Here is a 71,751-nt window from a genome sequence, read left to right as displayed (position 1 = left end):
ACGAAAGGCTTTTTAGAGATGTAAACGTTTTTGAATAACCCACAAACGAAAGCCGACATTCCTAACATTGCTCGCTTAATCATGATGCCTGCAAGTGTTCCATTTCCCAGTCCGTCGAATATTTCAATCTCATTATAATCTGCAAAGGGTTTAGAAGTCTCGTCTTTGAGAGCTTTATTCCATATTTGTATTGAAGTTGGGTCATCGGAGTTCTGAAAGTTTCCGCAAACAAACTGTTTAAAAGTTTTCCACTAGACACTATTATCAAATTAAAGTGTTCAAAGATATGCTTCTATGCCAATCTTTTGAATGAGACCAGTGTCGTCCTCACATTTTAACAGCTACATGTACCCAGGTCATGCACTACGCAAGGCCCCTTTTTCAAAAATATGTATAGAACCCCTAGTTTCGACTGGACCACTGGATAAGGCGACCATATTTGTGTCACAATCTCATCATAACAAGTTAAAACCGTTGCATATACCCAGGCCATGGCGAACACAAGGCCCCGCATTCAAAAATATGTATAAAATCCCTAATTTCAACTGGCCCACTGGGTAAGACGACCATATGTGCGCTTTCTAGGATGAATTATGATGACTACAGCAATTTTTATTCCTTTAATTTCTTTACTTTAATCTGATCATATGGCGGTGTGTGTTGTACAATGACCAGTTTCTTTGGATGTATTATAAAATCCTCCAAAGTTTCGTATCGAAAAGGATCATCTTCCTTGGCGAGCTTAGAAAACATCGTTCCGGTGAAAGCCAGAACCAGACACGAAGAACCAAGTAGCCAAAAAGTGACGCAAAGTCGTTCGTAAAGTTTTTCAAACGTTTTAGGCCTAATATCTGTGAAAATTTGAGAATTTCATGCGTATGGAAAATAAGTAAATTGAAACAATTTTCACCTTGATTAACTAGAGATTTAAATGTTGTGAAAAGACAATTTTGGAATTCCGGTAGAAAATTCATTCTTGAGAATCGTCCATTTTTCTTTATGGTGACTAATAAGCCCCATATCATTGAATATGAAATCAGGACACAAATAGTAGCATTCCATAGCTGAAATTATTTTCATTTAAGGGTAAGCAAAACAGTCACAAAGTAGAATAACGCAGTCTTCGTTTTACAAAGCCAATGCACCAAAAATTGCAAATGTCGGCTAACACGCTGGGTAATCTTCTACCCACCAATTTTACCATGCACTAGGTTGTCGAGGCAGGAATCAGGGAGAAATGAGTTAAGATGGAGTGGTTATGATGATGGGAGACCTGCGGCACCGAAACTAACCCTGTGTACCTTGTATTTGTATGAGAACTACACTCTAAGAAATGGAAGTGTTAAAAAGGTGTTTAAACGGTGTAAACACCGTAAAAACACCCATAAGAGTGTTTTATTACCTTGAGTTTTTAGAGGCCAATTTAAAGTGTAAATTCGGTGTAAAATAACACTATTAAAACACCGTTCGATATTGAACATGAAAAATTATAATACTGCTGGTTTCTTGAATAAGGTCTTTCATTTATTTTTCATTAATGTTTTAATATTAAAGTCAATACAAACAGTAAAAAATTATTGAAAAACGTACTTGTTAAACCTTTTTTAAAGATGATATTCATGAAAGAAAACAGTTTTATCCTTTAAATAAAATTAACAAAGAAATTGGTAATCTGGCGGTGTTGTACCTTGATAAAACTATGCTAAACGTGTTAGGCGACACTCTTACAGGTGTTAAGCGATACTCTTAAAAAACGAGACTAGGTTAGGTACTGGCCTCACAGTACTGGCCAAAGTGGGGCACTTGCTTTTGTGACATGTTTTATCATTAATTTGAGAAAAATTAGAGTACTAAATGGATTTTTTTTTTGTAAAATCTGTAGTGCAAATTAGATTAAACGCGTTTCTGGTGCTCGAAAAACTCTTAGTGAAAAGAGATTATTAAATTTAACAAGAACGTCTATATCTACTGCTTGAATATTATAGCCTCCAAAACTAATTTAATACCCTATGCAATTGTACGAATTGAAAACTTTCTGCCTTTTTCAGAAGTTTATAAACCCGTTTAAATGACTTTATATGCAACAACCCTCGCTTAAAGAGGTATAGTTCTGCATGTGAGAACTTTCCTCCCTATAGGTGATGAAGTTCTCTCAAGATGGAACCCTGCTATGAATATAGCATTGATTGCTAATAATACTGCGGAATGGCGGATAATCAAAATTTGATTAAACAGGAATACCATACTCGATATTTGAGTTATGCCTCATGAGTGGTCAAAATGTAGCGACTATAGTGTTTTTTACGTCATCGGTTTTGCTCTTAAGTCTAGGAAAAGTACTAGAATTTCTACTATTATCCTACCAAATAATCTCCCACTCTTAAAGGTGTTACGCGACACTCTTAAAGGTGTTACGCGACACTCTTAAAGGTGTTACGCGACACTCTTAAAGGTGTTACGCGACACTCTTAAAGGTGTTACGCGACACTCTTAAAGGTGTTACGCGACACTCTGAAAGGTGCTATGCCGCACCCTTTAAGGAGTTGCACAACACTAATATGAGAGTAAAAATTCACTTTCAGTGCGATATAAGAGTTAAAAAGGTGTTAAACTGCACCTCTGTTGCACAATTTTATACTTATCTTTGCCACCAATTGCTCAAATAAGTGTTATTAAACCCTTTCAGGGGTGTAAATGTACACCTGTAACGGTGTCAAATTTGGACCCATATAAAGTACTTATAAAGGTGTTAAATCACACTCCAATTTCTTAGAGTGTAGCTTCTATTTTTAAGATTCCATACTATACGACCCTAACTAAACGCTGAGGATGCTGGAAGGACTACGGTGCCGTTAAAAGGCAACGTTATAGCTAGAGCTCGTCAATGTCAAAGGCTTAGCTAAAAAAATAGCTTTGTTTTGCTAAACTTAACCTTTCGACTAAGGGAGCATCTAGTGCACCAGCCGAGACTTGCTTTAAGTAACACAAGACTTGTATAACGAAGGTGTTGGTGAATAAGTTGTATGTCCTTAACTGCTTCATCAAACGTTTTTAGAGTCGACAAGGGGTCCGGGAAAAATATTTTGGGCGGTCCACTAAGAAAAGACCAATCGTCTTGTCCCAAAACAGTCGTGTAGTCCAAGTATTTTATACCTAATTCCTCAAGGTATTGAGGAATTATGCTAAACTGAGTTTCCTATAAAGAAATTCATTTCTGTTAATCTGAGATACTTATCATAAAGAAAATGTATAAATCCTCATGGAGCCGATTGAAACATTTCTTTATGCTAAATTGCATTGCGTTCTTAATGCCCATAACTGTACATTGCGTATTAAAGATCCCATAATTCCTGTTCCATTTGTGGCTGAGAGAACTTGGCCCATCTCAAGAGTGCCAAAGAATTCAATATCCAAACTGTTAAGTAATCAAGTAGTTAAAATCAGGGTTCGAATAATAAAACTCAGCCCAAAACCCCACGTGTTTTATTGGGTTTTATACACCAGTGACCATATTAAACCCACTAAAAAACCGCACTTAATGAAACACATCAGTAAAATCTTCAATTTTGATGAAATTAAAATGCTAATATATTTTCTTATAAAAGATAGTTTAAGATATTTATTGTTTCAATTTCAAAGTGATATTTAATAATAACAGGGATAGATTTAATCTTAGAAGTAGGAATGGAGAACGGTTAGTATTTACTTCAGTCCGACTCATAGCCCAGTATAGAGCCTCTCCCTCCAACACTTATCGAAAAGTTTTTAATTATCTTATTGGCTCACTTAAACTACATTTTGATGACGTTGCTGACGGGGACGGCGAAAAATACGTAATTCCTTTTACCTCCGTCGCTATGACCCGCCTCTTCTTTCATACTCCCCTTCCCGGGGTTGGGGACTTTGACACGCGCCCAGATTACTCTGTTCTCCATTCCTACTTCTAAAATTAAATCTATCCCTGATAATAATAATTATTTTTATGAAACGTTTTAAGGTTTTGTTTATTAAGCAGAGACTTTTGAATGGCAATTTCTACCAATGACGCAACTGCTAAATATTATAAAAACCCAAATAAAACACAATAAAACCCGGTGTGCTGGGTTAGTTTTTTTTAACCCTGGTTAAAATCTGCATTTTGCGTTAAAATGCAATAGAAACTTCAATTTAACCTGAATTCATAGTAATTCACTGAATCATTCGGGATAGTTGTTTACCTTATGTTTAACTTTATGCGTATAATTTTCCAAATGTCGGAGAAGGGACCACGAATTCCATCATCATCATCCGGTTCAACGAAAAATGGAACCTTCAAATGGACAATGTCAAATGTATAAATATGTTTAAAAATAGCTTATTGCAAGTTGCTAAGGGTTCATTTACTTACGTAGGTTGCTACAGCTTTCATGTACATTTTTTTCGTGACTGCTTACTTGGAAGTTGGAAACGCGTAGAGAAACTACCGTATATAGCGTGTTCACTATTGACTCTGAAATATAATTACACAACTGTTTACCCATCCAAATTAAATGTAAATATTTAGGTTGCTACAGCTTTCATGTACATTTTTTTTTCATTACTGCTTACTTGGAAGTTGAAACACGAAGAAAAACTACGGTATATAGCGTGTTCACTATTGACTCTGAAATATAATTGCACAACTGTTTACCCATTCAGATTAAATGTAAATATTTAAAGGGAGGGTGAAAAGGAAAATCTACTAATTATAAGACCAACCTGCATAGTGAAACATCCAGGAAATATCTCCGAATGATTTGAAAATTAAAATTAGGTTAAGATTTTATGGACAATTTGAAATAAACACCTCCGACCAATCGCGTAACTCCCTGCATTCTTGTTAACAAAATTCTCGTAAGGTAACTTGCCAGTGTTGCTACAGCTGTCATGCGCGTATTTGTGGAAATATTTGCATTTGAATACCCACCTGTATGTAGAGATAAATCGGTAATTTAACAAGTACCGCTTTTGAATTACCATATCAAGGCATATCGTAGTTTTGCCAAATTACGAATAAAGTTTATTAAAACGTTTTGTAATTTAAATGGACACTCGTAACAACTACAAAGTGTTTGAAGAAAACTTGGCAAATAAAACGCTACGTAATTCCTGTTTGGGCTATACGTTGAATCCACTTCTCATATATTCAGTTTCTTTTTATTTTGGAGATCATATTGTAACGAAAAAACTAACTCAATATACTAATGCGAAAAAACACAAGGAAAATCAAAACAAGACAAACTCAAAAAGTTCGTTCTTAATAATTGCGATACGTCTCCTAGTAACGGATGTCACTGAGAGGTATTACATGTGACGCTTCTGTCTGTGTGTCTGTCACCACGTTGACAGTTGGAAAGCTGGAGCAGTTCACAGAAAATGGGAAAAATTGGTTTTTTAACGTTTGGCCTATCTAACTAATTTGACACCAAATAGACACCAATCTGTGTTTATTGGCTTCTAACAACACCACCATTCCGTTAATCTTTATTTTAAGATAAATATGATCAACTTGCTAAGCTCCCCGGAGTTTCATGGTTGTTTAACTTGTTTTTAGGGATTTGGAAACTAAACACTAAATAATCATTACCCCAACTCTAATTAAATATATATGCATGCTGTAGTTGTAATGGGTCCTTACATAATATTTAACACGAAAGGAGTTTCTTGTTATGTTGAAAGGATGTTTTATTGTGTTTGTGTTAATGGCATAATACCATAAGGAGATGATCTCCTTATGATAATACTGCCACTCTACTTTCCTAATTAAGCTAAAAATACATAAAACGTTAAAGATAATATCTGGAAAAAACGCAAATGTCAAGAGGGATTCTAGCTTTGCTTTCGCTGACCAGTGTACACAGTAGCGCCGCCAGCAGTAGGCACGGGTAGGCACGTGCCTACGTTGGAAAATTTTGGCCTACTTGGAGGGCCTCCAAATTTTTAAAAACCTGCCTATAGAGGCCTTCATATAAATTTTTATAGTTTATATTTCTCTCTGTAAAAATCTAACACCACATCACACACCTGTTTGACATATTCGCTACACTATGCTTTTGTAATGTACAAGAGAGCATTTTCAAAACCCGTTTTCTTTATATCCTAAAGAACAAGATCCCCTGCTAAAGTGTTGACCTTTACCCCCAGGTTACACCTCTCTTGCATAGAAACTAGAAAGGACACTAGTCGGAAATTCCCCTCCCTACCTAAAAACGGTAGGCGGCATGCGTCGCGGAGAGGAATAAAATTTTCCAACTCTAAACTAGTATCAAGAACACCCAAGATCATACGAGAGTAACTTTTTTTGGGTGTACCTTGTATGAGCAGTTCCCGGTGGAGCAGTTCTCGAAATACCAACCGCAATTCCAAAAAACAGCGGCGTTGTTCAAAACTGCTGTTTTAGAAATAGCGGTGGTTGTGCTGAGTTTCGAGCATTTCTTAACAATACAGTTATATTCGTTGGTTTCAAAAACTACGTTTTTCTGCCATAATTTAATCAGTAATGTGACCTACTAACCGATCGTGTTTTTGAATTTTTTTGAAGTACATTTAAATATTGTACTATTCTTCAAGCTGTATCAGTTTACATTTCTCATACCAGGATAGAAAAATAATTCGAGAAAGCTTATTTTTTTTCGAAAGTAGATAATTGTAAACAGTATAACAGTAATTTTTTGGAAAAGGCATATTATTATTTGGGAAGTAAGTCAATGAAGATAAACAACAATGCTTTGGAAAAGGCGTAACATTGTTACACTATTTCCAAAATATAACTAACCTAAGTCTAACCAAACGAAACAAAACGTAAAAACCCAACCTAACCTGATTTAATACTGTTTAGTTGAAATAATCAACTTTAACCTAACCAAATTATCCATATCTAAACTTGTTCTATTTGAGTTCATTTAACCCAGCTGGGCCAGCTAAGCTTACACCATAATAAACAACTATCGTTTTTCGCATATCTGTTTTACTGCTCTTTAAAGAACTGCTGTAACGGTACGCTGCGTTTACGAGAACCGCTGTATCGGTAATTGTTGAAACGGATAAACTGCCATTTCGGGAAACCGCTATTTATTGAACTGCTGTTATGAGGACCGCTATAATGAAATCCACTCATACGGGAATCGCTCATGTGAGAGCTTCCAGTTACGAGTATTTATTGCCAATGAAAGATTGTTTTCGGGATCTTGTAAAATATTATATTGTTGTTTTGTGTATTCCCGAAGCCAATACAGTTTAAGAAAGAAGTTTCAGTTCCCTGAATAGAATTGGAACACGATTACGTACTACAATGGGGGAGGAAAGGTTATCAGACCTGGCCATACTTTTAATTAACCGAGATCAATCTAACTAAATAAGAGACTATCCTATCTTAGTAGTCCATGAATTCGGAAAAGCTTCGAGAAGAAGAACATCATTCTTTGACTAAATTTATAAGAAGGGTCGCTAGGACACGGTTGCCAAAAACTCCGTACTCTTAACAATCTCACAAAAAAGGAAATACTGAAATCTAATCCTTAAATCTGGAGATATTCGTAAAAATCCTGAAAAATATTCCAAAATTATGCATGAAAAATTTTCAAAACAAAAGGGAGGGGGCCTCTAGATCATGCTGTGCCTACGCGAGAAATAATCCTGGCGGCGCTACTGAGTGTACATACATTATACTGTATGTAGAACTTGGTTCGTTCACCTATATTTGATTGTAGGACGAAGAAAGGTTAATTAATATTTCATCTACAAAAATATTTTCTCGAAGTTTTAATAACTTGGTTGAAGACCTTTATTAACTTTAATAAAACTTTTACATATGAAAACATGAATTAAAAAATAAAATTGAAATCAGCTTCAAAATAGAAAGCATTTCTTTCTTAGTCATAAAAAATTAAAATCAATAAATAAGATATAAAAGGCAATTGAAACTTGAATGATACAATCCCTCTTACAGGAATTATTTTTTATTTTTGGTGCATTTTCAATTAAGATTTGGGAATCATCCGTGCTTACTAATTGTTGTAACAAATATAAATGGTCATAAAATGGTACACGTTAGCTGATGCCAAGAAATATCTAATACACTGAACTTGCTAAAGTTCGTTTTTTTCTACAATACAAAATTAGTTCACAGGGTTCTGTAGATAGTCATCCGTCAATAAATGCATGGTTAAATATTCTATGTTGTAAATTGCGATTGCTACGTGGATTATTCTGACGCCTCGCATTTTGACTGGCTCGAAAATATAGAGATATCTCCACAATCAAGCAACAAGATGCAACAACCATTGAAAAGCAATAAAATATTAGAATGAAGTAGAACTTTTGAACTGACAAAGGCATCGTCAACTCTTCCTCTTTAGTAATTACACACAACTCCCCATGGTACGCCAATTGATTTAACTTTCTCTCCAGAACTTTAGATTCAAAAAATTGATGCACCCTGGACCATGAGTTAATGAAGTAAATGGAAAAGAAAAAAATTAAATTAAACCAAGTTGGCTCACGTTTTCTTGATAATATTTTTAAATTCTTTTCTGATGTCCTTTCGAAAATATACGGTGAACATTGTGGCATACAAAGGCTTTTTGGAAAAATAGATACTTCGGAAATGGCCACAAAACTGTGATGAAAATATCAATACAGCTCGTTTAAACATAATGTAAGCGCTATTGCCCAAACTCATGTCATCAAATGCGGCAAAAGGATCCAATGTATCCGTGGTAATTGCCGTATCTCTGTTGAAAATACTGTTCCTGATTTTAACTGCCGTCGGGTGTTTAGAGTTCTGAAATTTCATAATTTCTTTTAACTGTGAAACCCAATTTTCTTCGTAATTTACAAAGATCATTTCTCTAACTATGCTTAATTATTCAGACTAAATGTGTGGGGAAAGGGATCGTGTAAGCTTACTTTTATGTCATTGTAAGGCGGTGTGCCCTCGATTAGAATCAGTTTTATTGGATGTGTCAAAAAGTCTTCTAGTGTCTCGTATCGAAATGGATCGTCAGCCTTGGCCAGCTTGGAGAACATTACTCCAGTGAATGCCACGGACAAATTGAAAGCGGAGAGCACCCAAGCAATGACGCAAAGACGCTCGTAAAAGTGACCAATGTAATTAATATCTGAATGAAAAAAGAATTTGCCGAATACAATTACAAACAAGAATTCTAACTTGACACGTCGTACCTTGATTGATCAGAGACTTAAAAGAACTAAACAGACAGTTTTGAAATTCAAATAGAAGTAACTGCAATCGAAATTTGAAGTATTTCTTAATTGTCAGCAATAAACTCCATGCCGAGGAAAACGCAAACAAAGCGCAAGTGACCGCAATCCAGAGCTTGGAAATACAAATTTATTTTAATTTTCAATCACATGCACACGATAATTGATTGGATTTCAATCCTTACTGAATTTTGAAAAGAACTTAATGAAGCTAAGTGATCGGAGTGAAATTTTTTGGGAGGTCCCGAAAGTATGACCCAATCTTCTTGCGCAATTGCCGCTGTGTAGTCCAAATATTCCACCGCTAGTTGATCCATATATAGAGGTATGACGCTAAATTGGGTTTCCTTGTTAATGTATAACGAAGCAAATAGAGTTAACAAACAAATGTACAAAATATGAGAACTTCTTCAATTCTCACATTGCGTATTAAGGACCCCATAATTCCGGTTCCATCAGTGCTAGAGGTTAATGCACCCAAATCAAGAAGGCCAATGAATTCAACACCCAAACTACAAGGTTAAAACACATCAATACATGTAATGAAAGCCTTAAACGAATGTACAATGTTTTATGTAGGGGTGGGGCCTATATCAAGGTTAACTTCCATCAAATTGCGCTCTTTTGTAGGATTGTCAGTGCATTGGAAATGGGCATTTTCATTTTCCTTGAATCAATACACAGAGTCGTTCCACGGTAACTGTCACGTGTCATTGCCCAATCCCTACTCCAGGAAATGGTAGTTAATTTGAAATATAATTATTTATGCTTCCTTTCATATGGTATTGTACATCCCTTAATTTATTCTAAATATTTACCTGCCATTCATTTTTGAAAGCAAAGTTAGCCAAAAAAGATCCGCAATACCGACAACACCATCCGGCCCTTGTTCCACGAAAAGAGGCCCTTGTTCCACGAAAAGAGGCACCTGTAAACATAAACAGAATGTTTTTATGAAACTTGTTCATAAAAGACAATTATTTCAACGATTTGATTTACAATTGTTGCTGCTGCTTTCAGTTGCATCTCGAAACAATCTGTAGTTAGTCACTAGGGAAACCGGTATGCTAGAAAAAATACATTTTACATTGTATTATTATATCACAACTGATTCGGTTTGGTTTAACGAAAAACGGAACCTTAAATTGAAATGGATAATATCAAATATATAACAATATTTAAAAATTTCCAAAGGGGAGCATTTTTCTTTCTTTCACAAGCGGACTTTAGCTGCTACAACTTTCACGTGAACTTTGTTCATGACTACTTACCTGAAAACACGAAGAAAAATTTAGCTTATGTTGCGTGTTCACTATTGTTACTGAAATGAAACTATAATTACAGAACTGTATCCTTTGCAAATTAAGTTGTAAATTTTTAATGGTGTTTATAAACTGTTTTAATCCTGTTATTATTACAAGCACATCAGACTATCCATAAGTTCGTGTAAAATAATATATTTCGAAGCGGTGTTATTCCCCAAAACAGCAGCCGCTATTCCTGAAACAGCAAATTTGAACAACGCTGCTGTTTTTACGCAATCGCGACTGCTCTTTTTCGAACTGCTCATACAAGGTACACCCGCAGTAAGTCAGGTGATCATTTAAGCAGAAAACCGAAAGTTTTTACCCCTAGCCCAATGAAAAATCTGCATGCTGTAGATTTTTGTAATGGGTTGCAGTAATACGAAATTAGTTTCTTGTTACGTTGGGAAGATGTTTTATTGTGTTTGTGTTAATGGGAAAACACGGATAATTTACTTGTCTTATAACCGAAAAAACATAGTTAGCTAAAGATGATGTCTGGAAAAAACGCAAATAACAAGACTGTTTCTAGCTTTGCTTTCGCTGACAAATGTACATATATTTTACTGTATGTAGTTTTTGTTTCGTGTCCATTCACAGTTCACTTACATTTTATTTTACGTCGGAAAAATATTATTGTTAAATCTAGAAAAAATATAGTTTTAATAACTCGGTAAACTTTAATAAAACTATTACATGTGAAAACAAAAGAATTGAAGAAAAATTGAAAACAGCTTCAATTTACAAAGTTTTTCTTCCGTACTCAAGGAAATTGAATTCAATAAAGAAGATAATATAAAAGGCAAATGAAATTAAATGATATAACCCCTTATTGGAGAATCCATTTTCATTTTTGTTGCAATTTCATTGTAGATTTGGGAAACACCCGTGCTTATTGATTGTGCTACCAAATATAAATGGTCTTGCACCGGTACACGAAAGCTGATATTAAGTAATAAAGTTACTTCACTGAAGTTTGTTGGGTCAACAGTACAAATCTAGTTTAAGCACCGTTGTTTACCAGGTTCTTTAGATACAGTGATTAGTCAATAAATGCGTTGTTAAATATTCGATCTTGTAAATTGCGATTGCTACGTGGATTATTTTGACGCCTCCTCTTTTGACTGGCTCGAAAATATAGAGATATCTCCACAATCAAGCAACAAGTTGCAACAACCATTGAAAAGCAATAGAATATTAGAATGAAGTAGAACTTTTGAACTGACAAAGGCTTCGTCAACTCTTCCTCTTTAGTAATTAAGCACAACTCCCCATGAAACACCATTTGATTCACCTTCCTTTCCGAAATTTGAGTTTCAACAAATTGATGAACCCTGAAGAATTTGATAATGAAGAAAATTGAAAATAAATAATTAAATAAACTAAGGAGACTCACGTTTTCTTGATGATATTTTTAAATTCTTTTCTGATGTCCTTTCGAAAATATACGGTAAACATTGAGACATACAAAGCCTTTTTGGAAAAATAGATATTTTGGAACTGGCCACAAAAAAAGGACGAAAATGTCAACACGGCTCGTTCAAACATTATGTAAGCGCTATTTCCCAAACTCATGTCTTCAATCGCCCCAAAAGGATCGAATGTATCGATGGTAATTGTCGTATCTTCGTTGAAAATACTGCTCCTGACTTTTACTGACGTCGGGTGTTTCGAGCTCTGAAATTTCATAAATTTTTGGACCGGGAAACCCAAATTTCTTCGTAATTTACAAAGAGCATTTATCTTTAATTTATGCCTTATTATTCAGACCAGAAGTAAGATGAGACTAGAAGTACTGAGCTAACCAAATTCTTCACTTGGCGAAAGTGAATATTCTTGATAACACACCAACGGTTGGCCCTCTGGTAGCGGTTTCTGAATTTTCCCTCCAAAACGTGAGACGCTCATGGCAGTAGACGGCCGAACTAGATTCAAGCACCCACGCCCGTGTTTCAGGGCTTTAGGTTGAGGGGAAGGGGTAGGAAATTTTTTGGAACTCGACCAATTTTTTCTCTCTAGTGTAGGCGCGATGGAAGCGGCATAAAATCCTCAAATTTGTTCACCAGTGCCGGGATCTACCACCAATGCTAGAGCTCTTTACTTCTAGTCTCATCTTACTTCTGTTCAGACTAATTGTTTGGAGGTTACTTTTATATCTTCGTAAGGCGGTGAGTTTTGCAACAAAATCAGTTTTATTGGATTTGTCAAAAAGTCTTCTAGTGTCTCGTATCGAAATGGATCTTCAGCCTTGGCCAGCTTGGAGAACATTACTCCAGTGAATGCTACGGACAAATTGAAAGCGGCGATCACCCAAACAATGACGCAAAGACGCTCGTAAAAGTGACTAGTGTACTTCACATCTGAATGAAAAATTTTCTTGTTTTTACCAAACACAAACTTCGTGTTAGATAAGATTTGAAGCTAGACATATCGAACCTTGATTGACCATAGACTTGTAGGAACTAAACAAGCAGTTTTGAAATTCAAATAGTAATGACTGCAATCGAAATTTGAAATATTTCTTAATTGTCAGCAATAAACTCCAAGACAACGAAAACGCAAACAAAGCGCAAGTGACGGCAATCCAGAGCTTTGAAATAAAAATTTGTTATTTTGTACTTTCAATAATATCAGAAGTATATAATACTTCTCTTCGAGAGAAGTGTACCACAAAGTGGGGTAAGTGTAACGTCACTCTTCCCAACATCGGATCATTTAGAGCAAGGTTACTAAACCGAATCACATACACGATAAATAGTTCCCTCTTCATTACTCTATTAGCGTTTAAATATTTGGCATTTTTGTCCCACGTCAAGACGAGGTTTGTGGGATGATTGCTGGGGATTTAGTGCCAAACAACTTCAGAATTCACCTTACGGTGCGATGCCCATTTGTAGTTTGATGAGCGGGAAAGCAAACTAAAAGGGTGAGCCTCTGAAGAATGACGTTACATAACTAAAGCATTAAGAGGATACATAGTGTCATCCTTCTTCCATTATCCCCTTCTGATAATATGCAATTCGACACTTACTGATTTTTGAAAAGAGCGTAATGAAGCAATGTAGTCAGTACGAAATTGTTTGGCGGGTCCCGAAAGAATGACCCAATCTTCTTGCGCTATTACAGTTGAGTAGTCCAAGTATTCCACCCCTATTTGATCCAGATATAGAGGTATAACGCTAAATTGGGTTTCCTTGTTAACGTATAACGAAGTTCAGAGGGTTAACAAACAATGTACAATATATGAGGTGTTTTTCAATTCTCACATTGCGTATTAAGGACCCCATAACTCCTGTTCCATCAGTGCTAGAGGTTATTTCACCCAAATCAAGAAGGCCAATGAATTCAACACCCAAACTACAATGTTAAAAATCAAGTTAATACACGGAATAATAATCTTAAAGGAATGTACATTGTCTAGGGGCGGGGCCAATATCAAGGTTAACTTCCATCATAAGGAGCGCTACTCTTTACCTGATGTTGAGTTTCGAACGTAAAGTTATCCAAAAAGGTTCCGCTAAACCACTGACACCATCCGGCCCATTTTCAACGATGTAAGGCACCTGCAAACATAAATACAGTGTTTTTATGGAACATGTTCACAAAGTACAATGTTACAAGAATTCTGGCAACACATTAATTTACAATTGTTGCTACTGCTTTCATGTCCATCTCGAAACCATATGTAGTTAATCGCTGTGGAAACCGGAATGTTACAAAACATGGAGTTTATAATGTGTTATTCCATCACATATCTTCCAATTCATCGTGAAAAGGAATCTGAAAATTTATAGTATCTAATAATTTGTATTTCAAATTGAACTTTGAAATTTTGCATTGATACAATTAAGAAAGTTTGTTCATTGCTGTTTACTCGGAAATCCAGAAATGTATACTAAATCTACATTGCAATGATAACTATCATGGAGGAAGTAGAGAATGGAGGTATACAAAAAGGGAGGTAACTCGAATGGCCCAGTATTTTCTGTCTTTCATGTGAACTCACCTCGGCACGAAGCGGAGGAACGGTACGTCACGTGATCCTATAAGCAACAAGTTTCAAGATCCTTTAAGCTGGACATCACAATTTTATCTAAGTTACGCTGTTTGCGCATTTTCAGAACTATAGTACAGAGATAGTGCTCGGTACTTGTTTTGAATGAGGGGCGCAAATGGAGAATACGGTCTGTCCGAGTCTCCTTCTATTTATTCTAACTCTAACTATGCACCAATTTACCTTTCCAATTATAATTGTTTTATTGATCTGTTCTTTTCGAAAGCATAAAACATACTCTCGATAAGAATGGGTCTAAAGAACATTTGCTACGCGAAGGCGGACCAATTGAGAGTACTTACGCAGAAAGGTTTTCCAATCCGAGGGCACCCTTGAATATGACAGTCATAAATATATATAGAAACCTTCCTTACGCCAAAAATTTCATTTACTGAACTCCTATATGCCCGTCTGCTGTTACCAACGGTCTTAATTATTGAAAGCCCCGGGGAAATTTCTTCATTGAAAGCTCAAATATTGTTTTATAATTTAATTATGTTTGGCTTACGAGCGATATGGGTTAACCTTTCCTAATGGAATGGTTATAGGTAATTATATTCTATAGTGACATTATCATGCACTATATAAATATAGTTTATCGTTCAAATATATATATATAATATCCCTATGTCAAGACGCGAAGTCACGTTAGAAATCGTTTCTTCGTTCTTGAAGTAAATTGAAATCAATAAACTAGAAATAAGATCAGCTTAGTTCCCACTTGACCCAAAACATTGCTGAGGTACATATGTGGTAAAAGCCTAACTGCAGAACACGACCGAAACAGCCGTTGGTCGGACAGAATTCATGTTCTATTTTTTTACGCCGAGACTTAATTAGTTCGTGTCTAGTTATAGTAGTTCATTTACATTTGATTGCAGGACGAACCAATATTAATATTACATCTACAAAAATATTTTATTGAAATTTTAATAACTAGGTTGAAGTACTTTATTAATTTTCCTAAAACCTTTACATATGAAAATCAAAAAATTAAAAAAAAAATGAAATCAGCTTCAATATTAAAAATTGTCTGGCAATACATAATTACTTTAATTTTTACATACGTATCTTCATAATGTGCAATATTAGTGAAAAGAAGAACTTGCTGCACATTTTACTGTAAATTTATGTATTCACTCTTAATTACATATCAAATGAAAATTTATTTCTGTTAATTTTAATTTTTTGTATTTTACTGGTACCCGCAAAAAAACATAGCTATCTCAAAAATTAGACAGCAAATTGCAGAGAACAACGTGACGAAATAAATTACGAAGATGAAGTAGAATTTTTCAATTGACAAGGGCATATTTAACTCTTCTTCAGGTGGAGTTGTGCACAACTCTCCGAGATAAGCCACTGTGTTTGCTTTACTGTAAAAAGTTTGTGATTCCACAAGTTGTTCGATACTACGGAATAATAGAAGGTAAATGCGAACTATATCATCACTTTTGGGCAATAATATTTTGTAACTTACGTCTTTTTGATAATGTTTTGGAATTCCAAACTAATATCTCTTCGCATATAAATCGTAAACATTGAAACTACGACGGGCTCTTTCGAAATGCAAATGTTTCGCAACATTCCACAAAGCTCAAACGATAAAGTCAAAAGAATGTGTTTAATCATAATAGAAGCGAAATCACCTCTATCTAGCTCAATAATACGCTGTAAAACATCAAAATCTGTAAAATGTTTTACAGAGTCTTCGTTGACGACTTTATTCCAGATGTTAACGGCCGTTGGGTGTCTTGAGTTCTGAAAAGAGTAACGGACCGTTCCTTGGGGATTAACGTCATCAGAAGTCCTTTAAATTAACCTGGGAAGTAACCAATACTGGAGATGGGCGACAAATTCGCCACCTGGCGATGACTTTTCTCAGGCCTCCGGTTCAGGTGCAACTCGTACCTAAAAATTTCTCTATTGGAGAGAAAGCACTATTTTCTGAAAATGAACGCTGAATCTCTAAATGTACCAGAAAACGCCCTCCTTCTACTATACAAACCAAGTCGTCTCTAGCATTGCATTAGGGGAAGGGATGGAGTCTGTAAACTTGGGAACAGTCAATGCCAGTCGGTTTTTTTGATTTTTCATAAACCTATTGAAAAAATAAAAATTAAACGACCTTGGCTGTTCCTTTTTCATATTTTTAAAGCAAACATGCTATAGAGAGTAATCTACCCTTTTTCCGGTCCCTTCAGAGATTCAGCGTTCATGGACTGAAGAACTCACGCCCCACTCACTTGAAGAAAGATTTCCAAGAGAGGAGCTCGAGATTTCAAATAGCTAGGCTTAGTAAAGGGGGAAAAACTAACCCCCATCCATGGAGTTAAAAAAAGAGTTTTTAGCCCATCAGGTATTGTAATTGTTTACTTCCTAGGCTAATTTAATGGACTTCTGACGTTATCATAAAGACAGTCCTACTTTTATATTAGTGTACGGTGGAGTGTCTTCTATCAAAGCCAAGTTTATAGGATGAGTGAGGATATCTTCTAAGGTGACGTATCGAAACGGAGCGTCGGCTTTGGCCAACTTGGAAAACATGACAAAGCTACCGGGCGTTTCCCGATTGTTTTTAGGTATTTGGAAACCAACGTAGACAGCAAAATCTAAATAGCTTTTACCCAAACCCCAGTGAAATATCTGCATGCTGTATTTTCTTTTAATGGGCTGTTACATTTCTGTTGCTGTAATCAGGCAAAATATTTTATACGAAAGGAACTTCTTGTTATGTTTGGAAGATATTTTATTGTGTTTGTGTTAATGTTACAACACTGACACTACTTAAGAAAATGTAATATTAATGCTATTATGTACACAAAAATATTTTCAAGAAGTTTTAATATCTTCGTGGATGTTCTTTATTAACTTTAATAAAACTTTTACATATTTAAACAAAGTAATTAACACAATTAAATTAGCTTCAATATAGAAAGTATATATTCTGTATACTCAAGGAAATTGAAATCAATATAAGGGATAGTTGAAATTAAATAATATAACCCCTTTTTCGGGATTCCTTTGTTATTTTTTGTGCAATTTGATTGTAGATTTGGGAAACACCTTTGTTTTTGATTAATCTACCAAATATAAATACTCTTGCACCGGTACACGATAGCTGATATCAAGAAATATAGTTACTTCACGGAAGTTTGTTCGGTCTGCCACACAAATTTAGTTCCAGCACCGTTGTTTAAAGGGTGCTGTATTTATCAGTCAATAAATGAGTGGATTTCACAATGATTTTTAAATATTTACCTTAAAGGGTATGGGAATTTACAATTTCATATCATATTTTAGCACGAAAGTGGTATTATATTACACTTTCAAGTCTCTACTTTCAAAATATAAAGTTTTTAATATAATTGAACCAAAGTTTCTATTTTTAAAATCCATTGGAAAATCACGAAAGCTCAGTTTCGATATATAAATCATTTTGTCTTGTCAGCTTGTTCGGTTGGTTTATGACATCACTATGACGTTGAGGAAAAAAACGCGGGAAACCTATACGCGCAAGCCCGAGCTATACGCGTCTCGAGCTCTGTCCATGCTTTGATAGCGGAGAGAGTGGCACCATCTCGCGTGTGTGACGTCAAAAACAAGAAAACGTTGTAGCCTTTCTTAAAAAGTGGATTTTAGATAATTTCATATGAAGCATTTTCAAATGCATATTGCCAAATAACTAGAAATCGGAGAATTAAAAGCTTGATACTTTTGAACTCACAGTAATTAATTCTATCTTTTGCTATGTAAATCAGAGGTTTTTCAAACGAAGCTTCTCATACCCTTTAAAGAATTCGTTATCAAATTAATACACGGTTAAATATTCGATCTTGTAAATTGCAATTGCTTCGAGGTCTATTCTGACGCCTCTTCTTTTGACTGGCTCGAAAAGATAGAGATATCTCCACAATCAAGCAACAAGATGCAACAACCATTGAAAAGCAATAAAATATTAGAATGAAGTAGAACTTTTGAACTGACAAAGGCATCGTCAACTCGTCCTCTTCAGTAATTATACAGAGCTCCCCATGGTACGCCATTTGATCTACCTTGCTCCCTACAAGTTTAGTTTCAAAAAATTGATGTGCCCTAAACCATTATAAAATCAATTAAATTCTATAAAAATATTTATACCAAGTACACTCACGTTTTCTTGATGATATTTTTAAATTCTTTTCTGATGTCCTTTCGAAAATATATTGTAAACATTGAGAAATACAATGGGTTTTTCGAAAAATAGATATTTCGGAAATTGCCACAAAAATGTGATGAAAATATCAATACAGCTCGTTTAAACATAATGGAAGCGCTGTTTCCTCGACTCATGACGTCAGTTTCCCCCAAAATATCATACGTATCCATAGTAATTATCGCGTTTTCGTTAATAACACGATTCCAGATTTTTACTGCCGTTGGGTGTTTGGAGTTCTGAAAATTTCATAACTTCTTGAACAGTGAAACCCAAATTTCCTCGTAATGTGAAAAGAGCATTTATCTCGAATTATGCCTAATTATTAAAGCTAAATGTTTCTTGAGAAAGGGAACGTAAAGGCTTACTTTTATGTCATTGTAAGGCGGTGTGCTATCTACTAGAAACAGTTTTATTGGGTTTGTCAAAAAATCTTCTAGTGTCTCGTATCGAAATGGATCGTCGGCCTTTGCCAGCTTGGAATACATTACTCCAGTGAATGATACGGACAAATTGAAAGCGGAGAGGACCCAAGCAATGACGCAAAGACGCTCGTAACAGTGGCTAATGTAGTTAACATCTGAACGAAAAGTCTTCATTTTTTACCAAATACACACTTAGGGTTAGACAAGAATTGTAATTAGACACGTCGTACCTTGATTGATCAGAGACTTGTAAGAATTAAACAGACAATTTTGAAATTCAAATAGAAATGACTGCGATCGAAATTTTAAATATTTCTTAAAGGTCAGCAATAAGCTCCAACACAGTGAAAACGCAAAAAAAGCGCAAGTTACGGCAATCCAAAGCTTAGAAATTCAAATTTGTTTTATACTTTCAATAATATTCAAGCACCAATAACGTTTATTTCAATCCTTACTGCAGTTTGAAAAGAACGTAACGAAGCAATGTAATCAGGGTGAAATGTTTTGGGAGGTCCCGAAATGATGACCCAATCTTCTTGCGCTATTACCACTGTGTAGTCGAAATATTCCACCCTTAGTTGATCCAGAAATTGAGGTATAACGCTAAATTGGGTTTCCTTGTTGAAATATAACGAAATCCATAGAGTTAATAAACAAATGTACGAAATGTGAGAGGTTTTTCAATTCTCACATTGCGCATTAGGGACCCCATAACTGCTGTTCCATCGGTGCTAGAGGTTATTTCACCCATATCAAGAAAGCCAATAAATTCAACACCCAAACTACAATAATTAAGCACGTCAATAACGCATTGTAAGTCTCTTTAATTCTAATTAATATTTACCTGATGTTCAATTTGGAACGTAGAGTTAGCCAAAAAAGTGCCATAAGACCGCTTACACCATCCGGCCCTGGTTCAGCGAAAAAAGGCGCCTGCAAATATAAATACATTTTTTTATCGAACGTGTTCGAACAAGAAATATTTCAACAATTTGTTTTACCTGTGTTGCTACTCCTTTCATGTGCATCTCGAATCTATCTGCAGTTAATCACTTTGGAAACCTGGATTTAGTAAATTTCGAATATATTTTAAGAGGGAAACTGCGGACGAGGTAGATCTGAAAACAAATTTTAACTTAACACTCGTACCAACTATTAAGCGTTCGAAGAAAACTTGCCAAATGGAACGCTACGATTCCCGTTTGGGCTTTCCGTTGAATCCTGTTCTCATACAATGCGTTTCTTTTTAAATTGGAGCTCATTTTAAAGCAAAAAACTTTAATTAACACAAGAGTCTAATTTACTAATGTGAAAAACATTAATAAAAAGTAATTAACTGAAACCGAATAAGTTTGTTTTGGTAAAGCACTGACACTACTTTAGACGAAGTAATATTAATATTACATCTAGACCTGCAAGTTTTAATAACTTTATTGAAGTGCTTTATTAACTTTTATTAAACTTTTACAAACGAATTAACAAAATGAAATCAGCTTCAATATAGAAAGTAGTTTTTCCTTACTTAAGGAAATTGAAATAAACAAGTTATAAAAGACAGTGGAAGTTAAAATACATAACCTTAATTATTATTTATTTATTATTATTATTTATGGTGCATTTTGATTGTACATTTGGGAAACACCTGTGCTTACTTACACATATAAATGGTTATACAACGGTACATCTATCAATATCAAGAAATAAAGCTACTTCACCGAAGTTTGTTCGGTCTACCCTACAAATTTAGTTTCAGCACTGTTGTTTACCGGATTCTGTAGATACGATTTCACAAATACGTTTAAGTAAGAGATTTTGTAATCAAATTTATGCATTGTTATACATTCGATCTTGTAAATTGCAATTGCTACGGCTCTTCTTTCGACTGGCTCGAAAGTATAGGGATATCTCCACAATCAAGCAACAAGATGCAACAACCATTGAAAAGCAATAAAATATTAGAATGAAGTAGAACTTTTGAACTGACAAAGGCATCGTCAACTCGTCCTCTTCAGTAATTATACAGAGCTCCCCAAGATAAGCCATTTGATCTACCTTGCTCTCTATAAGTTTAGTTTCAAAAAATTGATGTGCCCTGGACCAATATAAAATCAAGTTATTAAAAAAAAAGAACGAATCATAGCAAGTAGACTCACGTTTTCTTGATGATATTTTTAAATTCTTTTCTGATGTCCTTTCGAAAATATATTGTAAACATTGAGAAATACAAAGGCTTTTTGGAAAAATAGATATTTCGGAAATTGCCACAAAACTGTGATGAAATTATCGATACAGTTCGTTTAAACATAATGTAAGCGCTATTGCCTAAACTCATGTCATCAATTGCCCCAAACGGATCCAATGTATCCGTGGTAATTGCCGTATCTTTGTTGAAAATACTGTTCCTGATTTTAACTGCCGTCGGGTGTTTAGAGTTCTGAAATTTCATAATTTCTTGAACAGTGAAACCAAAATTTCCTCGTAATATGAAAAAAGCATTTATCTCTAATTATGCCTAATTATTAAAGCTAAATGTTTCTAGAGAAAGGGAACGTGAAGGCTTACTTTTATGTCATTGTAAGGCGGTGTGCTATCTACTAGAAACAGTTTTATTGGGTTTGTCAAAAAATCTTCTAGTGTCTCGTATCGAAATGGATCGTCGGCCTTTGCCAGCTTGGAATACATTACTCCAGTGAATGATACGGACAAATTAAAAGCGGAGAGGACCCAAGCAATGACGCAAAGACGCTCGTAACAATGGCTAATGTAGTTAACATCTGAACGAAAAGTCTTTATTTTTTACCAAATACACACTTCGTGTTAGACAAGAATTGTAATTAGACACGTCGTACCTTGATTGATCAGAGACTTGTAAGAACTAAACAGACAATTTTGAAATTCAAATAGAAATGACTGCGATCGAAATTTTAAATATTTCTTAATGGTCAGCAATAAGCTCCAACACAGCGTAAACGCAAAAAAAGCGCAAGTTACGGCAATCCAAAGCTTAGAAATTCAAATTTGTTTTATACTTTCAATAATATGCAAGCACCAATAACGTTTATTTCAATCCTTACTGCAGTTTGAAAAGAACGTAACGAAGCAATGTAATCAGGGTGAAATTTTTTGGGAGGTCCCGAAATGATGACCCAATCTTCTTGCGCTATTACCGCTGTGTAGTCCAAGTATTCCACCCTTTGTTGATCCAGATATAGAGGTATAACGCTAAATTGGGTTTCCTTGTTGAAATATAACGAAATCCATAGAGTTAATAAACAAATGTACGAAATGTGAGAGGTTCTTCAATTCTCACATTGCGCATTAGGGACCCCATAACTGCTGTTCCATCGGTGCTAGAGGTTATTTCACCCATATCAAGAAAGCCAATGAATTCAACACCCAAACTACAATAATTAAGCACGTCAATAACGCATTGTACATCCCTTTAATTCCAATTAATATTTACCTGATGTTAAATTTGGAACGTAGAGTTAGCCAAAAAAGTGCCATAAGACCGCTTACACCATCCGGCCCTGGTTCAGCGAAAAAAGGCGCCTGCAAATATAAATACATTTTTTTATCGAACGTGTTCGAACAAGAAATATTTCAACAATTTTTTTTACCTGTGTTGCTACTCCTTTCATGCGCTTCTCGAATCTATCTGTAGTTAATCACTTTGGAAACCTGGATTTAGTAAATTTCGAATAAGCAATGTGTTGTTTTATCAGACACCATTCGGTTCAACGTCAAAAGGAATCTGCAAATGAATAGAATTTAAATTGTAATTGAAATTGAAGATGAACATTTCGCCTTGTTAAATTTACCAACTCGCAAGATTGATTACTTGGAAATTCACAATTGTTTATGAAATGAAATTAAATATATCTCGGAGAAAGAAGAGAAAAGTTGAGGAGCGGAAGGTCACGTGATCTTTTAACTTTTAAGTGGGAAACCAAGGAGAAGCAATGACTCACGTGATCCTTTATTCGTGAAACCAAGCAGGAGAAGTTCGTCACGTGATATTTTAAGAGGGAAACCGCGGACGAGGTAGATCTGAAAACAAATTTTAACTTAACACTCGTACCAACTATACTAAGCGTTCGAAGAAAACATGTCAAATGTAACAAAACTTGATTCCCGTTTGGGCTATACGTTGAATCCTCTTCTCATACAATGCGTTTCTTTTTAAATTGGAGCTCATTTTCAAGCAAAAAACTTTAATTAACACTAGAGTCTAATTTACTAATGCCAAAAACATTAATAAAAAGTATTTAACTAAAACTGAACAAGTTTTTTTTTGGTAAAGCACTGTCACTACTTTAGACGAAGTAATATTAATAATACATCTAGACCAGCAAATTTTAATAACTTTATTGAAGTGCTTTATTAACTTTTATTAAACTTTTAAAAATGAATTAACAAAATGAAATCAGCTTCAATATAGAAAGTACTTCTTCCTTACTTAAGGAAATTGAAATAAATTAATAAGTTATTTCACGTATTGCAATTAAGTATTCACAAAGCCAAGTCATTATCTTCTGCGAACAGTAGTGTTTACGTGAGAATATAAGGTAATTGCTTTATAGCGTGTATAATTATTTTTTTCGGTTATATGTATATATATATATATATATATATATATATATATATATATATATATATATATATATATATATATATATATATATATATATATATATATATATATATATATATATAATATATATATATATATTTTAGTTTAAGGAAAGGACCACCTATTTTTCATGTTAATTGAGCTGTTTGCTTCTTTCCTGGTGTTCAAATTATTTCAAAAACTGCTATCATAGTGAAATTTTAATGAACCTCGTCTTATATTCAAAAGAAAAATACTCTTTACATCATTAAATTAAAATTAGAAAGTACATTTTAATTTAGACTTGCCATTTAACATGATTAAATGAAAATAATATGAAAATTGTAGCGTTATAGACTTAAGGTCTTTCAATCATGGTTTGCTGGAGATAAATGGTTATTTACATTAACCGCTAATTTGGCTAAGATTTCTATATATTTTCTGTTAAAAATTTTAAGTCGATGAGTCTCTCTGAGGTACAACTTCGTTCTCTCGGCATCACCACTCAATTGAATGATATATATATATATATATAATAGTGGATCATATATTTTTATACAAGGCTGCGGTGAAACAGATTATAGTTTGCTGGGGGACATTCTAGTCCTGTATAGAAAAAAATCAATAGTAGAAACTTAATGGTAGATCATAAATTTATGGTCAGACATATTTCATTAATTTTGAAACTAATTGTACAAGGTAGAAATAGAAATGATGAATCTGATTTTGACCATTGTACTCCAAATAAGGGTTCGTCTGATAGCCTGCAATATAGATTAACAGTTAAAACGCTTCCAGTTCAAGGATCCTTTTTTTCTGACGCTTCTTTGGAGCCATGATAGAAGGCAGAGACATCTCTATAATCAAGCAACAAGTTGCAAGAGCCATTGTAAAGCCATAAAATATTAGAATGAAGTAGAACTTGTGAATTGACAAAGGCATCGTTAACACTTCCTCTTGCCTAATGATACAGAACTCCCCAAGTTCCGCCAGTTGATCTATTTTAGCCGTCAGAAGATGACTCTCAACAAGTTTATGCATCCTAGTATAATTACCATTAGAAAATAAAATTTTAAAAATTAAAACTATTTAAGAGACTCACGTGTTTTTAATGGTGTTTTGAAATTGCAATCCGATGTCTTTACGAAAATACATTGTAAACATTGTTTCGACTAAAGGATCTTTGGAAATATATACATTTTGCAAAGTTCCACAAAAAATGGCTGACGTTGCTAAAATAGCTCGTTTAAACATAACGCAAGCAACATTGCCTAAACTCATTTCCATAAATTCTTGTGCAGGGTCGAATCCAGCCATGCTGACCGCTGTGTCTTCCAACACAACTTTATTCCAAATTTTTACAGCCGTTGGGTGTTTAGAGTTCTAAAAGTTTCATGGTTTCAATAAGAGTTAATCAATCCAAGAAATATGTATCTCAAATTCGAAAGGGATCTAATGTTAATGTTGAGAAACTAGCAGTAGAGTCCACTTCAACCAACCCTCGAGGGAATAGAGGAGGGGTATGCCAAAGTGGGGGAAGACAGATAGTGAGAGATAGTGTGTGAGAGAGGGAGGGAGGGAGAGGGAGAGAGAGGAAGGGAGCGAGTTAGAGATGGAGGGAGCGAGTTAGAGATGGAGGGAGCGAGTTAGAGATGGAGAGAGCGAGTTAGAGATGGAGGGAGCGAGTTAGAGATGGAGGGAGCGAGTTAGAGATGGAGGGAGCGAGTTAGAGATGGAGGGAGCGAGTTAGAGATGGAGGGAGCGAGTTAGAGATGGAGAGAGCGAGTTAGAGATGGAGAGAGCGAGTTAGAGATGGAGGGAGCGAGTTAGAGATGGAGGGAGCGAGTTAGAGATGGAGGGAGCGAGTTAGAGATGGAGGGAGCGAGTTAGAGATGGAGAGAGCGAGTTAGAGATGGAGAGAGCGAGTTAGAGATGGAGGGAGCGAGTTAGAGATGGAGGGAGCGAGTTAGAGATGGAGAGAGCGAGTTAGAGATGGAGAGAGCGAGTTAGAGATGGAGAGAGCGAGTTAGAGATGGAGAGAGCGAGTTAGAGATGGAGAGAGCGAGTTAGAGATGGAGGGAGCGAGTTAGAGATGGAGAGGTTTTCGCCCATACGCAAATCAAGTCAAGTTATTGTTTGTTCTTCTGACCCGCCATTTTCCTAAATTTCTACATATTTTACAAACGCATTTCATCTCTTTATGTGTATTCTATCGCAGGATAATGTCATTGATTAAATTCATGGAACCACGCATTCTCCAAAAAGGGAGGCTGTAGATCAAAGAAAGTTTTAAAAGAGACGTGAAAGTTTACTTTTATCTCGTTGTACGGCGGTGAGTCTTCCAACAGAATCAGTTTTATTGGATTTATTAAAAAGTCTTCTAGTGTCTCGTATCGAAATGGATCGTCGGCCTTGGCCAGCTTCGAGAACATTACTCCAGTGAATGATATGGACAAATTGTAGGCAGCGATCAGCCAACCAATGACGCAAAGACGCTCGTAAAAATGACCAATGCGATTTAGATCTGAATGAGATTTATAAATTTTAGACGCGTTGGTTTTAACTGAATATCAATTTCATATTAAATGAAGAATTGCAACGTGAAACGTTGTACCCTGATTGATCAAAGACTTGTAAGAACTAAACAGGCAGTTTTGAAATTCAAATAGTAATGACTGCAATCGAAATTTGAAATATTTCTTAATTGTCAACAATAAACTCCAAACCAACGAAAACGAAAATAGAGAGCAAGTGACGGCAATCCAGAGCTTGAAAATTCACAATTTATGTTGTTGCATCAATAAACATACGTAATTGCCGTAATTGCGTTTAATTCAATATTTACTGTATTTTGAAAAGAGCTTAACGAAGCGAAATAATCCGAGTGATATATTTTGGGAGGTCCTGAAAGTATGATCCATTCTTCTTGCGCTGTTATCGTTGTGTAGCCTAAATATTTCACGCCTAGTTCATCTAGATATTGAGGTATAATGCTAAATTGAGTTTCCTAGACGATGGAATACAAAGACCCATAGAATTAATTTCCATATGGAGTTGAACTATTTCTTATGACAAATGATATTTGAATTAGGGCTTGTTCAAATCTCACATTGCGTAATAATGACCCCATCATTCCCGTTCCATCAGTGCTAGAGGTTATTTGACCCATGTCAAGAAGGCCAACGAATTCAACAGATAAACTACAATGAAAAAGGTTAGTTATCGTAGGGCCGTAATTTGCATGTCTTTTAGCGCAAAATCAATGATGGAAAAAGAGAGTTGCAAAAGGTTAAAGCAGGGAGAAGAGACTTGGGAGGCAGTTTTAGTCTAATGTTAAAGAAGCAGTAATATAAACGGAAGGGGAAAAAAGGGAGGGTAGGAATTTTTATCTCTATCTCCTTCGATTCCAGCTAACGCGCACGCGCGAGTGACGTCGGTTACTACACTATCACCAGCTACCACTTCCAGTTCAAAGCCTGTTCTTAAATTTGACTCATGCGCGTGGACAACCCGGCGAGTTACTGAGCCAGCGCCTAGAGACGAGTTTAGCCACAAAGCGAACAAATCCGCCTATTCGCATTATTACTCCCTCTCAAGTCTCACCTCCCTGGTTAAAGTTAGAACAGTTCAGAAATGTGTGTGTGGTCATAAATTTTTCCAGTCTTAGTTGAAAGCTTAAGGTTACGTTTGACGCAAAACATACCTAATATTGAGTTGGGATCGTAAAATTTGCCATATATGTTCTAGAGGACCTTGAACACCATCAGGACCTTCATCAATGTAGAAAGGCACCTGCAACATAAAAACAATATTTTTAATGAAGTTTTTCACCTGAGATTTAGGAAAATTTCAGAAATCTTATTTACCGTAGTTGCTACGGCTTTCATGTGCATCTCGAAACTACCTGTGGATACGGAATGTTAGAAAATATGACACGGCGTCCGATCAAAGTAAAAACAGAATAGTTTCTATTTAGCTTGAGTCCCAAATAAGAACTCAATACTGATAAGGGTCAAGTAAATGTTTTGCACGAAAATGTTAATCATTTTAACGCAGCTTATTTAATAATTTATTTTGTACAAAGGACTAAGGCAATGTTATTACTGTCGCCTGTATTTAATTAAGTTTGCTATAGATCCTATATCGAAATCTTTTTTCTCTTCATTAAAGTTTCCGTGAGTGTGTGTTGAATATGATATAGCGTGTTATAGAAATACCAGAAGAAAATAGGGGAAGTGGGTAGCCGTAGCCTTGAGCCATACAAGTCGTCCAGTGATTCTCACTTACAATGGTCGATTCCCCTACCACCCTTAAAATTTGAATCTGGCCAATCGGCGCGAGGCATAAAATAGTACCAGTCTACCAGATTTCATTGCGAACGCCACCATGTAGCGAACTGTGGAACTAACTTGTGTAGTCTGCTTATATTTCTGCTGTGCTTCAGTTTGAGTTAGGGTTACGTCAGGCAACGGGTTAATGCGGATATTGGTTTAATTAACGACGAAAATTCGGTTATTTAATAAAATGAATGTCGTTAAGAGTACGCAGTGTGATTTAACGTACAAGGAAACTACCGATAAGAAAATTCAGGCTGTGTTGAAAGGAAAAGTAAGATCTACCCAAACCAATCCCAATGTTAAAAATCAAACTACAACAACTTGGATACAACTTTATTACTTTGAACTCTTCCCTATCACAGTTTAAAACTTCGGACAAGTTAATTTTTTCCCTGGAACTTAGAAATACCATTGTATTTAAAAATAAAGACATATTTTAAAATAAGTTATGAATTTAGTACTTACCACTCGATTCCAGCCTCTGCCATTCTGCCTGAGTGCCTCACTGCCTCTAGCAGACGCCTCTAGTCAGTTGGAAGGCGTAGGACCGTACTGTCCACAGAATTACGTCACTCGTGTGTTAATGCGCGTAAAAATCCTATCTCTCTTCACCCCCACGGGGAGGGAAATGGCGCGAAAAATCCGTAAACGGGACGCCTCGCGAAGTTGCCCAAGCTACCCACTTCCCCTATTTTCTTCTGGAAATACGTATTCTATCGTTTCTTCTTAGATCCTTCCTGTAATGCCATAGGAAAAGCAAACCGTTATAAGAGCCTATTTCCCTCGCGCTAAAAAGCACCGCAAGGTGGCAGTGTAAGTCGGTCAGTCTCCAACGTGTAGCGAACGCGGGCTCCGTCTGCCGTTGCGTGTTAACGAGACTGAAGAATTAAGACTCTTATGGAGGTAACACCCTTGTGCGCTTGCTTCTCTGCTAGTATTTATTGGAATGGTCTATTTGGAGAAATATTGAATAAATATGTATCCCAGAACTCTCTGGAATGATCTCTAGAGATGTTTTCATAGTTTATAGAAATTGATCGAAAATGTGTTGCACAATAGACCTAAGTATGGCTCGAGAAAAACGAAACCACGTTTATTTTACAATTTTCATATTCAAATTACGATTAATATCTGAGTATATTAAAACTTGGTGAATACTTAACGTGCTATACGTTGATACTTAACTTTCTCGTTCTTCATTGTCCAAATGGTGTTCTTAATTGAACTTGTTAAATTAATTTTAGACACATTTAAAACTACACTTTTAAAGCTATCACTGTAGTAATGTTGTATACACGACTTGCTAGATTATACAAGACATCTGGTTTTTGTGCCAGGGGATTTTTGCAAAAGTGGTAATGCTTTACTGTCATCGTTAATTTTTTTTTCATGGTTCTTATAAACCCATAGGGCAAAGCAATAATGTGAGATTTGTCTATACATCAATAGAGTAATGGCACTTCTCTGCCTCTGACTGTATTACACTCTATGGGTATTTAACACTGAGTGCCACTACTCTATACCGGTGTGCACGAGCAAAGGGGGTATTAGATACATACATACATACATACATCAATGTCATTCTAAATTTAATTTCAAAAGTCAGGTGAGCTTTAAAAAATAATTCTTTGAGTATACAAGTCCTTAATTTTGCTTTCTTATCTTACAGAAACGATTTAACTGAGATTCTCTCAGTACCAGGCGCATTTAAATACAAATAATTTTTTTTTTGGAATTTTCAACCACAGTTCAATAACGTTTGACCATGATTTTTTTCACTAACATGAATAACTAGGCCTATCACTACCCTGTAGAGTACTGCCTAAAGCGATAGCAGGAGCCATAAGTTTTGCGCCACTGGTTTGACTTAAATTTTATAACCAGTAAGAAACAAACCTTGGTATTTGGGCGTGGCTTTCGATTCCTCGTAGAAGACTGCATAGCCCACTCGAATATAGTGCTCAAGTACGCAAACTGCTCGTGCTATATTTTGGCCGAGCAGCTTGGGTCAGTCAGTGAGAACAGTATTCGAGTTGGCTGTGCTGCCAATAAATAGACTCCTCCTATCAAGGAGTTAGAGGCGACCTATGGTAAGCCTTGTAGATACTCATGTTAGTGATTAAACTCATGGTTTGATAAGTTCGTGAAATTCATCCATCATTAAAATTAGGGTCTCAAGTCCGACATTGTTCAAATTAGACGATAGACTTTTAATTTTATTGTAAGATTCGGTTTTATGGTCGATGTTCAAAATTGTAGAAGGGCGTGTCTCCTCCAATGTCGTCTGGTACTTTTAGGATGGTTTCTAAAAGTAGCCATTTCGAAAATCAGACAAAATATCTCGATGACAGTTGCAACGCCGTAAAAAATAAAGATGAAGTAGAATTTGTCAATTGTCAAAGGCATTGTTTTTTCTTCATGACTATGTACCATGCACAATTCTCCAACCGCAACCAACATATTGATTCTTGAATCGAGCGTCTTGGATTCGATTGTTGCCAAAACGCTAAATTGCAAATAAATTTTTCATGATTATCGTTGTCTATCAGAAGTGACCTAGGTGAAACGTCATGCATTCTCGTAAGGTGACGCCTGGTGAGGCGCTGTCAAAGGCTTAGTACAGACTAAGTAGGAAAATGGACCGCAAAACCAAGTTTGGTCCAAAAACTGGTCTATATCATTATTGTAATAGCTTAGTACTTTGCATTACGTTTTCTTGATGATGTTCTTCAAATTTTCTGGTAGATCTTTCCTCATGTAGAGTGAGAACATTGTCATCGTAACTGGTTCCTTAGATATGTAAAGATTGTAAAATGTACCGCACATGAAAGAAGATGTGGCCAGAATTGCTCGTCTCAACATAATCAGTGCGAATTCGCCCGATGTGAGATCAACAATACCCTGAATTGGATCAAACTTTTCTATTTCTTTCGCAGTTCCATCGTCCATAAGTTTCTTCCAAAGTGCTACCATTGTTGGGTGTTTCGAGTCCTTGAAAACGTATTTTCAGTTTAGATAGAACTTATCACTTGGCCACAGCTCGGTAAAGGTTTTGAACAGGGGGGGGCTGATAATCCTTCTTAAGTTCTTATACGTACTCACTGCTAGGAAAAGAGAAGTGAGATGTAGAAGAAACGTTCAGTGGGTCATGTGCTTTAATGAAAGTCTACCAAAGTACCTTGAGCACCTTTGGTAGGGATTTGTTAAGTGCTGCCACCTTGCGCCATTCAAATAAGAAGAGCCTCTATTTTTAACCCACAGGGGGCATTGTCCACGTTTTCATACCGTAGGGAGGATGGGGTACGGAGGCTACGTTATAGGTATGGTGATTTCTACTCCTATCTCACCTCTTTCCTCAGATGTGTAACCATGGAAGAACTACGCGAGATGGAACGGCGACGAAGATAGCGGAGCCTCTACCAGAAATGAAGCGAGTGACGTAGGAGAGCTCTCCGAGATAGTGGGAACGGAAAGTTCGGTCTGCGCAATATTCGCGCGCCTCTGATTTGTTATAGGTTACAGCTGTTAACGTTGAGGTTTAAAGCCGAGGCAGCGCCGAACCGTCCATCTCTCGAAACTTGGCGAGAGTAGCGTAAGCCTTGTTCACTAAAATTTGAAATTGAACTGGCGCGCGCCAACCGACGCACGCAGCCTTTCCACGTACCCACCTTTAGGAAGGGAGGAGGAATCTAAAGGGGGTATTCAAGTTTTGGACGACAGGTTTTTCAACACTAGGGGGCTGTTCCATCTCGCGTAGTTCTTCCATGGTGTAACCCCCCTTTCTTTAGAGGATCCCTTTCAAACACTGTGGGAGGTTAGGCTCGCGGTGGAAAATACTTTTCCCCACAATAAACCATTTCGATGTAACTAAGAGGGGAAGACACGGGGGTAAATCTTTGCCTTCCATCTCGATTTTTGGCGCCTGCGCTGTAGTCTTTTTGAATCATGAGAGTGCGCAGAGACGCGTGGCAATGTATCAACCCTTCTTGTATGTACCCCCTTTTTACATCACCGTCTCCAGTTCTTCTTATCCCTGGGTCTACAATCAAAGGCTGTTTGTTGTTATCTATTTACCCTGATTTCATCAAACGGTGGGGTGTTTTCTAATACACCTAATTGCATTTCTGGATGAGTTAAGAAGTCTTCCAGTTTATCGTATCTAAATGGATCGGCTTTCGCTGCTAACTTGGCTAACATATTTCCGGTGAAAGACCATGACAAATTCAACGAAGCGATTAACCAACACATCAGGCACAGGCGTTCGTAAAAATGAGAACGTCTAACATTTATGTCTGAATGAAAGAGAAAAATTAAGCCTACAATTCACTATCTTGAAATGGTAGTTCCGGTATATACCTTGGTTAATTAGAGATTTGTAAGAATCGAAAAGAGAATTTTGAAATTCTTGCTTGAATGTTTTCTTTTTAAGAGCTTCATTAAGTTTTATCGTAAATAATAAACTCCGCACCAAGGAGTATAAAAATAAAGCACAGATGACTGCGATCCACAACTGTTGAAATGAATAAATGATTAAGAAAAATATTGAAGTTTGTTAAATTAAAAAGCGAAAGTTTCTCAACTGATTTTTCAAATGACTTCAGGGTTGAGAAGTGATCAACGTAAAATATCCTCGGAGGTCCAGATAGTATTATCCAATCTTCTTCCCCTATAACCGCTGTGTAGTCCAGATATTGCACGCCTAGTTGGTCCAAATACTGGGGTATTACACTGAACTGTGTTTCCTATAATATTTCCTTTCGTTAGTTCAAGATTAATTTCAAACTCCGTAATCATGGTTGCCTCCAAAAACCAGTGCTACAACCCCCAGGCGAAAAGATACGCTCTCATAGCAAATATCCTTTCAACCCATACTTATGGAGAGTATTATAGGTTTATGATTAAACACAGTATTAAAGTTACATTTCTCATTAGAGATCCCATTATTCCGGTTCCGTTGGTACTGGACGTTACTTGTCCCATTGCGAGTTCACCAATGAAATCTACTTTCACGCTATCAAGAAAATATATTTTATTTAATATAAAGCCAGTTTAAATGATTAAGGAAGGAAATTGGTCAAACCTCATGTTAAGTTGTTGGCATAATGTTTCCCATATGAATTTGAAAGGACCATTAACACCGCCATTAGCGCTATCTGATAGTACGTAAAAAGGCACCTATCATAGAAGATCGGCCATTAAATAATTGAAAATACTTAGGTCGTTTATCGAAAACTTGAGTATTGTCAGAAGGGGGACACTCTATGTCCTCTTCATATTTAAGTTATGTAACATGATTCTTCCCAGGCTGACCCTTTTAGTATACTCTCCTGATCATCAAACTTCAGATAGGCATGGCACCGTGATGTGAACTCTAGTATAACCACAAACCTCGTCTTGACGTGGGACAAAATCCACAAGCGCATGCGCCTTGGCAAATAGTTAAACGCTATAGATGGGGGAGCTATTTATCGCGAATGTGATTCGGTTTACTAAAATTGGTGCAAATTAATGGTCTGATGTTGGGAAGAATCATGTTACAACCCCTCTTTGTGCTGTACACTTCTCTCGAAGAGAAATATTATACACTTCTGGTATTAACAATGTAAAATATTAAAAACAGGAAGTAATTGGGCAGTGGGGTGTCTAAAAACATTTCGTAGTGCCCAGTATGAGATTACATGGCGAATTCGCGCTTTTTTTCTTTCCCAAAAACATGTTTTACGTCTATTCAAAAGTCAGGAAAACTGTTGTTAACCCATAGCATAGCGCTAATGTACTTTCTATCGCAATTTCTTTGTTAGTGAATTTTGCCTTCATCGGTTTCTATCCACGCTTGTTCATCGTGTACCCGGGTCCACCCACACGCAAACACACCCACACAAAACAGAAGTGTAGAGTTAGATCTGGTCAGAGGTGGATCCACCTCTGTTCTGGTTAAAAAACCACACCTAGCAAACAAAATATTTCAAAACTTACCTCAGTCGCCACAGCTTTTATAACCATTTTGAATCAAGAATTCGTTAAATTAATTTCAGAATTTTTCCCAAACTCGTAAATTAGTTTCTATTTATAATCTTCATTTGTGGAAACGAACGGAATTATGGACTAGAATATACAGCAGGCTAAAATACACTGCAATGAGAATTTCAGTGTTGTTTTGTGTTAGATATAATTAGCTCTGGTGCCACAAAATACATGTTCTTTGGTATAATTAATATATGTTTGCCATTGTTTTGCATGATTAATATTCAGTGTGGTTTAGCTTTTTGTAGGAAAATGCAATAGCTTCTCTAATAATCTTACACTTTCCCTAGCTCTCTAAACGACTAATTTTAGATTGAAATTCTACATTGTTAGTTCAATATCTCCCAGGTTTGCACTACAAAGTCCATGATATTATGCAAGAACTCAAAATATAATTTCTATTGCTCCGAAAGCCGATTTGTTTTCGTGGGAGAGAGGAAAAATATTACTTTATCAAGAAGAGCGCTGATTGGTCGACCAAAGAAGAAAGCGACACGTCGTGTCAAAAATATCTTACTGAAGGGTTATCGTCCACTCCAATGGCTTACGTTCTGTTATTTCTTTTTTTTGTCATTGATTCAGTTTAAAAGAAAGCTATTGGTCCCCTCAAATAGCTAAGCAACCGAGTGTATCGATTAACTTAGGAAAGAAACAAGTTGGGGAACCAAAATTTTACCTCTCCGAGTCAAGATAAGGACTGTCTACCCACTTATTTAAATGAATGTACAATTATTGCTCTATATTATTTTATTCGTCAGAAATTTACATTAATTCTAGTTAAATCGTTTTAAGAAACGTTATTCTTAAAATAATTTTAAATATAGCTATTGTTGACGATTGACTTCTAGCGTATGCCTTTTTCACGATTTTTATAAATGGGTATATAAGGCGACTGATTCCATAAAATAATAAGTAAACGTGCAATTGCGTGAACCATTGGTGGAAGCTTTGCCATTGGGAAGCTAGACGTTTCTCGTAACCCTAATCGATCACCGCGATGAAAATAGTCTATGTTGTATCGACCTAAGACCATTAAATACAAGGAGGTTGTTAATGGTCCTAGTATCGACAAACGATCAGTACATGGTGATGTTAAATGACTATAAGTACAGATTGGTGTCTAAGTGAAAGAATTTCTGGGTACTGCGAACAAGTTTTCTCTCATTTGCCAACTGCGAAAGTGGTGACAGACGAACAGACAAACAAACGCATACACGTCCAGTGTAATACCTTTCCGTGACATACGTCACTTTGAGAGATAAGAAGAATTCATACGTAAACAACAAGGGAAATATAACTAACTTTAATTACATGTTACTAGGAATGGCATTGAGAGTAAGAAGGGAAGTGAAAATTATACCGAAGATCAATTATTTATCATACTGGTCTTGGTATCAAAAACCATAATTAAATGCCGTGCTTTCGTGTTATAGATATTGACACTATCCAATCGATTGAAAAGGGGCAAAAACCTATTCCGAAAATTCTTTACATTTCTCCCTACACCTTTGCAAATATAGTTTTAATTTCGTAATATTTGCCAAAAAAAACCTCACATGAAAGAACACTGTACTATGTAAACCAACGATAAATATAAACGATAATGGCATATACGTGCTCCATTATGACGCAAAATCATTACGTTAATGACCATAAGTATCCAATAATGAGATGAGTAAGGAAGTTTAGGTAGGATTACGTACCGTGAGCTTAGTACCACTGGAAAACGCGCCCTGAAGGCAGTGCCATCTTAACAGTATTACAGGCCCCATTTTTAAATAAATATACGCTAATCATGGGACCCCTTATGTTCCTGGGGCGCTTTTGCTATGCCCATCTGGCCTAATTCAACATTGTTGAAGTTAGCTCCATTGTTTGCAAACTTAAGTCACATACTTATGAAAATTCAATAATTGTATTTGCAGAAGGAAATGGATATTTTAACCATTTTCTCAGCAAGGTTTCATGCCAAACAGAAACATAGAGTAAAGATACGTCAGGAGAGACAATAATTCTCCAATTCATCCACGTTTCGTGAAGAATCAGCATCTACATACAGCTGGATACGACATTTTCACGCATATACTAAACTCAGGGCCAGGTTAAGCAATTTTGCACCCGGGGTCCGAGACAGAAAGCGCCCCCTTAGGCCGAGAAAAAAGGAATAGTAAATGTTTCTGAGGGGGGAATAGTTTGACACAAAGCGCCCCTAACAAGCCTTGCACCCGGGGGGCCAGTGCCCCTCGGCCCCCACCGGCCCTGACTAAACTTCATGTTTGGGATGAGAGAGACAGAAATAACGAGTTCCGCCTCTGCGCAAAGTTACTTCGCCTTGGAAAACAAGCTTCTTTCCCAATTTCCACTGACGTTTGTCCCTCCTTATGCGTATTTCCTCTGAAATAAACAACCCTCCCCCCCCCCGCTTACAGATTAAAACGTTTATCCGGCTTAATGGCTTAATATCCCATTATGGTTTGGACATACTTCTCTCAATTTAGTTATAGGAAACATTTTGGTTAAAACGTGGACATTTTGAGCTCTATTCCGGTTAAAGCTGAGGATTATTTAAGCTTTATCATGCTTTAGTAAATACGGAAGTTTTGAATGAAATTTAGAATTATATTTTATTATTTTTCTTACACGGGAAAATGAAGAAATTATACATTAAGAAAGGTTTGAAAGTCGTTAAATATTAACGATGCATTTCCGCGTTAAAAACGCTGTGAATAAATTTGAACTACGCAATATTTCGTTATTCAACGAAGGAATTGGAATCTTAACAAACGTTCACGATAGAGATAGAGAGAAAATGGAAATCAAGGCAGTTGCAACTGAGGTATTTCTGCAAAAATGCACCCTTAACTAATACATACCTTAAAACACGTGAATGGTAAAACCGCATGACAACACCCAAACGCGTTCTTGACGACGACACATTATACAGGAGTGCGCCAGTGGTCAGGGGGTTTAATGACAGATAACTCACTCTGTTTATTTACTATTTATATATTTTAAGCCCATAAACAAAATGTAGAAACTTTCTGCTTAGTTAAATTTATTATTTAGATCCCGTTATATATTGAAGAAGACGGAGATGGAGGAGTTGGAGGTCGATTTTCCAGTATTTGGAAAATTCTGAAAACTAGACTGAACATAAAGTAAACACGTGAAACATTTAAAGTTGACCTGAAACTTTTCCAAGAAAATTAAATCTATGTTTTCTCATCGCAGTTTTACTGTTTCATTTATTGGTATTGTGGATTTGGGGGATTTGTATCCCAACAAAACTGGAACTGGTATGCTGGGATCTCTAATTCGAAATGTACGTAACGGTGTTTTGATCTATGGGTTACACTGAGTGGAAAGTGTCCATCTGTTTGAGTATTTCCTTGTTATAGGCGTCAGTAAATTATTGAGAGCTCATATCTCGATCCGTAACTAATCGTCGTGGATAGTTCTTTGATACTTTCCACACAGTTTGACCCCGTAATTTATGGCAGACATATCAGAAATACCCTGAATAGGCTTATGAAATTATCAAAAATTATGTTTTTAAACTTTATTTAATTTTTTAATTCTTTAAAGGAAACTCAGTTCAGCGTGTGTCCGCAATATCTGAATAAACTTGGTGTGGATTGGTTGGATTATACTTCGATAATATCAAAACAAGAGTGGAGTTTCATCTCAGGACCACCAAAAATATTTTCCGTGGATAGTTTTTCTTCCCTTGCATCATTTCAGAAATCAGTTAAGTAGATTATGTATCAGTTTCTTAGCAAGGTTTCACTTTTACTACGTAAGAAATGAAGGAAAATATGAGGCGAGGAAACGTAACGGTTTTCAAGTGTTGACTAATGGTGAAGTAAAATGATACCAATTGCACCCGTGAGCTAGAGTCTTTTCACCTCTAAAACCTTCTTGCTGAAACACAACGTTTTTGTATATTACGGTTAGAAATGCAATTTACACGTATTGATCTATTTTTCTATACAGATTTGGTATGCCCTTATGGCAACAATTATTGCGTTTTCTATTGCATCGATTATGTTGCAAGAGGTTGCTAGAAGAACATTCAATCCTCGACGAGTTTTGGCACAGATTCCTAGAACAATCATTATGTCGATTCAAGTTCTTGTCAACCAAGGTATATTTTATCAGAGTTACGAGCAATAGTTAAACAAACTATATAACCTTGCAATGGGTAAGTATGGGTCTAACGTGAAGTCTATGATAGACAAAATTAGACCTTATCTTCGTTTAAAAGAACCGAATAGAGGCTTAGCCTACTGAGTTTCTTTCTTTGGTCTATTTGAGTTGCGAGTAGAGATAAAAGCATAATTGGCTATCATGGTTTCTGCTTCTGGAAAAAATGTAAATATGAGACGCCCCTGTAGGCCTACCCTTTTTAAGGATGCGTGTTCTCAGACCCATACTTATGCAGATTATGAGAGGCTATAGTAGATGAAATGATTTAAATAAAGCCTTCTTGGTGTTTGACCATCTATTTTTCTTGAGACGGAACATCCGGTATGTGGACAAATGAAAGGTCTTTGGTGCGGGACTGGTAACTAGGAAGCCCTATTTAACGTCTTTGGGTTCACATACCTGATGTACCGTCTTAACCCTATATTGAGAAGACGATACTGAAAAGGGTTAATTCACTGTTTCTAGGTATGAATACATATCTAAAGCGTCTTCACGAAAGACTATGTTGGATTTTTTGGATTCTCGGCTGTTTTCTACTCTCACAATGTTTTGTCAGTCAACTTTTATCAAAAGTTGTGAGGAAAGATGACCCATTTCGATACGAAAACCTTGATGATTTTCTCACTCATCCATATACAAAACTGGCTATTATCAAGAACACACCACCATTCAACGAAATCCAGGTAAGCATATACATAGTGTTTCATACATGTCTACCATCAGAAATATATTACTTATATTTCTGCTACCATATATTAATGGATGTGGTCTATGCGTCAAACTGAGTGGAAGGCGTCAAACAACATGAGGCCTACCACGTTTAGTTAAGAAAGATATGGGTTTCCAAACATTGATTGGCCCCTAATAAAAAGGACATAGTGAAATATTTCTATAAACGTTATTGAACCTGCATCTAGCAGAAGTGGAATGTTTTTTCTCCACATGTGTGACTAGTTCCATGTTTTAGGGGTCAATCAATGTTTGGGAGGCCGTATCTCCGTAAGTGTTGTAGACGTCATGTTCTTCGACGGTTTACACTTAGTTTGACCCTAAGATCGCACCATTTTATTAATATGTAAAATGCTACAAATATATTTTCAAAGGAATCACCTGATCCAGTGAAAATGAAAATTTGGAAGAAAGTGACGGATGAGGGAACGGCTAAACCGATAGACGAGTTTGATCTTATAGAGATGGTTACCGGAATGAAAGAGGGTACCGTCGCGACCATTATGATGAGAAAAGCGTTCCTTGGCACTTGCATTGATATATTCTGTGGAGCATTTGAAGATATATATATTTCAAAGAAACCCTTGATGGACACAATGTTTACCTTATTTATGCGGAAAGATCTTAACGACAATATTAAGAATACGATAAAACACTTGTAAGTGGCGCTAAGTTTAAAAGAGAAGTACAATGCTGTACGTAGGGATGGGCCAAGAACTATATTTCGAATTAGTAGTGTTACTATTTCCTGGAGTAGTGATTGGGCAATGTCACATGACTCTAAGCTTTTTACGACTGGGCAGATAGTTTCAACGGAAATGCCTTTGCCCATTGGAGCAAGAGATCACAGAAGGCGATAGCTTCTGTTTTGTGGTAAATCTGCCACTAGGAGACGTCCCTCAATAAATTGTACACCGGCACGAGAAGCCTCTCAACCCCGTTTATAATGCATACTAGTAGCAAAGGGGCATTCCGTTGCCCTTGAGCCCATCGGGACATTTTATTACTTTTCGGGTGGCCATTTTAAAATGGCCGCCAATCGAAACCCAAAGTCATAAATCCCGTCTATAGGAAATCATTGTACTAAATATTAAAGAAATATGTTGAAATGCACGTACGTTATTCCACAAAGAAGGCTTTTTCACATTTCTGGCCACCATTTTTCAAAGATGGCAGCGGGTTGGAGAAATCTATCTTAGTGCTTGTGTACTACGTAAGAGTAACGTCTCTGCTAAATTTTAGCCTTCTCTTTAAATCTAGGCCATGATTATTAATCAGGTCTTTGACTTCTACAGAAAATTAGTTGGTACCCTTTCTTATAGAGAGTATGATAGCCTTATATTTTCTATCAACCTATCTTTGGTTAGCGCTCTCCAACTAGTGGAATTCAACTTTATCGAAGCGCAATTGGACACCTTCATTTCGTGGGGCGAAAAAAGATGTTTTATGGCAAAAGAAACGGAAACCTTTCAAGCTCTGACTCTGGAAAATCTTTATTTCATCTTTTACATCTATTTCCTGGCATTGGCAGTATCAATTATATGCTTCTGTTGTGAAATGATGAACAGTAATATGTTCTAAAACTCAGAATAAACAGAAACGCTAGACAAACTGTAGGATTAACATTGGAATCAAAACCAATCGCAGTTAGCCTCAGTATCTGGAAACATCCTCACGCCACAAATCTTAAATGCAACATAAACAAGTTGGAGAAGCAAAATATTACCTCTCCAAGTCGAAACGAGGACTATCTATTAGTATTTATTGATAACAAACTACAGGCTTTAAAATTTTAAATAATGAATTATTCAAGCGTTATTAAGAGTTCCATTGATAGCTTGATTATTCTGTAAACACTACCCTCTCGTTACAGCTCAGGAATATTGTTAGTTATCCAGCATGATTGCTAACGTGTCTCCATACTAAAGATAAATTATCTTTAGACAATCACCAAAGAATGGAAGCTCCTGTCCGATCAAACATATAACCACGGCCGTCTAATTGCGATCATGACTCTTGGGTCTATTAAAGGACCTAATATTATTATTACATACACAGACACACAAACTCGCCTATTGTAATATCTCTCATAATTTTTGTGAGGGCTAGTAGAGTGCAAGATTGACAAGGGAAAACATTCTGCTAAAAAATAAAATAGATACAGGCAGAGGCTAGTAGGCCTAAATATTTTTTAAATTCGAATTTTGATGATCAATAGTTATGGTGACGTCAATACCCATTAAAAAATATTTTTTTTAATCCCAAAATACCATTAAAAATGATTCCCCCCTAATCTCATCACCCCTCGACTTTAGAAGGAGAATTTTTTTAATCGCATGTGTACTAAAACAGAGAGTTTACGGATAATTTGCGTTGATTTTGAATGGAGTCGAATGTGATAATTTCAAAGATTTTATAACATTTCAAATCGGTCTCCAATTATACTACTCCATGGTGCCAGGTAGTGTGTATAGCAACTAGTAAAAAGTTATTTTATGACTCATTTCGACGTAGTTTTCATTTTTTTAAAAAATTAGTAAACCGATGAAGGTTACAAAGTCGAAAGCTTTTCATTTGTGAATTGAAATGTATTTTTCCAAAGCGATTACAAGCGTCGCGTTTTGATTCAAACGTTTTTAAATAAAGCAATTTTGTAACCTTTTTTTTCAAACGTTTTCAAATATAACAATTGAAATGGTCTCATTTTGTTGGTCAAAACCTATATACTGTTTTATCTGATACTCAAGTCTAACTGAAACAACAGCGCCTGACGACTTCATGGTAAATATATTTTTGAATTAACTTGATTCGTTTTAATTAAGGAACTTTTTATATTCAAATATATGAGAAATGAAATGGATTTTAAATATATAGAATCTTAAGTGAATTACTGAATGCATTTTAGCGAATCGTCTTTTAGAGGTTTAGTTTAAACAAGCATTTTTAAAACCAGAGTGAAAATACTCTTTCAGGGGTAAAAAATGCGGTCTGAGATATTTACAGTAGAAATTGACCTATCTCTAAAATTACTTAAGTTAGAATAAGTGGTTTAATTTTAGAGTAAGTTTTAACACTTATTTTTAAAAACTGTGTGAAATTGATAACCATTTGGGTTCGTTAAACCTTGCACTTTATGTGGTTTTTTATAGGCCAAAAACAGGGCCGGATTAAGAAGATTTTCGCCCGGGGGCAGTTGCTCGATGGGCGCCCCCTCTCTTAGCCCCATAATTTATAAAACCAGCTAAAAATTTTAATAATTTTGTTTTTATTAGAAATATTGTAATTTTTGTTAAGTGAAAACTGAAAAGTATCCCTATTCATGGCTGATGCTCACTCATACGCTCAATGTTAGTTGAATAAGTGACTAATAAATTTAAAAATAGTAAGCAAAAAGTGACTAAATAAGGGCAAATTAAGCTATAAAATAAGGCCAGTTTAAATGAAATGTTTTCAGACATGACCGATTTTCATAATTATTTTCAGTAATTAAAGATATTTTAAAGGTCGGTGCCGTAATTAAGCCCAATCTATGGGCTTAGATATTTCCAGTCAAAGGAAAGGTCACCTCATAAAATTTCTACGGCGAAATTGAATTAAACCATTTTGGAGCACAGCTCAAGAATGCAAAGTAATTGATGTCGTTTTAAATCAAAACTAAAACATTCATTTGAATTGGATTGATTATAAACATTAACTTAAATATTTGATGAGCGAGCGAAGCGAGCTCCACAATTTTTGGGGTTTGATCAACTGTAATCTCGCTATTTTTGCGTTTAAACCGTAATACAGTCAAATATGTTACGTTTAACGATGTAAGCCTAGTCGAGAAGATAAATAACACCGAAAGACTCAAAAATCCAAAAAAAGTGAAAATAGTAACTAATTTTCGGAAAATAGACTTTTAGTAACCGAATTTGAAAAAAGTGACTTAGTACCAGCCCTGCCTATGTCTTTGAATAGGCTTTACTAGATTTAGACTCGGAAAATCTATTTACCGTCTCCTCCCAACTAATTTTGTTTAATAAATCGGTCTCGTTAGCTAATATACCTATTTAAAAACGTAAAACAGTCCCGTAATCATTCAAAACTAACGTCATGTTTTTGAGTTTTTCGAAATTTTAATAAAACAATCGCTCAGATTTGGGTATCACCAGACATCTTGGGCGCCCCTATTTCGCTGGCGCCCGGGGGCAGGTGCCCCCTCTGCCCCCCCCCTTAATCCGGCCCTGGCCAAAAATGTGAAATAGGTCAAAAAAAAGTTCAGAAAAAAGAGGGATTTTATTTTTAAAACTGAAACTTATATTTGATTTAAGTTTTATTGAACAATTAATTGAATTAACCTAAGATTATAACCTTGTGTTTCGGTTACGGTTCAATAGTGAGGTCATTTGGTAAGAGCATTGGGACCTTGACCCAAGGTCAGTGGCTCAAATTTACCCTTGGCTTTTAAATAATTTTCACCTACTGGGTTCCATAAACTGCTAAATGAAGGTTATCTATGTCTAAAAAATCTTGACTATAATGTGAAAAACCAAAATTGGCCAATTTCATTGAGAAACAATTGGGTCCAGTAATTGGTTAACTATTTTTTTTTTTTTAGTTCCGTCATTGTAATTAAGTTGTTTATGTTAATAGCTCTGCTAACCGTAATATTTAATAATTAGTTCAAAAGCTCCGCAAATAATTGCAATTGACAGGGATAACAAATACACAATTAGAATGAAATATAGCCTGTCCAATGAAATTGGTGGATTTCTTTCAATTTCCGATTCTAGCAAGCAAAGCCTCCCAATATCGCATAGTGTTGTTATTTTTCCAGCTAGTAATTTCGTTTCCATGAATTGATAAGCACTAAAAATTTTTTATTTAATTTGAAAAACAGAACTAAACTCTTAATTAGAAATACGTTATTTCACAAGAAAATAATTGAACTCCAAGGGACTAACTCTTCGTTTTCGCCTTAGACTAGTTCTAAAATTTGTGCCACGACCGAGATGCAGGTTTTTGGGCGGTTCTCTAAGAGATGACCAATAGTCTTGCGCGAACATTGTTGTATAGTCTAAGAATATTACCACCAATTCCTCGAAGAAAACGCTAAATTGAGTCAAGCAACCCTTAGTCGAGGCCGGAGCTAAAACTATCCCTTGCTAAGCTTAGCGCGCCCTCTACCCCCAATTATGGGAGCATACGTCGGCGTTTGTTTAAACTAAACCACTGCCAAGACTTGCTTTGAAATTCTGTCACCCTGCAGGAGACAACATTCCGTTTGTAATTTTTATAAAAATCGACATTAATGAAACTTCACTGAGAAAATCTGACACATAACATCCCAAGTCTTATCAAATATAGTTTGTTCCTTGGAGTTGCATTACTACCTTGTGGTTATTTATAGATCTTACACAAAATTTATCATTTTCTTAATGCTAATGTCCAAATCCCTTCGCATTAGCAAAGGGAGCATAGTTGAAATATAAGTTTCCTTTGAAATGTATATATCTTGAACTTCGCCGCACACCATTGTCGAGATGAGCAGGAAAACCCTAGGAATCAACATAATTGCCAATTTCCCTTGTTTAATTTTTGAAACGGTGTCCATAAAATCAAGCTCTTCGAAAGATTTTGCCGATTTATCGTCCTCCATTTTCTTCCAAACTTGCATTTTGACTGGGTTTTCCGAGTTCTGTCGAGATTCATAAGATTTAAAATGGAGATAATGTGATTTTCTAAAAAACTTGCTGTATGACCGAAGTACAGTTGGTTCTATCAGGGATAGATTTAATTTTAGAAGTAGGAATGCAGAACGGTTAGTATTTACTTCAGTCTGACTCATAGACCACCCAGTATAGAGCCCCTCCCTCCAACACGTAACGAAAAGTTAAAATTATCCTATTGGCTCACTTAAACTACGTTTTGATGACGTTGCTGGCGGGGACGGCGAAAAATACGTAATCCCTTTTTACCCTTGCCGCTATGACCCGCCTCTTCTTTCATACCCCTCCGTCCCGGGGAAGGGGGTCCGGGACTTTGACGCGCGCCCAGATTACTCTGTTCTCCATTCCTACTTCTAAAATTAAATCTATCTATTTATTTCTGCTTTGGTTTATTTTTGACTCTTTTCAACGAGGAATTGAAACAAATGTTGGTATTTTCTGATTATAAATTACCTTTAAGTTCAGGTAAGGCGGAGTGTCTTTTATCATAAGCAATTCAATATCAGGTTGTATCGTAAAATCTTTTATCGTCTCGTAACGAAAAGGGGAGTCTCTTTTAGCAAGTTTTGAGAACATGACAGCGAGAAACGATAAAGTTAAACAATATCCAGCTGTTATCCAAGCAATCCAAAACAGGCGCTCGTATAAACGAGGCTGGATTTGAACCCCTATAGATTAAAAGCCAACTCAACTATACAATCGAATCAATCAACCAAACGGATTTAATACCTTGGTTCATTAGTATGGCAAATATTTTGCAAAACGTGTCTTCAAACATCTTCACACGCGTTCTAGTGCTATTGGTTGTGGGAAAATTTGAACAAGCTCTTAACAAAACCCAAGAAATGGCGTAAACCAGTATGGCAACAATCAGAGATACCCATACCTTAAAAAAGGAAACTTAATTAATTTAGTTTACCTAATTAGCTACCAGGCTAACTAGGTCGCTTAACTGGCTTTTGAAAAGACTTTACAGACTGAAAGTAACTTTTGATAAAGTATCTTGCTGGTCCTGATACGATGTGAAAATCCTGATCGCTCAAAATTGCGGTGTAATCAAGAAATTCTATAGCTTTTTCGTTCAGAAAACTTGGAATAATGCTAAACTGAGATTCCTGAAATTAAAAATTGGTCGCAACAGGAATTTATGTATTTAAAAGGAGCAGGTATGAAAAATATTTTAAGATTTCAAGAAGCTACCGTGTAACGAGGTTTTTAAATTAACCATTTGGCTGTCTTAAATCTAGTTTTTGTGACGTTGCTGAAGGGGATTGGCTATCTCTATCACCCCGCCTATCCCTTCCAATTAGAAATGAGCAATTATGTTTATATAAATAACTCCGACTCCTAAAATTGCCTTCAATCCAGATAGTATATTCACTTGTTCTTTAAACCAAAGCCTAACAATAACTTTAAAATCCCCTGTTGGTGTTAGTGGATATGTATAAATATAACCAACGATTTATGGATTCCTAACTTTACTCAAAAGCTTGCCACCACCAGTGGATGGTAGACGGCTGTAGAGCGAAGCTGAAATAGCTAGGTAACGTGGGGAAGGAACTGCAGCTCTCCGGAGGATCTTGGTGGGATTGAAATTTCGCCCATGCGCAGAGAGACGTTAACTCGCATGGTTGAGGGAGGGGGCGGTTACAATTTATATTTCTTCTCTCTCCCCAAACCGGGACTGCGATAATGCTTTATCAAACGTAAGAGATGGGAATCCATAAATATGCCATGGTGAGATCATATCTCTACGCGCATAACCTGGGCCACTCAAATATGCGTTTCTAAAATGTCCGTTGTGATTATAAAGCGGGAGTTGCTGAATGCTCAAAACTTATTTTAAAAGTCAAGATAACAAACGTTGCGAATAAGTGATCCCAAAATTCCAGTCCCATTTTTCTCCGAGTAAATCTTGCCCATGTCGACATATCCTATGAACGTAACATCAAAACTGAAAAAAAACCATTTTATTGAGTAATTGAAGCCTAATTTGAAACGCATTACCTAACATTAATTTTAAACTTCAAAGCTTCGTAGATAACTGCGTAAGGGCCTGTTATTTCACCATCATTCTCTATAATAGTCGGTATCTAAAGAATTCCAAAATCTTTTTTACATAATTTTCAAAAATTATGTGAATCAAAGAATTTTGAAAAATATGGTGCACTAACCTCAGTGGCTGCTGCGGTTAAACCCATTTTTGTTCTATCTCAAATGAATGTTTTGCTGTCTATATGCGAATAAAGACCGTGGTAGTCATGGCAACCATGAGAAGTACGTTTATATTTACAAATGCCTATATTAATTGAAATTAAAAGCAAATGAAAATATCAGAAAGTGCCCGAGGAAAAATATAATGTAAGGTCAGAGACACGTGGTTCACGTTGCTTCTAAGCCAACGACAGAAAAATTGTTTATTTCCCTCCTCTGTGTATAATACTGAAGATAATATGGTTGAAAGTAGGGTGTATTTACCAAAAATGTATTAGTGTCCTAATGGTTTCATTCAGTCCACTCTCATTTATTTCAATTTGTCTTTGTAAATGTGTATTAATATTTCACTTTTCGCCAGTGTTTGGTAAAATTAAGCGCACCACGACTCCACGAGTCATTAGGACTTGAAAACTAACACTGTTATTTAGGCCATATCATACCTTACTTTAAGCGGAAAAATTATACATGGCATTTCTAATAAGTCTGCCAATGTGTTCTTCGGATCGAATTGAGTGGAAAGTGCAAGGGACGTCTACAACAATTAATTAAGAAGATATGGGCTCTCAAATATTGATTGGCCCCTAAGACAAGGTAGTATTAATAACATATGTGATGTAATTAGATTCAAGGCTCAATCAGATTACCCAACTTAAATCAGCTGACAAAACCGGACTGGCATAGTCAGGCAATATGAACGTTTCACCCAACCGTACTATTGTCAGGTTGAAGCTCGGATTTTAATCGGGTAGGTAGGCGATAGGAGTCCAGCCGACCAATCACAATCGGCGAAACCATTACGTCATAGGAACATTATTGACCTACTATGTCCTGAACTGCAGAAATTTTGTTGCTCGTAAATTAATCGAATTCGAGAATGTGAGTTCATTCATAATCCAAAACAATCACTACTATTATTATGTACCGCATTGTACGCCCTCTTGTGGTCCAAAGGTAGTCGAGTCGACTAGTTGTGTGGGGTGAACGAGTGACCTGACCTGACTAAATTGGGTGACAAGTCGGCCTGATAGGCCTAATTCTGTGATTTGTCAGCTGAGTCGAGCTGACTAAAGTTGGGTATACGTAGACTTGCTAGATGAAGGTACAATAGACCCAACCAACAAATCTTTTGAATTTTTATAACGGTTCAGATCTCGTTCTCGGGTTTTGAGGCGAGAAAGGGTTAACCTGATTGGCTTGATTTTGCAATACACAGAACCTGTTTTACCTCAAGAGTCACTCTAACCCAATCAGAAAAATAAGAGATATATTTTCGTCGCTCAACTTCAGTCAAATTTGTTAGTCACGTGATCCTATCCCTTAGATGGAGATGAGACCAAGCCAACTTGCTTATTTGTTGGTTTATACAAGTTCTTAGATTGAGGACTGCACGTGTGTGAAGAGTTCCTTTTCTCAGGGACCAATCAGTGTTTGGGAACCTATCTCCATAACTAAATGTTTTAGACCCCATGTTCTATGAAAAATAACACTCGGTTTGACGCAAAAAGTACACTCTTTAATTTATGGCATACTTATTAGAAACACGTATTGAATAAACCAATTTAAACACAGTACCGTCTACTGAGAGATCGTGACTTCAAGGCCTTAAATATTTTATTATTGTTAGCGTCTTTAGAGATATATTAATGGTCGGCACCAAATGCGTATGAAATTAATGGATCACGCAAAGCTGCTTTTCCAAAATGAAAATATTTAATAGATAGAAATGTGCATTATACATTAAATCATTAATTGAAAGAAGTATTCCGAAAATTAACTTCGCTGTAGTTCTTCAAAATCGCTTATGACCAAACTCGTAAAAATACATAAAAAATTTAATGCTTTTTCTATGGGACGCTAACCCTAAAAAGTGATTTTTTTCTTTCATTTAACATTAAAATGGGTGTCAAGCCATATCTATAAGGGCCTCCCGGCCCTATAGAATAAGACAATAAGTAGAAGTCTTCTTCACCGAATGATTTAGATCTGTTCTTGTGCTAATGAGTATAACTTGTTGTCAATTAAGGGTCGGGTTAAAGTGGTTAAGAAATTCACTGAAAAACTTGTACCATCTTTCATGTTTAGATGGTGCAATTAAATGGATATGCATTTTAAGTGTTACTTTAGCTAAGATTTTAATATTATCATTGTACATCATTTAAGTTAAAGGGTGTTTGAAATGTTCTCACATTCATATATTCATCGATTGCGATAAGTTAAATAACCAGTTATACATGGTGTTTCTGCGAGGTCTGTTAGAAATGGGGGGGGGGGGGTATGATTTCAAGTCGAAAGTGTTGTACAACATTATGACGTCCGGGCAACCGTTTTAAAGCTATGATTGGTGCGTTTTACGGAAAACCCGTTAATTATATTAGCAATGTCTATTAGTTTCCTAAATAATTTAATTGAAATTCAATTCCGTAAAGGGATGCAAACAATGAGTTTGGATATTTTTCACATTATGACACCTCTCATGACTCCAAATTAATCATTTTCTTGCGATGCGCTCTTTACTGTTAGCGTAAATAACTTCCATAAGGCAGCATATTAAAGCCAAGCATAACATAAACAAATGAATCATTAAAATGAAATATAATTTGTCTATTGCAATTGGCTGTGAAGGTTCTTCTTCTCTGTGATCGATACAGCTCAAGCCAATGTTTCCTAATCTCTCCATAACACCAGATAAAAGTTTGTTTTCCATTACTTGAAGAGCTCTGAAAACATAAAAGCTAAACTGGAACTGTATGGTTACTTAATGCGAATTCCATTGCACTGATGGGACGAATTTTGCGTCTACCAATTTGATGACGAAATAGAGCAAATTTTCAGCGATCTCGGAGTAATCCTATGGAATTCGCTATTACAATCAATAACTTAAATTCAGTCCTTACATGTAATTGATGGTTCTTTTAACGTTCGCATCCAAATCCTTTCTCATCAGAAACGTTAGCAAAGACGTATAGAATGGTTCTTTGGATATGTGAAAATCAATCGTATCTCCGCATAATATAGTGAATATAGTAAGTACGACAACTCGGGTATTTACAAGTGACATTCTTCCTTCTGTAATATCGTTATACGCGTCGAAGAATTTCCCGTCATCGTATGAGAAAAGTGTATTTTCTTCCTGAATTTTTTTCCAAAGTTTCATTTTTGTTTCGTCGTGAGAGTTCTGTGAATTCATAGTTTTAAAATAAAATTAGCTTTTTAATTATACCATTTTTTTTAGGTCCATGTAAGTCAAAGTATCTGTGAAAAATCGCAGTCCAAAAGGGGGAGGCAACGGTCATACGCGAGGGTCATACGCGCATTCAGGAGAGGAACTACATATGTAGCTCTTGTTTAAAACAAATTGTACTCTACTATGATTAACGGTAGATGATTTTTTTTAATTTTGTACATCATATTGTGTCCCCGTTTATTGTGTCAGAGCAAAGACGTTTTGGGTACCCTTATACCTTTCCATAGGTTGAATGTATTAAGAGATTTTAAGCTCCCATTGTCGCTGTAGGAGGTAATGGCCCTTGACCCAGAGATTTTCATAGTCACTGGAAGACTGTGATACGAGCTTACGATCATACCTTCAGTTCAATGTGAGGTGGTGTGTCCTTTAGTACTAGTAGTCTCATTGGATGTGTGAAAAAATCCTCCATTTTTTCATAGCGAAATGGATCATCTTTCTTAGCCAGTTTAGAAAACATGACGCACGTGAATGATAATGATAAAATGAAGCACCCCAATATCCACGAAATCCATAGCAAACGATCGCGCAGTTTGTTGCTCTTATATACTTCTGAAAAGCTGTACTGTAAGTTTCTTCTGCTGTATGTTGTACCGAATTGCTTACCTTTGTTGAATAACACGGCATAAGATAGAAATAATGAATTAAGTAACGAAGTCGGGAATGGTTTTCTTAGTCCTTGATGATTTAGACGTTCGAGTACGGTCCATATGAAGGAAAAGCTCAGCATCGAAGTAATTATGGAAATCCATAACTGAAAATACAGAGAGTTACAGAAAGGGAAATTCCAATTTCTGAGATTGTATTTCTGTCTTGAAAGGGTTTATTTATGACCTAATCAAAGATAACGAAATATTCTTAACTGTGTTTCGAAACGATTTCACTGATTCAAAGTAGTTCTTAGTGAAGTTACTCGCTGGTCCAGATATAAAATCCCAATCAGTTTCACCAGCTACCGCCGTGTAATCAAGCCAATCAACAGCTTCCTTGTTCAAAAAATGAGTTAGAATGCTAAAATCGGTTTCCTGCAAGTTATAAGTCAAGATTGTGTAATCTTTTCAAAAATATTAGGGATTGGTTCAAGGAAGATCAAGCAAGGGAAGTTTTGGTCAGTATAGATGTCTCTCTTCGTGAAACATAAGACAAGTGTCTAGACCTGGATGCGCATGACCTGAGCTTATCATGTCAGAAGAATTGTCGTCTAAGTATGATGCGTCAGAAAATTGCGCACTAGCACATCAGCGCCGACGACAGGTGATTTTTAGGCGACCATAGTTATAACATTACACCAAACTTCACTTGATTAATCTTGGTTTGTTGGTTTATTCCTACATTTCTAATAAGAGATCCCAAAGCACCAGACCCATTTTGGTTGGAGTAAAGCTCTCCCAATGCACCTCGTCCGATAACTGAGACCGTGAAGCTGAAACCATCCATAGTTTCAAAAATATTTGCATTAATTGCGAACAGTCTACAGATAATTTATTACTTGCCTATTATTTAACTTCCATTTAAATATATCATAGATGATTGATAATGGACCAGTAACTTCATCCCCGTCAAACATTAAAAGGGTTGGCAACTAAATTTAGAAAGTTCGAATATTTTATAATCAGTTTCAAATTTCTTAATAAACTTAACTATACATGGAGTTTCTAATAAGTTTGTTATAAATTAAAAGGAGTGTTCTTTGGGCAAGTCAGACTGAGTGAAAAGTGTCAAAGAACACTAGGTCTAAAACATTCAGTTTAGGAGGTACTGGCACTCTAAAACAATGAAATTGGCACACATGGGGAGTAAGATATCAGAATGCCCAACTTGTTTAGGCATAGTCTTCAGCCTAAGAACGTTAATGAGCTTTGATCTAGCTTAAGTCAACATTTAAAGGTAGAAGCGTGCCAAAGCTGGTAATGTAAAGCCGTTCTTCGCGTCGTAAACGTTACTTTCATCCCCTCCAATTCCTCACTTTGTGTTGTTTCTATTAGCCTTAAATGTATAAAACATTGTTTTACGCGCTCTTACTAACAAATATAAACAACCGCAGTGTAACGTTTAAACTGTAGATCTATCAAATAGTGCAAATTAAAAATAAATAACTTTATACATATTACCTCAGTAGCTGCAGCTTTGAATTTATACATTTTCTGAGCTGTGTTCTCCAGAATAGCTTCGATGACGCATCAACTGAGACACGTTTCTCTTCGAAGGACACTCGCAAATTGTTAGAAACGGAAAAGTCAAGTTATTATCGGAATTGGGACCTCCTTTTACTGTTCGTTCAATTGTGAAGGTTAGCATTTAAATGTTACTTTTATTTTTTACTTGACTATGTGTCAACCTTAGCTTTCAAATTGTCTGTCGTGACAAGGGCCTTCCGTTAACCGCGGAACTTTCGAAGTTTGTTCTTAATGCACGCGTGAGAGAGAACGCCAGGTGATAACGCGAATAAATAATCAATCGATGCAACGGAAGTGAAAGTTACGGTACGAACTTTGTTATAATTGAAAAAGAAGTTCCTTAGGCCTAGTGTACGCGTATGACAGCATCTTTTGACGAAGATATAATACATTTACATACGTAACATTTCTGGTTTGACTTTGTAAGTAAATTGTTTGCGTAACATAGTGATGTACTCATTTGCATTGCAGAGGACGTGATAATAATATTAATTCCTAAATAGGTTGGAAATTCTTGACAACGACTTGTACAGTTTACATACGTCTTGTATAATTGTACTTCTCTTTAAATAAATAGGGATATTATCTATGAATACATTGTGCTGGTTTTTAACTATTCATGAATTGCCTCTAAGCAGAATAAGAGATGAGACTAGAAGTACTGAGCTAACCACATTCTTCAGTGAATATTCTTGATAACACGCCGACGGTTGGCCCTCTGGTAGCGGTTTCTGAATTTTCCCTCCAAAATTTGAGACTCTTGCGGCGGTAGACGGCCGAACTAGATTCAAGTACCCGCGTCCGCGTCCGTGTTCCGCGGCTTTAGTTTGAGGGGAAAGGGGTAGGAAATTATTTTGGAACTCGACCAATTTTTCTCTCTCTGGTGTAAGCGCGATGGAAGCGGCATAAAATCCTCAAATTTGTTCACTAGTGCCAGGATCCAATGCTAGAGCTCTTTACTTCTAGTCTCATCTTACTTCTGCTATCGGCAACAAAGGTAGAGTATTATCCAAGCTTAAATAAAATTCCTAGACACGCTTGTAGACGAAAATAGAATACTTGATACAAAAATTACGAGCGATGACTCAGCAAAAAATGACCATGTCTCAATTCCGCTAAATTCGTTTACAAGTTATTATTTCGTGTTAGAGGAATATCATAGAATCTTATCATTATAAGGCAATACAATATCAATAGGCTAGGGTGAACCATATGACGTGACAAACTATAGCTAATGACATGCCAACAATATAGAAGAGCATAAATAGATAAAATTTTATCAGTGCCAATGGAGTAAGTTCTGGTGGATCTCGATGGAGACATAATTCGGTATAAAACGATGTACGATCAAGTAAAGCGTTAATCAAATTGGTTTCTACAATTTGATATGTTCTGCAATGTTTAAAAAGGATTATTTTTACCTTTGTGTTAAATAATTACTATCAAAGGCAAATCAAAATAATAGAAATTAGGACACTATGCTTGGCAGGCGTTGCATACGCCCTTTTACTGCCTAAATTTCCTTTATTTCTTTCCTTTTGGCACTATCAATCTACTTACATAAAATTAACGATTCGCCTCAGCTCTTGATCGGTATCCTTCCTAGTATATAAAGTGTATACTTGTGAATTTCCAATTCTTGTTTTCGAAAAAATGGGAGGATTTTCATGGAACATTTTGCAAAAATTAAAGAACATGGCCATTCCTAATCGCTTAAAAGACAGACTTGCAATTTTTCCCATTTTTATGTCTCGAAGCACATCTCTAGGTTTTGTATTGTCTGGCTGTACTATAGAATTGTCTTTCAAAATTTTCTGCCACAGTCTCCATTTAATTGGATCCGAAGAAAACTTAAAAATAATACGTTTCATTTTTTCAAAATAGTTTTCACTAATGGCGCACCATAAGTTCATAAGATATGTTCCATAAGTTTTCAATGGCTACTTAGAGCTTGCCTTGAAGTGACGTAGTGAAACGTCATATATTCTCGTAAAGTGACGCCTGGTGAGGCGCTGTCAAAGGCTTTGTACAGACGAAACAGGAAGATGAACTGTAAAACCGCGTGATGTCATTTCTTGCCTCGCTCTAGCTCTAAGTAAGAGTCTAGCATTACAAAGCATTATGGAACATCTTATAAACTTATGGCTCACGTATAACTGTCAAAACACATATTAGTTAATATTCTGCAATCCAATACATACTTTTAAGTCGTCATGCAATGGCACTTCTTCCGAAATCAATAGCTTCACATTAGGATAATCGAGAAAGTCTTCCAGTTTTTCATAGAATATTAAAGAATCCGCTTTCGCCAATCGTGACAAAATACATCCCATGAATGAAGCAGATATGCAGAAACAACCCAGCATCCAAATCGCCAACAGAATACGCTGGTGTAGAAACTGGTGCCAGTTACCCAAAGCAACATCTAACAAATGGTAAATCGTATTGGTGACAAACAAGTTGATATTAATCTCATTTTAATTTGTCTAACCTTGTCTGATTAAAACTCTCATTGTGAAAAGTAGTGTTGAACAAATTGATGACCGGTTTGACTCATTACTATTAGGGTTGATGGAGATGGGGAAAAGGCTCTTTGCAAATATTGAAAACAGTAATACAATAATGAACGACAGTAATATTGCTAGCCAAGCCTGCAGAAGAAAATTGAAATTTTTAAAATTTAAAATTACGTGTGAGGACAGCGATGTCTCAATGAGACAAATTTCGTATTCGTAAGATATATTCCATACGTTTTTCACTGGCTACTAAGAGCTGGTAGGTGAAAGATTCACGTAAAGGGACGCCTGTTGAGGCGCTGTCAAAAGCTTAGTACAGACAAAAAAAGGTAGATGGAATGCAAAACCGACTATAGTCAATTCTCGCTTGTCGAACTAGCTCTCAGTAAGTCTCTAGCATTACCAATCATATATGTAGGGTCAAACTTATGGAACATATTCTTTAAATTTATGGTGGTATCAAGAAGCAAGAAATGATTTTCGAACTGTTCCCAGTTGTGAGAAGAAATAGAAAATTGGGCCGTCGCACGTTTGACCGAATTATTGTCCATAACGACTCTTTAGTTTTACTGGTCACGTATACCGTTGCAAAAACCAGCTTTAGTGTTTCTTACTCTTGTGTTGCATTTCATTTTTGTACATTATTATCATTGTGTTTAAAGAAAACATACAAAATGTCGTAGTTATTACTTTGTAATCGAATATAGTAAGTGATGATAAATGATCCCGGAAAGAAGTGATAGGTTTTCCTGACATAATAACCCAATCATCATACAATATGACAGAAGTGTAGTATAAGTAATCATTCGCCTCTTTGGTTATCGGAAGGGGAAAAACACTGAATTGACTCTCCTTAACAAAGGAAATACAGTAAACAAATATGCAAACATTATCTTTAAAACACGCTGTGTCTTACATTTCGAAGCAACGATCCAAACACCCCTGTTCCATTATTTTCAGACAAAATTTTACCAAAATTAAAATAACCCACAACAATGGTATTCACACTACAAAAATTGTGATAATATTTAATATTATTCCAGGGATAGATTTAATTTTAGAAGTAGGAATGGAGAACGGTTAGTATTTACTTCAGTCCGACTCGTAGCCTAGTATAGAGCCCCTCCCTCCAACACGTAAGGAAAAGTTTAAATTATCTTATTGGCTCACTTAAACTACGTTTTGATGACGTTGCTGACGGGGACGACGAAAAATACGTAATCCCTTTTTACCTCTGCCTCTATGACCCACCTCTTCTTTCATAGCCCTCTGTCCCGTGTTAGGGGGACCGGGACTTTGACGCGCGCCGACATTACTCTGTTCTCCATTCGTACTTCTAAAATTAAATCTATCCCTAATTGTTTCAATATTCCACATCCTTTAAATATAACATCTACCTGTTATTTAATTTTTCGTTGATTGCCTGGTAAATGATTTTCAATGGACCACTGAAACCATCTTTATTTTGCTCGAGAAAGTAAGGCATCTTTACAAAAAAACCTTACATTACAATGTTAACGAGCTTGAAGGAAAAGGTCAGGTAACATAACAATATACCTTAAAACAACGACTCTTTCTCAAAATATAAAAGGAAAACTAATTAAAAAATATTAATGATCTCTTATTACAATATGATAATTAGCATTTAATTAGTTCTAAAAACGAGGGCTACTGCGCCATCCGCCATTACTTTAGTGGCGTCTGCTAGCCCGAACCTTTACCCCTTACCTCTCTCGGCCTGTGAGAATTCAACCAATCTGGTAGGGGTAAGTGGTTCGATTTAACTAATTATTTTGTAATAATAGGTCATTAATTTTTTAATATTCTTCCTTATATATTTAGAAAAAGGCCGTACTTTTATGATTCCTGAACTTTTCCTTTTATCGGAAAATGTCATCTGCTAAATCTAGTAAATGATCAAGTGGATTGAGCAAGACTTGAAATTAAAACCTTTTGCTGCTTGTTTTATGCAGATATGGTCCAAATACATTGAAATTTTATTGTAATTTAAACTGAAAGAGTCTTGGCGTATTTTCATTTAAATTACAATAGGAAGCTAACAGTTCTGACCCTGAAATACGTCACACCCTTCTTTCTCTTACTGGAGGTTCATCCCCCCTAACGGTTGGAAACAGTATTTTACGCGGAAAAATGCCAACCAGGAGGGGGCTGCATGACGTCAGACTATCTCTTCCCATTAGCCAGTTGTTAGCTCCCTATTTAAATTATTTTCCTTGATATAGGTACATTTTTCAAGAAATATAACGAGTGACATAAAATGATATTGAATTAATGACAAAAAATTTAACACATAACATTCACGTGGAAACATGTCCCTTTTAACAGTACCCCTCGAATCATTAGTAAATCTTAGTATTTCCACAAGTAGAATAATCTTACACCAAGTTCCTATGTAAGATTTTTTGCCGTAGCCTCTGTGTCTGAAAGTTCTGACGTTAAGCTTTTTAAAGTTCCCAACGGAGCTCGCGTGAATGCAGAGATAAAATTTCTAAAATATCGGCCACTACCGAGAACGAGCTTTTGAAGTAGCGCCCCACAGCGGTGGAGAGTGAAGTTAAACAGGCGGGGTTAATTTTTTTATCCGAGTAAGTTCAAGCATGGAGGGTTCATCCAAGTGCACGGTGTTTGCGTTTTTTATAGCAACGGTGTATCGTGTTGGAGTGCAAACGTTTTTAAAGAGGGTGATTAATTCGACATAATTAGAAGCCGACGGAATTATATTTTTCTGGCACGGAAATACTCTGAGTTTGTTTTGAGAGCCCTTTATCCATTTCTAAATTAATACATTTAAACCTAACTAGCTCCGCCATAACGTAAACTCCGATCGCCTAAGATCTACGCGAGCGGATCTACGTCTCTATTGGCCGAAAAGCTTATCACAAGTTTCGTAAAAATTCGTACCTTTTTTAAGGGGGGTGGAATTTTTTTAGTGAGACCCAGCTTTCCGCGGCTGATGTTAGTTGGCGCCGAGAAAAAATATTAGTAGAGAAAAACTTTGGGTGTTCAACTACCATTTACTCTACAGTAAATACATTCGGCCTAGCCTTGGGATATCAGATTTTAGGAACATTCGAGATGAGACGTTCGTTAGAGATAACCTGACACACATTACCCTCATTCCTAGGCTGGAAAGCTATGTCCTTTTAGATCATCTCCTTTTGGTATTTCCTTTAGACGTTAAAAAGTAATGGAAATTACAGCTTACAATTGTTGCAACAGCGGTGACCGACATCTTTCGTACCACCAGTGAATTGCGGTTTTTTATAACTCTGATTTAAGTTTCAATCATAAACTTTTTTCTAAAAGCACGATTTATCATTTTGAACATCGCGTTTATCATAAATGTATAATTGACTGGATTATCACTTTAGAAAATTATGTTTTATAAAAGGTTTAAATATGTATTGATGCCAAAGAACCAACACAAATATAAAACGGTATATGGAACTTTTAATGCTACTGCGTTGAAGAATAGTTTTGAGTAAACCATTAAATTAATATTTAAATGGTTTAATATTAAAACCCGTCTGGAAATCTTTACCTGACTAACATTTGTTAAGTAGGCCTACATACTCTTTTATCAGTTTTTTTTAGACTCTGAACTTGAACAGTCTTAGAGAGACGCGAATGTTAAATGCAGTTTCCTTCATAGTTACGAAAGAATCAATATATTGCTTATTCGTTACTTAGCAATTGTCTCCAATTAACCAAAACATTTTGAGTGTAAGCCTTGAGAAAAAAACAGCAGGGACCTGTTTTTCTTTTGTAATTTTCTTGCTTGCTGTTGCCCAAGCGTGGTTTCGTTTCGAAGTGATACTTTCTATCGTGTGGAAATGCGCTTATAAATAAATAATTTAGAGATACAGCCCAAGAAGGTGACCCCGCCCCTTTGGTGTTTGCTTCTCTTGGGGAATTAGTAGAATAGTCTATTGCAAAAGTATGAAAGCAACATAGTTCTTACCTCGTATATGGGTACTTGAAACTTTTGAGCTTATTTTTCTGATACCAATATATCTTATTACGATAGTCTAAACACGAAATAGGGTTTTCTGTGTTTATTGATTAGTGTTACAATATTTTCCTATTTTATTTATTCTTGCATATTTATAGTACATAGATAATTAAGGTGCACCATTTCCATGTAATCCTTTCATATTTAATATTTTTGCACTGTTGTTTATCGGTTTAAAGATGAAAAACAAGTTTCATAAAGTGCACTTGGCAATATAGAGAATATTGAAGTTAGCCAATTCGCTTTTTCAAGAAGGCCAATTGCATGAATATCTATGTTCTAGTGGCTTCCTTCTCACAATTTTAAATGTAAAATTGCATATAAAACAAGAAGTCATATATCTTAAACTTACTACACATTAATGCTATGAAATCTGTTTTAGATGGGGTTGTATTTACAATGTTCGGGTTGGGAATTAAATAAGTTTTCACAATTTAATGGAAATTTAATTAAAAGCTGTGCGCTAGATTGTTGGAGATATCTGTACATTCCCTCTATGAGGTTCTTTCAGAAGCTTAAAAACATTTACATAGAAAGATGTGAACTTTCAGCCTCTTTGACAAATTTCACGTAATTTTGACTAACATGAGTCTATAGTTTATGTTGAAAGTCATGAAAATGTATGCTCTATTCTATTTACACAGTTCGGTTAGGGCATTTAATTGGTTTCCACAATTTGAAAAGTTCTTCCCTAGATTGTTGGAGATAGCTAAGGGATTCTTTTAGAAGCTAAGTAACATTTTGATAAAATGATGTGAATTTTCACCCTCTTTGACGAATTTCACGAATTTTTTGGGTAACAGATATGGTTAATGTAGTAAGCCACTCATAAACTCTTGACTTTTCCTAAAGCATGTTTAACAGACGTAACAGAAATATCAACGGACCATGCCATTTCACTGAAATACAACGTCAATAGTCAAGGGTGAACCATATGACGTGACAAACTATAGCGACTGACATGCCAACAATATAGAAGAGCATGAATATATAAAATTTTGTCAGTGCCAATGGAGTAAGTTCTGGTGGATCTCGAAGGAGACATAATTCGGTATAAAACGATCCACGATCAAGTAAAGCGTAAATCAAATTGGTTTCCAAAATTTGAGAAGTTCTGAAAGGTATAAAAGTAACTTGATTACTTTAGAGTAAAATTACCAATATCAAAGGCAAATAGAAGTAACAGAAACAGAGGGTATTGAAAACCTTCCATAGTCACGTGTCTGCTATGATGTTTTCGACGCTGAGTCTTACTTCTTTGGTCGACCAATCGGTATTCTAATTCATGACGTTATCTTTTTTCTCACTAAGGAAAATGCTTCATCTTTTGAAGCATTATGGGCCTTAGAAAATATTTTATCATTTATTCCGTTTTGGAAACCTATTAAATGTACTTCGGTTTCCACAGGTACTTTTAGTAAATATAGTTTTAGTTAGCGCTGAGGCATAGTGAATTACACAAAAACGTCTTTGTTTGGACCAAGACCGAAAAAACCAACGATATGAGTGAGGTTTATCAATTGACTGAAGTTTCAGATATTGAAATTTTTCTTTAAGTATTTCTAGTAGTTTAATCCTTAATCACTATTTAATTCAATCAACTGATTTTACTCTTAATCGATCTATTCCCTCTAAATTCATTCAAAAAATTGCATATCTCCGCTTTTTCCAGAACAATTCCATTTTCCGAAAACATTTTATCATGAAATTAATTATTTTGAAGGGATTTCGTGTCGATGCACATTAACTTGTAAGCACCTTGACGGACATTGGTTTAAATGTTAGTGGCTTGAGAAATTTTCAAGTTTGCACCAAAAAATGTTTTTTCAATGGTTACAATTTGTTGAGAAGAGTAATTTATTTTGCTCGGACTAATAAAATGTCGTTTATCAAAGGAAAAGGAACAACTTTTGTCCCATGTGGTACCTTTTAGTAGGTAGCTCTCCTTTCATGGACGGGAAAAATATTTTATAAGCATAAAAATAACCAAAGGTTAGTGTAAAGATTCCATAAAAAGAAAAATTTCTCAGTACTGCACAATGTCATTTTATATTCTTTTCAGCGGAATTAATACGTAAATGACTTCACTTACTTTGCAGTCATCCGTGCTTGCAGTGTATGGGTGCTCTTCTTAGAAATTCAGTAGAATATTACAAATATTAATTATTGATCCCTCTAAACGTACTCCCTTCAAAATAATTAATTTCATGATAAAATGTTTTCGGAAAATGGAATTGTTCTTGAAAAAGCGGAGATATGCAATTTTTTGAATAAATTTAGAGGGAATAGATCGATTAAGAGTAAAATCAGTTGATTGAATTAAATAGTGATTAAGGATTAAACTACTAGAAATACTTAAAGAAAAATTTCAATATCTGAAACTTCAGTCAATTGATAAACCTCACTCATATCGTTGGTTTTTTCGGTCTTGGTCCAAACAAAGACGTTTTTGTATAATATCTGTCACTTCAGTCTTAAGGCAGTAGTCAACTCTTAACAGGCTGAAAATGTCATTTCCCGTCCCTATTATCTAAGGAACCAAAAATGCTATTAGTTAGCGGTTTTGAATAAAATATAAATCGAAATCATCTTTGGTTTGTCATACATTATTGATAATGATGGCACGAGATATTAGTGAGTATTAAATAAAATTAATAGCCTTTTCAAAATCGTAAAGTTAATTTCGTAGAACTGTTTACTTCATAAATAAGTGCATTGATTATGGCTAAAAGTGCGCCTCTTTTTAGGGTAGAAAGAAGCTAAAATACCATTTTTTTTTAGAAAATTTGTGGCAATAAACAAGATAATTAGCAATAATCAGGGGTAAAAACAAATCCAATTTAGTAAAATTTTGGAGCAGGGGAAATATATTCAGTTGATAAAACTTGATAATTCCAAAAACAGGTGAACATTTAGCCGCTCATAACAACCTAGCCTAACATAAGCTTAACCCTGTATCTAAACCTAACATGATCTATTACATCATAAATCAAATGGGTCTTAGGTTGCCTATTTATACCCTTGATGATCTATACATATTCTTGATTATTATAATAATTTGCCCTAAAATGTTAAACTTACAGTTTTGGAGACTTGGGAGACCACAAAAATCCGAAATTGCGTTCTAACATATGAATGCTCACTGAGAATAGCCAAAATAAAATTAATATAAAAATTAAAAAATAAAGAAACCCTGTATACCTCATATGGAAGTGTTGAATTAACTGCGCTTACGTAAACACCACTGTCTTAACTGCCAAGCGAAAACACTTTTTGTCATCTTTCCAGTAGTATTTTAAAGTGTAAAACCTAGGGTTGGGAACTTAGGATATGTTTCTAGCATGAAATGAAGCAGACTAAATCAAATTCCAAAACAGAGCTGGAAATCAGCTTTTTTTATAATCATAAAGGACGAAAGACGCTATAAAGAGTATATTACACAGACTTACCAAAATTCAACTTAAGCCTTGGCCAAAACGAACGTCGAAAAATTACTTCAAACGATATTAAAACCTTTATTAACTGTAATTATTTACCTGAATTACTTTTTTAGGCGAAAATTGGACCTGATAAAAACAATTTTGGTTTTTAAGGGCGTTATAGTTCATTAGAAAATCCAAATAAAGGTGTTAAAGCTCGGATGAAATACGAAAAAAATAATTAGCGTTGCCTTACAGTCGTCTGCTATCATAGCCCACTCGATCACGTGCGTCACGACGCAAGCTGCTCGAGCAGCGCAGCGTCCGGGAGCGCGGATCGAGTGGGCTATGCTGCTATGAAATAAACTTTCTTACTGTCGTCTGCTATGAAATAGGGAATTCGAGGCATAATTAATTAGTTAAATTACAAAAATTAGACTTCAATTATTTAAAAACTAAGCAGGTAAGTTTCTCATTTAGTAAATGCTTGTTAATTTGAAAGTATTCCGAAAACTAACTTCGCTGTAGTTTTTCCGTATCGCCTATGACAATTTCCCCAAAAAACCGGGTAAAATGTAATGCTTTTTCTATGGGACGCTAACCCTAAAAAGGTGATTTTTTCGTTTAGCATTACAAACGGGTATCAAGTCATATCTACAAGGGCCTACCGGCCCTGTAGAATATAGGTTTCCTTAATCCCTCACTGTCTGTTATTTCTGTTTACTTTAGCCACTTTAATTCTACTTACACAAAATGAACAATTCTCCTGAGTTCTTTATCAACGTCTTTTCTGGTATATAAAGTATATACCATTGCATCTCCAATTATTGATTTTGAAAAAATGGGTGGGTTTTCTTTATAATAATCGCAAAGTTGAAGCAACGCTGACATCAGAAATCTCTTTGGAGATGGAAACGCTACTTTTCCCCGTATTAGGTTTTCAAACATTTCCAAAGGATCTAAATCGACTAGTTCAAGTACAGATTTGTCTTTCAAAATTTTCTGGAACAGTCTCCTTTTCATTGGATCCGAAGAAAACTAAAATAATATTACATTTTTATTTGGACTACATAATAATTTAAAATAGGCTCGCGTATAACCATCGGTATACACTATTTTTCATACTTTTTATCTGCAACATACTTTTAAGTCGTCATACATTGGCGAGTCTTCCATAAGTGCAAACTGCACTTCAGGATAGTCGAGAAAGTCTTTCAAGTTATCGTAAAATATTAAGGAATCCGCTTTTGCCAATCGTGACAAAATGCAGCCCATAAATGAAGCAGATATGCAGAAACAACCCAACATCCAAACCGCCAACAGAATACGCTGGTGTAGAAATTGATGCCATTTCCCCAAAGCAACGTCTAGCAACATCATAAATCGTATTGATTACGTACAAGTTAATATTAACTTCATTTTCAATCCGCACTCTAACCTTGCCTGACTAAAACTCATTGTGAAAAGTAGCGTTGAACAAAATGACGCCATTTTAGACTCTTCACTGAAGAAAAGGCTCTTCGCAAATATTGAAAACAGTAGAACAATTATGGAGCAGAGTAATATTGCTAGCCACACCTGTAGACGAAAATTTTTATTACTAAAATTCCGAGCGAGGACCCAGCATTGTCTCAGTCCCGCAAAATGCTTTTACAGCTTTACATCACAAAATATCGATTATACGATTTTCAAAAATTATGGGAACAGCAATACTGCATATATACAGGGTGATATCAAGAGAAGATAGAAGAGAGTATAATACTTCTGCTTCCGCGTGCTGCGCCTCGCTTAAGGGGTTATAGATTGCCACCTCTCTAGCGTCGCGACCTCCCCTTCCCTGGATAGCCTCCTCACAGCTTTTAGAGAGGGAAAAATAGTTCCCCCAAAGCAGAATACGGGCTTAGAGGCGGTTCCCTCTCCCTGAATCCCTCGAGCAGCACCACTTTCCAAAACTACAATGTCTAACCTTTAGCCTCCTGATTGGCTACTTGAAGTTTTAGGAGGTAAAAACAGGACGATCCTCAAACCGGGCAGAAAGCTGGATATAGTTAAATTTCGACCCAAGTATTATACTCTCTTTTAATTTCTCTTGGTGATATCAAGAAGCAAGAATTGCTTCCATGAACTCTGTAGTTTTTCCAGTTGAGAGAGGAGAGTTCGTAAGTTCAACCAGAAGTGAGATGAGACCAGAAGTACTGAGCTAACCAAATTCTTCACTCGGCGAAAGTGAATATTCTTGATAACACACCAACGGTTGGCCCTCTGGTAGCGGTTTCTGAATTTTCCCTCCAAAACGTGAGACGCTCGTGGCGGTAGACGGCCAAACTAGATTCCCGCACCCGCGTCCGTGATCCGCGGCTTTAGGTTGAGGGGAAGGGGGTAGGAAATGTTTTTGGAACTCGACCATTTTTTTCTCTCTAGTTTTTGCGCGTGGGAAGCGGCATAAAATCCTCAAATTTGTTCACTTCTGGTTCAACCGAATTGTATTCCATTAATTTTTTTAGTCATGGATGACATTTCATACTCTTGGGTTGCATTTACTTTTTCTGTGCTCAAGGAAACATTGCAAGTATCGTAGTAATTACTTTAGAATTGAATATAGTAAGTGAAGATAAATGATCCTGGAATGAAATAATAGGTTTCCCAGACATGATAACCCAATCATCATACAGTATGAAAGAATTGTAGTCTAAATAATCATTCGCTTCTTTGCTTATTGGTAGGGGACAAGCACTGAATTGGCTCTCCTAAAATAGAAAAATACAGTAAACACATACACAAGCACACATAATAACTTCCGTACTCTCGGTTTCTTACATTTCGAAGCAACGATCCAAACACTCCTGTTCCATTATTTTCAGACAAAACTTTCCCAAAGTCCACTGTACCCACAATTCGGTAACTCAGACTATAAAGATGTTGAAATTTTTTTTAATATAGTATGAATAAACCACACCCTTTAAATAATTTGGGGTATACCTGCTGTTTAATTTTGCCTTAAATGCCTGGTAAATAAGCCCAAATGGTCCACTGAAACCTTCGTCATCATGATCGAGTAAGCCAGGTACCTTATGAAAAATTATTATATCACAAGATTAACTAGCTAATCCAAAAATGTCAACAACTAAAACCAATCAAGCGGTTGAGTATAAAGAGTGGCTTAAAAGATGTAAAATTTAACACATAGTTCACGAGGAAACATACCCCTCTTAACACCCTTTAATTATTTGTAAATTTTAATACTATCCTTTAGATGTTATAAAGTGGTTGAAATTACAGCTTACAATTTGTGTAGCAGCGGTGACCGACATCTTTCGTACCACCAGCCAATTTAACTCAGATTTAAGTTTCAATCATAAACGTTTTTCTAAAAGCACGATTTATCATTTTGAACATCGGGTTTTTCACAAATGTATAATTGACTGGATTATCACTATAGAAAATTATGTTTTATAAAAGGTTTAAATATGTATTGATGCCTAAGAACCAACACAAATATAAAACGGTATATGGAACATTTAATGCCACTGCGTTGAAGAATAGTTTTGAGTAAACCATTAAATTTATATTTAAGTGGTTTAATATTAAAACGTGTCTAGACATCTTTACCAGACTAACAATTGTTAAGTAAATACTTCGATCTGATCTGCTAGGGTTGAACTTGAACAGTCTTAGAGATACGCGAATGTTAAATGCATTTTCTAAAAGCACGATTTATCATTTTGAACATCGGGTTTTTCACAAATGTATAATTGACTGGATTATCACTATAGAAAATTATGTTTTATAAAAGGTTTAAATATGTATTGATGCCTAAGAACCAACACAAATATAAAACGGTATATGGAACATTTAATGCCACTGCGTTGAAGAATAGTTTTGAGTAAACCATTAAATTTATATTTAAGTGGTTTAATATTAAAACGTGTCTAGACATCTTTACCAGACTAACAATTGTTAAGTAAATACTTCGATCTGATCTGCTAGGGTTGAACTTGAACAGTCTTAGAGATACGCGAATGTTAAATGCATTTTCCTTCATAGTTACGAAAGAATCAATATATGGTTTATTCGTTACGTAGCAATTGTCTCCAATTAACCAAAATAATTTAAGCGTAAGCCTTGAGAAAAAAAAACAGCAGGTACTTGTTTTTTGTTGTAACTTTCTTGCTTGTTGTTGGTGCCCAAACGTGGTTTCGTTTCGAAGTGTTGCGTGTATACACTTATAAATAAATAATTTGGAGAATTAACACAAGAAGGCGACCCCGCCTTTGTGGTGTTTGCTTCTCTTGAGGAATTAATGGAAAAGTCTATTGCATAGGTATGAACTGGAGGAAACTCAGCAGTCTGTTCATAGTTCTTAGCTCCTATATGGGTACTTTGAAGTGTCGAGCTTATTTTTCTGATACCATTATATCTTGTTACGATAACAAAAACACGAAATAGGTGTTTCTATGTTTATTGATTTGCGTTACAATATTTTCTTCCTAATATTTTTTAGGCATAATTACACTTCATAGATAAATAAGGTGCACCATTTCCATGAAATACTTTCATATTTAATGTTTTTGCATTGTTGTTTTTCGGTTTCAAGTTGATAAACAAGAATAAGTATAGTCAAAAGTGGATGAGAGGAAAAGTATGAAAATGGCCAAAAGTCGCGGGTCATCAGAGTTTCGCCGTAGTTGACCGTTTTATTGGCGTAGCTATACTGGGCCTGTTCACTCCCTTAAAATAGGTCTTGTGTTAATTCGCGGTTTCGCGGTTACCGTCGTCTGCTATTTTGTATGCTAAAACTTCCTCGATTTGTGTTTGTAGTCAGGACAGAGTAGCTGGTAATGTTTTAAAAGGTATTTGAAGGTATAATATGGATTTAAGTAAGGTTATCGAAACAATAGAAGAGCATGTAAAACTACATACGTTTATAATAAATCTCGGTAATTTGGCTATAGCGCGAGCAGCTTGCATCGTGATTCGCGTGATCGAGTGGGTTATGGTTAAACCAAGGAGCATAAATGTCTGAACTATTTTCAGTCGCGAGTTTGCAAGTCCATCAGTCACTAGGAAACTAAATAGTTATTGGCGAAACTTTGATGTCCGCGTTTTTTAACACAGGCTCCATGGCCATTGTCATACTTTCCCTGTCATCCACATTTGGTATAGTTAAAAGTGCACTTGATAAAACAGATAATGTTGAAGTTGGCTAATTAGTTATTTTAATTAAAAAGACCAATCACCCATATCTATGTTCAGTAGTTTTTTGCAAGTGAACCATTCGAGCAAATATAAAGTTGAAAAAAAAAATGAACGCGAATTATAAACCTTTTAACACAGGGGATTCTAGTTACGATGCACGGTCTTCGGGAAAATATATTTCAAGCTTTTAATATTAACAACTGAGACGATTGTGAAGATAGGAGGCATTCCCAAAATGACGTATCCTTCGTGCACGCGATCTTTTAACCGCTTGCGTTTTTGAATACGTCACCAATTCGACCACCAACACCATAGACGCGAGAGTTATATTAAAAACGTATATAATCATAATAAAATAAAACTTTTCAATGTTTAATGGCGATAAAACGGTGGGTGTTATCACCATGCACAATTTTCCCAATTCATCTCTCAACGTAAGTTTCGTCTCCAGTACATTCGACTCCACAATTTGTAGAACTCTATTAGGAAAAACAATTATTATTTCTTTTGTTGCTGATTTGCAAAGTTTTTCAAACTTTGGGCAAGTTTAATGGGCTTAATTGAAAAGGACTTTTCACAGGATAGAACTTTTTGACTCATTTAGATGAGTCACAGAGCCGGATTAAGCAAATTTGCACCCGGGGGCCGAGATAATGTGCGCCCCCATAAGTTGTAAAAAAGGAACAGCAAATGTTGCTAAGGGGGAATAGTTTAACCCAATGAGCCCCCAACAAGCCTAGCGCCCGGGGGTCAATGCCCCCTTGGCCCCCCTTTAATCCGGCCCTGATGAGTCAAGTAGAGTTGAGTAAACTAGCTGTGTCGTGTGAACAAAAGTTGATCAAGTTGAACCACCAAATTAAAATTTGAATACTGACCAATATTTTCTGTCTAAACGTTTTGACCCATCTAATTGAGTCAAAACTGCTATCGTCTGAAAAGGTCTTGATTGAATGAACCCTTAATTAACTTTAAGTTTCTTGATAAAATTTAAGACCTCATTCATAAAACACTCGGGCAATTATATCCTGTATTCAAAATTGCCCTTAAACCCATTCTACCACCCATCAAGTTAAATCCCTTCAAATTTATGAACCTGAAGGGCTGAAAATGACTCACACGAATTTGATATATCTTTTCAGATCCACTGGAATATCCCTTCTCATATAAACAGTAAAACGGTTGCCCATATAGGGCTTTTTCGAGACATAAACATCGTGAACATCTCCACAAAACTCAATAGTCGCACCAAAGAAAGCTCGTCTGTGCATCAAAAGGGCCAATTTCCCCTCCATCATGTCGTTGAAAGCCGCGAGTATGTCCAAATCAACAATTCTTGGAGCTGTGCCGTCCTCGTTGACTTTTTTCCATACTTCACGTTTCACAGAATCATCGGATGTCTGAAATGAGCGTGATTGGTGAAGATCGTTTCGGTCCAACTCAACAGAGGAGCAAGAGGGAGAAACCGACTTATTGTAACAAAACCTGAAGTTAATGACATATCTTAGGAAGTATAAAGGGGTATTAAATTTACCTGTTCTGACGTTGCAGTACGTTATGGTGTTACTGATAAGTATGTTATAAATGAAAGGGTGTATTCTTTGAGTTAGACCATTCATTGTTAGGTTAGACCAAGAAGTGATATCTAGTTTATTAGGGAGAAGGTATAAATTCGCCACATTTCCAGTCCAAACGTATAGGGTCCGGAGTTAATCCCCGCCTCTAAATTACAACCAGCATTTCATTAGTTCTTGAAAACTCATGTCAGCGCGACGCGAATGACGAAAATTACTGGTTTTCCGACTGAGGAGAGGCGAAATAGCCCGGTAATTCTTTTACGTCCCCCCTTGTATTTTGATAGAGGGACTGAGACTACGGCGCGCGAATACTTAGCCATCTTAAACCTTCTCCCTAATAAAATTGATATCACTTCTTGGTTAGACTGAGTGATAAGTGTCGTAGAACATGGTGTCTGAAACATTAAGTCCAAGAGGTACGTGTACCCTTACTAACTGACGGACTGATAATCAAGACCCAGCCCAAACCTCCTCGGGTTTAGCGATAAATTTGGCTCAACTAAAATTACCTTTATGTCTTTATATGGCGGAGTATTTTCAAGCAGAAGTAGTTTCATATTTCTATCACTTAGAATATCTTTTAACTCCTCGTACCGAAAGGGGGCGCTTTTTTTCGCCAATTTCGCCAAGAGGATGCCGTTAAATGACAAAGATAACAGCATGGATGTGAGACTCCATGATATCCAAAAAAGACGTGCGAATGATTTGTTGCTTCTCAGCTCACGAGACTGGTTTATAAGTACAATACCGGATGAATAGATGTTGCCAAAAAATGCCTTGAAGAACTCATTGCAATTTATGCGATTCTTTTTCCAATAGAGTTGCGAAACAATGGTCCACACGAATGAGAACAGCAGCAGTGCAAACGTCACCAGAAGCCATAGCTATTTGTGAAATTAGGCATAATTCTATGAGATACCACATAATACTATAATACTCTCCATAAGTTTGGGCTAAAAGTATATTTGCTACGAGCTTGGATGGTTCTGGAGTAACATAGTTTGGGGCCATCCTTAGCCGTTTAAAAATTCCAGCACGCTTTTCAAGGTTGGGTATCATTGGATGCAGCCATCTCTCAGTGGAAATATTTATAGTATTTTAGTCACGCGTAAGTAATAGTTTCTGTCGCTACAACCAGATGGCACTTATCCAGGTGGTTATCTATCGCATAGCATAGGCCTCCATGGCAGACCCATTCTTATGAAGAGTATTATGGAGACATGGAAAAAATATTTATAAAACCAAACTTGTTCTTACTGATATTTCAAATGACTTCAGTGATGAGAAATAATCTTGAAGGAAAATTGTTGATTGTCCGGAAATTATGTTCCAATCTCCTACGCTAATAATAGTAGTATAATCAAGATATTGAGTCGAATCTCTAGTCAAATACGCTGGTGCCAAGCTGAACTGTGTCTCCTGAAATGAAAGAGTCGATATCTTTATGTTATTGTGGGTTCTGAGTCTCGACTATTTTAACATTGATTTTTGTAAAAAGTTTATTCTACCAATTACGGTCTTACATTTCTTATAAGTGAACCCAAAATTCCAGTTCCATTTTTATCGGAGTGTAATTGACCAAATTCCATAGTACCCATGACTTCGTAGCTGTAATGGTACAGGTTAAAATCCGATATGTTTATGGATATCTGATCATGTTTTATCTCTTTCTTACCTGAAATTGAATTTTGTACACAGTATTTCATACAATATTGCGTAAGGTCCATCTATTTCAACTTGAGAAGCTTCCAAATAGAATGGTATCTAAAGAATGTATTCAAACTATATTATTAGTAATGTCTAAGAGTGTCTCCGGCAGGCAAGGGAGGTAGTGTTCAGATGAAATATACTATAGACTAGTGTCGTTAGAGAGGGGGTGTAGACTGTTTATCCCTCCCTCTAGGCGCGTTCTTGTACGCGTTTAGTTGGGGCATCACTGAGCTTAGAGATAGAAGCCTAGGGTATGACTTTTGCAGACTTAGTACTGACACTACTCTATTAGATTGAAGGCAAATGGGCTATGGATATGTATTACGGATTCCCATCTCTAACGTTCCACAAAAGAGCTCGGCTTAGGCGACTGTTTAGCAGAGAAAGAAATATGACTTGTAACCCCCCCCCCCCTTGCTGGATGGTTAGGAATCCATAATTAGCTAGTATTTATTCATACCCATGGATCTACAATACCGATACTAAACTAACATTATGCTATCAATCATATGTTAATTGAATTGAATTCGTTTTATTGAAAGTTCTTCTGAAAAAAGACCAACACTTCAAAAAACAAACATAAATATAAAATTACCTCAGTAACAATGGCTTTTAGCACCATATTTTCGTCTGTCAACTCTGCAGGATCTGAACTTTTTCTTCAGTGCTAGACTTATTTCAATATAATGCGGGTTTATATTTCGTTGCAAGAGAATCAATATATATGATAATGATAATAAGTTCATAAGATATGTTCCATAAGTTTGACGCTGGTTATTGAGACCTTGTCACGAAGTGAGGTAGGTCATATATTCTCGTAAAGCGAAG

At 36.0% G+C, this 71,751-nt stretch overlaps 5 protein-coding genes across 12 annotated transcripts; 1 reads left to right on the top strand and 4 right to left on the bottom strand.

The window, feature by feature from the left end:
• Positions 1-21,042: 21,042 nt before the first annotated feature.
• Positions 21,043-22,859, bottom strand: LOC149618580 (uncharacterized). The gene is made up of 8 exons (XM_089854504.1): positions 22,839-22,859; positions 22,682-22,770; positions 22,529-22,619; positions 22,293-22,454; positions 22,068-22,221; positions 21,781-21,992; positions 21,372-21,652; positions 21,043-21,310 (listed from the first exon to the last, which is right to left on the bottom strand). Exons 1-8 carry the CDS (start codon positions 22,857-22,859, stop codon positions 21,043-21,045), a joined length of 1,278 nt encoding a protein of 425 aa, XP_089710630.1.
• A 1,177-nt stretch (positions 22,860-24,036) lies between these two features.
• Positions 24,037-27,788, bottom strand: LOC149618579 (uncharacterized). The gene is made up of 8 exons (XM_089854503.1): positions 27,697-27,788; positions 27,534-27,622; positions 26,940-27,030; positions 26,676-26,837; positions 26,445-26,598; positions 26,143-26,354; positions 24,933-25,213; positions 24,037-24,872 (listed from the first exon to the last, which is right to left on the bottom strand). Exons 1-8 carry the CDS (start codon positions 27,721-27,723, stop codon positions 24,614-24,616), a joined length of 1,275 nt encoding a protein of 424 aa, XP_089710629.1. The 5' UTR covers positions 27,724-27,788; the 3' UTR covers positions 24,037-24,613.
• Positions 27,789-28,869: 1,081 nt separating this feature from the next.
• LOC149618578 (uncharacterized) lies at positions 28,870-41,825 on the top strand. 6 transcript variants are annotated; one of them, XM_089854003.1, is made up of 11 exons: positions 28,870-29,773; positions 29,837-30,837; positions 30,913-31,210; positions 31,276-31,359; positions 31,429-37,349; positions 37,423-37,513; positions 37,777-37,938; positions 38,185-38,335; positions 38,863-39,080; positions 39,501-39,784; positions 40,494-41,825. In XM_089854003.1, the coding sequence occupies exons 6-11, from the start codon at positions 37,490-37,492 to the stop codon at positions 40,705-40,707; spliced, it is 1,053 nt and encodes a 350-aa protein (XP_089710129.1). In that variant the 5' UTR covers positions 28,870-29,773; positions 29,837-30,837; positions 30,913-31,210; positions 31,276-31,359; positions 31,429-37,349; positions 37,423-37,489; the 3' UTR covers positions 40,708-41,825. The 6 variants fall into 6 exon arrangements, with proteins under 6 accessions (XP_089710129.1, XP_089710132.1, XP_089710131.1 ...); XM_089854006.1 differs by having other exon boundaries at positions 28,870-30,837; positions 30,913-31,034; positions 31,104-31,210; XM_089854005.1 differs by having other exon boundaries at positions 28,870-30,837; positions 31,429-31,487; positions 37,258-37,349.
• A 2,696-nt stretch (positions 41,826-44,521) lies between these two features.
• LOC149618577 (putative glutamate receptor) lies at positions 44,522-47,038 on the bottom strand. The gene is made up of 7 exons (XM_089854502.1): positions 47,012-47,038; positions 46,845-46,930; positions 46,701-46,791; positions 45,812-45,952; positions 45,567-45,723; positions 45,291-45,505; positions 44,522-44,806 (listed from the first exon to the last, which is right to left on the bottom strand). Exons 1-7 carry the CDS (start codon positions 47,036-47,038, stop codon positions 44,522-44,524), a joined length of 1,002 nt encoding a protein of 333 aa, XP_089710628.1.
• Positions 47,039-48,742: 1,704 nt separating this feature from the next.
• On the bottom strand, positions 48,743-53,784 carry LOC149618576 (uncharacterized). 3 transcript variants are annotated; one of them, XM_089854056.1, is made up of 9 exons: positions 53,662-53,784; positions 52,410-53,038; positions 51,792-51,880; positions 51,631-51,721; positions 51,162-51,323; positions 50,905-51,052; positions 50,639-50,850; positions 49,949-50,229; positions 48,743-49,771 (listed from the first exon to the last, which is right to left on the bottom strand). In XM_089854056.1, exons 2-9 carry the CDS (start codon positions 52,437-52,439, stop codon positions 49,543-49,545), a joined length of 1,242 nt encoding a protein of 413 aa, XP_089710182.1. In that variant the 5' UTR covers positions 52,440-53,038; positions 53,662-53,784; the 3' UTR covers positions 48,743-49,542. The 3 variants fall into 3 exon arrangements, 2 of the variants coding, with proteins under 2 accessions (XP_089710182.1, XP_089710183.1); XM_089854057.1 differs by having other exon boundaries at positions 52,410-52,568; positions 52,637-53,773; XR_016375158.1 differs by having other exon boundaries at positions 49,642-49,771; positions 49,949-50,027; positions 50,104-50,229; positions 52,410-53,773.
• Positions 53,785-71,751: the final 17,967 nt, after the last annotated feature.

The sequence above is a fragment of the Phalangium opilio genome, unplaced genomic scaffold, assembly GCF_054372755.1.
Source record: "Phalangium opilio isolate 3A_F unplaced genomic scaffold, DU_Popi_V2 ptg000209l_1, whole genome shotgun sequence".
NCBI lineage: Eukaryota > Metazoa > Arthropoda > Arachnida > Opiliones > Phalangiidae > Phalangium > Phalangium opilio.
This window is presented reverse-complemented; position numbering and strand designations above follow the sequence as displayed.

Coding starts and splice junctions, on each gene's coding strand:
- LOC149618580 (XM_089854504.1), bottom strand. CDS start 22,859: ATGAAAGGAGTAGCAACACAG. Junction 22,771..22,838: donor TGAAAGGAGTAGCAACACAG/GTAAAAAAAATT, acceptor TTATATTTGCAG/GCGCCTTTTTTCGCTGAACC. Junction 22,455..22,528: donor TGGGGTCCCTAATGCGCAAT/GTGAGAATTGAA, acceptor TATTTCAACAAG/GAAACCCAATTTAGCGTTAT.
- LOC149618579 (XM_089854503.1), bottom strand. CDS start 27,723: ATGCACATGAAAGCCGTAGCAACTACG. Junction 27,031..27,533: donor CGATCCCAACTCAATATTAG/GTATGTTTTGCG, acceptor TTTTCATTGTAG/TTTATCTGTTGAATTCGTTG. Junction 26,355..26,444: donor CAAGTCTTTGATCAATCAGG/GTACAACGTTTC, acceptor AATCTCATTCAG/ATCTAAATCGCATTGGTCAT.
- LOC149618578 (XM_089854003.1), top strand. CDS start 37,490: ATGCTGGGATCTCTAATTCGAAAT. Junction 37,514..37,776: donor TGGGATCTCTAATTCGAAAT/GTACGTAACGGT, acceptor AATTCTTTAAAG/GAAACTCAGTTCAGCGTGTG. Junction 39,081..39,500: donor CACCATTCAACGAAATCCAG/GTAAGCATATAC, acceptor ATATTTTCAAAG/GAATCACCTGATCCAGTGAA.
- LOC149618577 (XM_089854502.1), bottom strand. CDS start 47,038: ATGGGTTTAACCGCAGCAGCCACTGAG. Junction 45,724..45,811: donor TCAAAAGTTACTTTCAGTCT/GTAAAGTCTTTT, acceptor TCCTTTTTTAAG/GTATGGGTATCTCTGATTGT. Junction 44,807..45,290: donor CGCCTTACCTGAACTTAAAG/GTAATTTATAAT, acceptor GAATCTCGACAG/AACTCGGAAAACCCAGTCAA.
- LOC149618576 (XM_089854056.1), bottom strand. CDS start 52,439: ATGTATAAATTCAAAGCTGCAGCTACTGAG. Junction 50,851..50,904: donor TGCCGTGTTATTCAACAAAG/GTAAGCAATTCG, acceptor ACAGCTTTTCAG/AAGTATATAAGAGCAACAAA. Junction 49,772..49,948: donor AAAAGAACCATCAATTACAT/GTAAGGACTGAA, acceptor TTATGTTTTCAG/AGCTCTTCAAGTAATGGAAA.